General features: G+C 42.9%; 2 protein-coding genes, 1 long non-coding RNA gene and 1 pseudogene across 3 annotated transcripts; 1 reads left to right on the top strand and 3 right to left on the bottom strand.

The window, feature by feature from the left end:
* The first annotated feature begins 3,468 nt into the window (after nt 1–3,468).
* On the top strand, nt 3,469–10,400 carry LOC139538791 (uncharacterized). The gene is made up of 3 exons (XR_011667808.1): nt 3,469–3,897; nt 5,750–5,925; nt 9,959–10,400. It is a non-coding gene; the product is annotated as an uncharacterized lncRNA (long non-coding RNA).
* On the bottom strand, nt 6,017–10,116 carry LOC139538787 (gap junction alpha-3 protein-like). The gene is made up of 2 exons (XM_071341221.1): nt 9,570–10,116; nt 6,017–9,404 (listed from the first exon to the last, which is right to left on the bottom strand). The coding sequence occupies exons 1-2, from the start codon at nt 10,114–10,116 to the stop codon at nt 8,809–8,811; spliced, it is 1,143 nt and encodes a 380-aa protein (XP_071197322.1). The 3' UTR covers nt 6,017–8,808.
* Nucleotides 10,401–13,500: 3,100 nt separating the features above from the next.
* On the bottom strand, nt 13,501–16,801 carry LOC139538788 (gap junction beta-2 protein-like). The gene is made up of 2 exons (XM_071341222.1): nt 16,532–16,801; nt 13,501–15,716 (listed from the first exon to the last, which is right to left on the bottom strand). The coding sequence occupies exon 2, from the start codon at nt 15,687–15,689 to the stop codon at nt 14,874–14,876; it is 816 nt and encodes a 271-aa protein (XP_071197323.1). The 5' UTR covers nt 15,690–15,716; nt 16,532–16,801; the 3' UTR covers nt 13,501–14,873.
* An 817-nt stretch (nt 16,802–17,618) lies between these two features.
* On the bottom strand, nt 17,619–52,797 carry LOC139538790 (lambda-crystallin-like; annotated as a pseudogene).
* Nucleotides 52,798–54,828: the final 2,031 nt, after the last annotated feature.

The raw sequence follows: 54,828 nt of genomic DNA, 5'->3' as shown, positions 1-54,828 counted from the left end.
GCGGCAGATAAGTTTTAGAAAGAGAGGGTCCAGATTTTCTAGCCCAGCTGATTTGTACGGGTCCAGATTTTGCAGTTCTTTCAGAACATCTGCTATCTATATTTGGGTGAAGGAGAAGCTGGGGAGGCTTGGGCAAGTAGCTGCGGGGGGTGCGGAGCTGTTGGTCGGGGTTGGGGTAGCCAGGAGGAAACATGGCCAGCCGTAGAGAGATGCATATTGAAATTCTCGATTATTGTGGATTTATCGGTGGTGACAGTGTTACCTAGCCTCTGCAGTGGGCAGCTTGGAGGAGGTGCTCTTGTTCTCCATGGACTTTAGTGTCCCAAAACTTTTTGGAGCTAGAGGATGCAAATTTCTGTTATAAAAGCTAGCCTTTGCTTTCCTGACTGACTGCGTGTATTGGTTCCTGACTTCCCTGAACAGTTGCATATCATGGGGACTATTCGATTCTATTGCAGTTCGCCACAGGATGTTTTTGTGCTGGTCGAGGGCAGTCAGGTCTGGAGTGAACCAAGGGCTATATCTGTTCTTAATTCTACATTTTTTGAAAGGGGTATGGTGAGGAAATTACTTTTAAAGAACGACCAGGCATCCTCGACTGACGGGATGAGGATGTGTCGATGTGAGTGCGGCCTCACTGGTTCCGTCAGTGGCGTAACACTAGGGCCCTCGCATGTAGTCGTGGTAACTTGTTTCCTGCGTTACAGCCCACTGAAGGCCCTTATCTATTAGGTGGCAGACAGAGGGGGCATAAAGGGGTGACGCATGTCAACAACTCGCCCAGAAAAAGAGGCTGGGGGATCACATGACAGGAACTGATGTAAGCCCACTGGGCACAGACGTCAATTCAATGTCTATTTCACATTGGCTCAACGTAATGTCATTGAAATGATGTGGAAACATTGTTGATTTATCCAGTGTGTGCCCAGTGGAGAGTAGTGAATAGTATCAAGTTTAGTAAGGAAAGTTTGGCATTCCATTCCTATTTTCTATCAGTGAATTGATATAGTCAATTCCACGGTAAAACAGAGCGATGGTGAGACTTTCCCTTTAAAATGTAAGCCAAACAAAAAGCAATGATTGCAAAGTTAAACAAACCATACAACTCTGTGCAGAAGGTTGACTTAACATTTTCCACAAATAATTTTTTACATTATCACATTTACTTGAACTGTGTAGATGTAAAGTTTGGTAATGGAATGACTGCACCGACAGCACAAACCCTTTTTTTGTTACCAAACTTTGCACTGTTCTTCAAGTAAATGTTTTTGTAAAATTGTCAATGGACATTGTTTAACCTAGTCCTTGTGCAGAGAGTTGTATGGTTTGTTTACATTTGCAGTCATTGGTTTTTGTTTGGCATACATTGTAATGAAAAAAATCTTAGTCTCAGCATCACTCTTACTGTGGAATTGCCCATATGTTAATGTCTTGCCATACAATATCATAATGATGGTGCCATTCTGATAATCATCCACTGTTAAATGTAAAGTGATTGGGGTCAACTCAGGAAGTGAATTGAAATTAAATTAATGAACTCAAAATTGTCCATTCTTTTCCATGGCATGTAATTCATATTCCTGTTTATTCATATTATTGTGAAAAACATTCTGAACAAGGGTATTGAATATGTTCCCAATAGGGGGCGCTATATGCCATGAGCATGCACGTGCTCCATTGACCAGTGCATAGATGGGCAGGTGGTGCCTAAACTCTTAGTCACAGCACAAGGTCATGTTAAAATAATATCCATCATTCCCCACATGAATGCTGCTATGCTGAGCCCCACGACAGGGGCGTGTGAAAGGGGCTGCAGTGTTTCCCCTGTGTGTGTGACTGACGTAAGGCCTTAATGGCCATCACACCAGAATTTCAGAGGACATAGACCCCTGTAACCTTCCCCACTAGCAGTGCTAAATCTAGAAATCTTAACCTTTAAATGGTCTAGCATAAACTTCAGGTGTTTAAACAGGCCATTTCATCATGAGCATTATGACAAAGGTATGACAACCCCTTTTTTTGAAGAGGCAGCTTTTTTCTTTTCTATCGGTTAGAGTTGGCCAGACTCCAATAACTTGTCCCATTGATCTAAAGCTAAAACGGCCCTGTGCGCACACAGCCAGACCTGAGAGAGAGCGGGCCGGGTGTAAAAACATTTTTCAACCTCTTGTTTTTTTTTGTTTGGGCTCAATCCCCGGCTCTTTCAGGGGGCATAAAGGAAGCGCTGCGCTCAGCAGGGTCATGTGGGTGAACCCTGCAGCCCAGGCGAGGGGCAGATTATAGGTGGTGATTAGGGCCTCTAATGTGTGATGAATCCTTTTCGAATCACATGATATGAACTAATGTCGCCATTTAATTATAAAACAACAGAGAGTGGGGGGGGGGGGGGGGGGGGGGGGTGAAGAGCGCACAGCTGCACTGGACCGTATAGGGGGGATGGAATGGATGACAACTGCTTTTCTAATGTTTTGTGCTCCAACACATGCCTCATACCCCAGTGAAGAAATATTTAAAAAACCAAGGGGGACTGATGGAAAGATACAAGTATTTAAGTTAAACACCTGACAACTTTTTTTTGCTTTTGCCTCATTGTCAAGCCTCAACAATACTGTATCTGACAGTAGCTGTTTTCTCCGCTTTATTTGCTCCCTGTGTAAGTTATGGATGGTTTAGTTTGTCCTTCCCATTGGCCAAAAGAGTGGGTGGACAGGATAGTGTCCACCTCCATAAATAACACAGCCCTGTAACCTTGGGAGCTGGTTTTAAAGGCTGACTCTCAATAGAGGGTTGTCGGGGTGGATTAAGTTACATTTAGGATGACCTATCCTTATTTGGGGGACTCAGGGAAGCAGTGGGCGTAGCCCTCCAATAAACACACACACACATCTCTCACTCAAACAGGGAGTTTTCATACTGAGAGATGGCACTATGATACCCTAGCACTGATCTCTGTTGAGATCAGCCCCTCTCCTCATCCCTATGTCCTTCTCATCCCCATGTTCCCACATCTCTGTCACTGGGATCTTGGATGTGTTGTCATCTTTACCTCACTTTCTCATGACAAGCCCCTCTTTCTCATGGACAGTCAAAACACAGGGTCCCTATTGGATGCACTGTTTGGCCACACTGTAGAAAAGTTACAGGACATGAAGTACTCAATACCAGGATTAGGGTATATGCCATTTTCAAATCAGTCTATTTAGGCAATAAGGCCCGAGGAGGTATGGTATATGGTCAATATACCATGACTAAGGGCTGTTCTTATGCGCAATGCGGAGTTCCAGAGGTGCCTTATTGTTATTATAAACTGGTTACCAACTTAATTAGAGCGTTAAAAATAGATGTTTTGTCATACCCGTGGTATAAGGTCTGATATACCACTTCTGTCAGCCAATCAGCATTCCTGGCTCGAACCACCCAGTTTATAATCATGATTATACAACAGGTGGGTATAATCTGGAATGCTGATTGGTTAAAAGCGCATTCCAGCCGGTGTCTTTTCCACAAGTTACCACCGGCTAAATCTATGACGTTAAAATGCCTATTTACTCTGTTCCATCTGACTGCGCAATCCACTATCTCATCAGCCCAGACAGGGAAGTTATAAACTTGATCTCCACTATAAAAAGCATCTAGACATTATCTCACATTTCTTTTAGACTAACATTTAGTTTTCAACAGCGGAGATTTGTATAAAACATACTGTCTGCCTCTCCGACATTTGCAACATTGTTTCAATATTCAAATTCGATCTAAAACTGTCCCTTAGTTATGAACGTGTAGGGTTCAGGAGTCGGGACTAGAGAGACAATGGCAGCGTATCTCAGGCAGTCGAAATCATGAATCAGCTGGCATCATTTTTATGGATATAACAAAGAAATGTCAATTGAAAAAAAGGTAAAACGAAACGAAGTGCAGCTAGTTTGCAGTCTTTCCAGCTTCAGTTTGAAGTTATTGTGTTCGCTGTGTTGTTGGCTAGCTCCTCTGAACAACAGTGTCTTATTAACTAGAGAGCACATTTTCTATGCCAGGCGAAAAATCGTGCCTCGTTAGCTCATTGTTATGGATGTATCCAAATAAATGTCACTAGATAACAACAACAGTAGCTGCATTTGTTTATCTGCACCGTTTGACGTGACTGTAAGTTAGCCGTAGTTGGCTAGCTAGCAAGCAGGGGATAAGAACGTTGCCAGCCAGTATGGCAATGGAACATTTAGAACGAACGACTGGGCCGCGTCCATAAATACAGAACAAAAAGAGTGGATGACTGGGTCGCGTCTCTGGCAATCGAACGAACGACCAGCCGGCTTTCGTTGCAACCCTAGATTTGTTTCGGGACAATATCTTGTGGAAGGATGAAATAGTATGAATAAGTTAATCAAAATAACCATTTTAATGAAAAAGTGATAATGCCCTCGAAGCCGGTGTTTGGAGGATATACTGGCACGGTTTGCCTGCCCTCGACGAACAACACCCGGCTTCTCGGGCATTATCACTTAAGTAGAAAATGGCACATTATTTTCTATGTGGATACGATTCATGAATCAAATGTAATTTAACTTGCTGAATTGACAGAATAAAACATGGAATGTATTTGGCCACACTGTTTCAATGTTCCAATGTCTTCACTATAGGTTTAATTAACATCATTGTTTAACCCCTCATTCTCTCTCACACGCACACATACCCACCCACACCCTGTCACTGAATTTTGAGGCCTTGTATTAGAAGATTATGTCTGTGGGAAGGCTATTCTAGGCCCCATAAAAACATCCAGGGCACTACTGAAATTAACAACTGGGTACTGACTGGCTAACTGAAGTATTCGGACTCTGGGGCTAGTGTGAATTTGTTAGCCGATTAAAGACTATAAATAACTGCTGTCTGTTTTGGGCCTGGCGGGCAGGGCTGGTGTCTCTGTGCCCTGGCAGCATGCAGAGCAGCTTTCCCATGGCAGCTCCTTGCCAACCCACCAGCAATCTACCAACACTCCTCAGCCACAGGACCCTGTACCCCCGCAACCTATCTGTTATCTCTCTATCTTGTCCCTCTGCCAGTCTGGCTGGCCCTGTCTGATCTATGCACCCAATACTAATCACTCCCCTCCTCCTTGTTCTGTTGTACCTACTCACATTTCTTTGTCCATTGTCATTCTCCCTACATTTCTCATCTTCTACCCACTGTTCTTCACAACTCTCAAACATGTCCACAAGTTCAGAACAGGTGTCCATTTAATTTGTAGATGTGTAGGTTTTGTTTCCCTGGTTCCCATGAGTTCCAGGAACAGCCTGAAGGGCCATTCCTTCCTCATTCTCATGCGTCAGGTGCTCCTGATCCAGGCTCTACACTAGACTCCCCTAAGCCTGGTCATTTGTTGTTTTAGGCAGGTTACGAATCACTCATTGACTCGTGAGTGCCCAATGTAGATATCATCGACACCTTGATGTCTTAATTCATATTCATAAGCCAGCTGGCTAACTACATTGCCCTCAGTTTTCTTGGGTTGCAGTTTACTATAATAATGTTGATTGTCTCTATTTTTATCCTAGTTATTATATGCCACCTCTGTGCCAAACTCATATTAACTTTCCCAGAGGTTTAATGTTGGGGAGTTGGTCCACCGGTGCTGGTAAAAGTTGCTGGGTCTGTGTGATGATGTTTAATGGATTTGTGATAGATGTTTGTCTCCAACGTGTGAGACTGACACGCTGGTCTCAATTTAATTATATGTGTGGATGTGTGTTCGCAGGGTAGTCAGCACTGGGGAGTGGTGTCACTCTTTCCTCCTTTCCAGCGCAATATCCCATTCTCACATCCAACCTTGGAATGTGAAGAGAGGGAGCGATACATTTAAAGGTCAATGAGTGTGAGCTCTTCTTGTACAAGATGCATCCCAGCTCCCCAAGATATTATCTACTCATGAAGGTACAGAATGTGTGTGTGTTGAAAATGTATACTCAAGTACAGTAGGTCCACATACTGGCTCAATTTTATTGATTGCCACATATACCGGAAATATGGTACAAAAAGTTTATTTAATAACAGTTTTGTAAACATTTGAGGTAAATTAACATTTACATCAACTTGTTTTTACAAAATGTCATACACAAGGCACTTCTCTTAAGACAGCATTGAAACAGGCTGTTGTTCTGAGCATACAGTAGATGGTTCCTACTCCCTGACTGGCCAGAGAAATCACACTCAGCATGACACACATCAAGAGTTTGAAGAAAGCTACTGTATATTAACCTATTGGATGAGGGGCTTGCGGGCAACTCAAAACGATACACAAGTTGCTGTGTGTAGAAGAAGAATAGGGCCGGCTACCCAGCTAACATTGTCTCAACATTAGTGTGATGTTTTAATTCGAGCTAACCAGAGAGTTACAGGAATGTGTTGAGAACATAGTGAAAGCACTGAGTGAGCACACAGGAAATACTCACAGCCCACTTTTTTCTATATTTGAAAACCCAAACTTTCTGCAATCGTCTCAGACCATGACATTTGACGTATTTTTTTAATTGAAATTCTGTCTTTAACGCAAAGAGCCGTTGTGTTTAACTGTTAAGACATTTTCCTTTAAAGATTATAAACATCGGCAGTCTGGTGTCTTTTCCAGTCTCTCTCCTACCAATATAAACTTCTTAGAACAGCATGTTTTGCCTAAATGTGCAAATCTTTTACCTTTTTACTAAAATGTAAACTTTGAGAACCAAAATGACAAATGCAAATAACACAGATTTTTTTGTGGTTTGGTACATTTAAATAGTTTAAATGAAAAGGTAACATACATTGGGAAAAACGGTTGTCCCAATAAGAGTAACACTGTTATAAGCAAAGGATTGCATAGTCTCCTCGGGTAGTCTCTCCACGGTTGTAACTATGGTTTCTAGTTTGCATTGAATGTTTGTTGTTGTGTTTATTTATGATCCTTCTCTAACTATAAATTATAAGCATATGGTAATTTTAAAGTATAAGAACTATGTAATAATTACATAGAAGTGTGGTATTATACCAATCATGTTTCACAAATCATTTTAGAAAAGGCCTATTTTAAGCGAATGATTGTGTTATGCAATTACTTGCATAGCTTTTCAGTTATTCAAGATGGTTCAGGTAATCTACAAGGTGAAATATTACATTTACACTAACTAGGCGGAAGCATGTGCTTCCCATTGTTTACAACAGGTGAAGTAGTCAGTAATAGTTGAGCTTCTATCAAAAATAAGAAATGAGGATGGACTTTTCATCCTGGCGTTATGACACTTGCCACATCATTGCATTTGTCCGTTTTGTACCATATAGCTGTTTTGGTTGTCATAAACTGACTACAGTTTAGAAATTAGATTTCATTATAATTCAATTCTTTTTTTCTTTTCTTTTTTAAATAGCACTTTTAAGAAAAACCAATAAAGTATCACGTGATGTATGAGAGTGAGTTACCCTCAACATGAAGATACAATATTTAAAAAGTGATATTGTGTTTATGATGACTGCAATAAACATGGTTATCATAAATATATAAAAAACCAAATCTTATTTACCGTCTTAAGTTGAAGCATTTGGTTTATATTTTGTTTTCAACCTCTTTAAAATCGGATGTCAACTTTTCATTGTGCATATGGCAGTGTGCTTTTTAATTTCAGGCAAAAACAAATACTTTATTTGCTTAATTTCTGCATTCGAGAATCAAATGTAGGAGCAGGGGCTGGAACCATGGAACCTTATAACAGCTGTAGACTACAAGAACACATTCAACTTCTAGTTTTGACCCATAATCCGGTTATAGTTTGTGTGTAAATTATGTGTTCAGTAAGTGGATCCTGGGTAAAACTCAGACAGATAAATGGGTCTGCAGACCAGTTAGTGAATCGGTGAGTTGTAGTTTGCATTTACAGATTCCACTGTTACTCTTCAAACACATAATACAAAAAATAGCTAGGCTATTTCCTGAATATTATAAAAAATAAAAGTTATTTAGATTGTGAAATTCAGGAAGTGTCAAAGTACAATATAAAAGTTTGATAATGAACAAGCAAATGTTGTCCCCATATTGGTGTCATTGCTGACATTGAACAGTATTCTTCATCTTAGAGAAAGAATGAGAGCATACATGTTTGGATTTAGTTTGTCTTGCAAGCGACTTTCTGATACACCAAAAAAATGATTAAAAATAACTTGTTTTAAGAAAGACTCAACTTGAAGGAACTGTATAACAGCATAAGAGTAAACATACTAAACACACAAGTGGTTTCAAAACACCCTGTACTTACTTGTTCCACATAACAGTTTTATTCGAAGTTGGTTCTCAGCAATTTGCCAACCGAACTCAACGACTTGATGAATGTACAGTATCATTCCTAATTGGAATAAATAGGCTTTTATGTTCATCAAATAAACAGAACAACAATAACCACTGTTGACAAGAGCACATTGACACAGACCAGGCCATTGAAACCAAAATCAAACAAAAAAGTTACTTGGCCATTTTAAACTGGAATAAGAACCATAAAGTCCCCTGATGTCCAGTATATCGAAGCCTTCAGCTTGTCAGACCATTTTAACCAACATTGCACAATCAGACTGTGTGCATTTTTTATTCTAACATGTATGCTACAACTCACCACCTTGTACTGATATCAACTGCTGTTAATAGATATATATACTAGGCAACAACTCCAGTTCCAGCCCCCTGCCTCACATTGCCTCCATTAAAAAAACAAAATTATTTTTATTTTATTTTGTACTTTTTATATAGAAAAATCATTGGGGGCTTTGGGAGGTTGGAGGTGTATTTAGGGGGACTGACTATACTGCCAGGTCGTTGGGCCTGGATCTGATGCTGCTGCTCTTGCTGGCCCTGCTGAGCCGGCGAGGGTCTGTGACCATAACGGGGGGCTCGTGCATTTCCACTGTGGTGGTGATGTGGCCTCCCTCCTGATCGCCATTCCCCCCACTCAAACTGCCCCCACTGGAGCTAGGGTTGGTGGTGGTGGTGGGGGGAGCAGCTTCACGGGGCAGCTGCTCACTATCAGAGGGAGAGGAGGAGGAGGAGGAGGTGGCCTTCATCTCCCGAGTCTGCTGCTCGGTGGCCAGGTTGGCCCAGTTCTGCTGCGTGGTCAGCCTGTGGTTGTTGTTGCTGCTCATGTAGTAGGAGGATGAGGGCTTCTCCTGCAGGGGGTCCATCTTGAACTCTGCCCGGGAGGCTTCTGCCATGGGCGGCAGGAAGGCACCGCTCCCAGCCGTCACGTCCGTGTACATTGATGGGTAGCTGAGGTTGGGAAGGGCAGTTCTGGAGGCTGAAGTCATGGACTCAGGCCCCACACCATCAGAGCAGGGCAGCAATGCATGATCAGGGGTGACCATTCCCTGTTTAACTTTCTTCCACCCAAGGTGATAGATCTCTAACAAATTCAGCAAAAGAGACAAGCAAGCCACCACAAGCATAAATATGATGAAAATCGTCTTTTCAGTGGGCCTAGATATGAAGCAGTCCACAGTGTTGGGGCAGGGCCACCGTGCACACTTGTATAGCGGCCTCAGCTGGAAGCCATAGAGAAAATACTGACCTAAAATGAACCCCACTTCAAAAAGGGTCTTGAATATGATGTTGAACACATAGGTGCGTAGCAGGGCACCTCTAATGCGGATCTTGCCATGCTCATCCCTGATAGGTGGCTTCTCCTTTTTACCACCTCCTCGTCCTCTTCCTCCACCTGCATCCCCTTTGCCGTTGTAAAGGAGTTCATTCTCCTCCTGGAGTCTGTTGGCCTTTCGCAGCTCCTCCTCCTTCTCTTTCCGCTTCTCCTCCATGCGGACGATGTGCAGTACATGACCCAGGTAGATGAGGGTGGGCGTGGACACAAAGATGATCTGCAGCACCCAGAAGCGAATGTGCGAGATGGGGAAAGCCTCATCATAGCAGACGTTCTCACACCCAGGCTGCTGTGTGTTGCAGGTGAAGTCAGACTGCTCGTCGCCCCACACATCCTCAGCTGCCGCTCCCAGCACCAGGATCCTGAAGATGAAGAGGACAGTCAGCCAGACCTTGCCGATTACTGTTGAGTGTTCCTGTGCATTCTCCAACAGACGCCCCAGAAAGCTCCAGTCACCCATGCTTCAAGATTTCTAGCCTAGGGAGAAAGTACAGTCTGGAGCAAACAGAGGGAGGAGGGGAAGAAGAGACAAGGAGAGGGGGAAAAAGAGATTGTCAGGAAACCTGTCAAAGTGATGCTGTGTAACATAAAGCATAAATAGCAGTCAAATAAAACATGGACAGAGAAGCATTACACACCTAGAGAGAGAAAGCAGAGGTCTCATCACCCACAAACATACAAATGGTTAATCACACTTCACATCGGCACAACACATTAAGCGCTTATTAAATGAGTTCCATAAAATGGCCTTGAAGAAGTCATTGACGTAAACCGCTGAATCAATTGTCTCAATCGAACAATTGGTCAAAGGAAGTGAACGGTATAGAAATGTTCTGTAATGTCATATAATTTTGTGAAGCCCCCTATTTCACTATTTAGCTTAGAACTATGAACCTGACATTTATGCTAACACTCTTTCACTATCCTGTTCTCTCTCTCTCCCACTCTTTCTCTCAGTTACTGTCAAACACACACCCTCACACACACTCTCTCTCTCTCTCTCTCTCTCTCTCTCTCTCTCTCTCTTTCTCGCTCTCTCACCCGCTCGCTCCGCTGCACAGATGGCATGTGCTGAGATCAACATTATAATGTTCAAAAACAGCAGCGAGCAGAGGTTGAACTGCGGTGTGTAGGCCCTGACACACACAACTCCCACTGTTACAGATCCAATAGGGCCATAGGGGTCAAGTTCAAAGACATAACATACGATCTTCAACATTTAATAGCCCATTATATCCTATGATCTACTGAATTACTTTTACATTGAGAACGGAGGCAGCTATAGGCCTCTTTTAACATGATGACAATTATTAATTAGCTAAATCTAATACATCTCTACCTCACTTGTTAAAAAAGGATGAGAGAAGAAGTAACCAATGCAGAGGCCATTTGATGTTTGAGTCTAAAAAATGTGTGCTCTTTTAATGGCAATTGAATGGTAATTTGTATCAGAAATTGCAGCCAATAAATGCAAATACACCATACTCACAATAACATGCATTGACTAAACTATTAACTATGCAATAATGTATAACGTCATGCGGCATAAATTAAACCAAACAGAATAATCAGATGACAGTTTCCCATAATGATGGTCAAAAACAAGCTCTTAGAATGTTTTTTAACTGACCTCTGAATATACCCTAGTCACACGAAACACTGTTGAATACAGGAGCATGAAGACATTTGTCCTAATGCCTTTTGTTATCAATATATAGCGTTTGGTTAGCGTTGTGCACATGAACTTGCCAGTAGATGCCTATCAATCTACTATTCACACCAAAACCAAAACACAAGCAGGAACATAAAATAGTTTGAACTTACTAAAATGTTTTTCTATTGACGGTAATAAATCCATCGACTAGGGTTCAGAATATATATGACACCTGTAACGAAAAAAAGTATAAATCAGTTAACATATTCGTCCATGAATGTATTTACATCAAACCCAAACTAAAACGAAGCCTATTCCCTTAGATTTAAGCAGACTGGCACATAAAACGTATGTTATTTTGTTTAATGATGGGTATTCTTTGGTTTACTAGTATTTTGTCACTCTTATTGAAGTGACAATTACCATAATCTGATTCATAACTAGTATGGCGTCATGAATTAGGATGTTAATTAGATTGGGAAGACAGGCATTTTGACAAATAATTTATATGCAAATACATTTTTATTTTGAAATATGCTTTCACCTATTTCTCTCTCCTTATCAATAGCCCACCCTATAGTTTGTATCCTGATTAAAATATTGTAAAAAATATATATATATAATAATTATAATATATATAGGCCTATATAGTTCACAGCAAATATATATGAAATATATATTAAGAAGTGCTAACATTATAGGCCTACGCATATTGATACAACTTCAGATGAATCGATACCAAAATTGTTGTTCGATGGGTCTGATGATGACCCACCCCAAATCAATGCTGGTCTCATCAGAATTTGAAGTGCTGATCAAGAGGGAAAAATGGGCATCTAACTATTGAAGTCATCAGGGCTATGGGAAACATAAATGACTGTATAAAACAATGCAGAATGCTTTAACATGTATATGTTTAATATATTTGTATTTGCATTATCACTGCTATTATTAGGCTAGTATAAAGACTACATTATTAGAATACCATATCTGATAAGGTTGGAATGCTGCATGTTTTTTGTTTTTGTTTTGTCTAAACACGTATATCAGTCCAGACAATGTCTCATCAGTTTATACAAACCGAATACATTGAATATCAGATGTTTTATGAAGGTTTTGTTTATACCTTTGTTATCCTATTATTTAAACCTGATTATAATAGAGGGTTACTACTGTAATTTATAATAATTAAAATAGGCACACTCACACTCAACATTGACATTAAATAAAATGTGCTAATATATAAGTTACCAGCATCACGGTCTAGGATGACAGTGCCGGGAAAGATATTCACACCTAATTTCAATCATACCTTAAACTGGGGAAGCCCAACTTAAATATCGAAAGCAATATCCGTCTGCCATTGGTGCCATATTTTGAGTGCGTCGGATAGCCTACAGACCTCCCAAGGAAGCTGGTAACCTCCCCTCTCCCCCTGTCCCCAAATTCTGGCACCTCTGCCAGCTTACCAAACTCTTTTAAACGCAGCCAGGCCAAGATATTCATGCACAAACTTCTTCACACGTGGATTCGCCGCCAAACTTGCGCAAGGAAAGTTCGTTTTTCCGAGGCGAATTTAACTTGGAAATGGGTTTCCGCGAAGGGCAGCTCCCTCCAGTTCCCAGTTATCGCGACTGTCACATTGTGTGACCATGCATGAATGAATTCAGAAAGTCATCACCCTGGACCAATGCACGCCACGCCCCTGTAAAATATATATTTTTAAATTCATCGCTCAAGCTTCAACTATAGGCTATGCAGTCTGGGGGTGTATGTTATCCCGGAAAAGTGGGTTCTGCGTTCATTCTTTTACATCTGACCTTTGGCCTACTATAGTGGTTGAATTAGGCGATTTTGACAATACAGTAGGCCTATACATTAACCCACCTGTGAGAAATAGTTCATTTGGAATGCTGGGGAGAACATAGGCCTGTCAAATAAAATATTGATGTGATTTAAGTATTTATTATTCTACACTTCACTAGAATAAAATGAATTTATTTGTCATATATGGCTATCAAAAGTTACACTGCAAATGCAGTCACCCACCCCAAAACCTATATCAATAACCTACTGCCCTCTCTTGGTTGTCCAGAGAAGCGCATCCTAGTGACTGAGGTTGATGCGCATGCGATCAATCATTGTTATTACAACCGATAGTCCAACAGTGTAGTGTGAAAGGAATAAGTATCATTTTTTAAATTTTTATTAAACAGTCTCAAGACTGGGGTCAAAGTGCAGATAGCTAATAAAAAAAATACAAATCAAACATCCTTCAAATAATATGCAGTTAGAAAGCTAATAGATATCCCCTAACTGCTGTAAGGGAAGTGTGACCATTGAGGCTTTCAAATGTTGCATTTACAGATATCCTTTTGCATTTCCTCTAAACAATCACAATATAAAAATAGCACCTCAACAACTGAATATTGAGAGATAGTTAGCCTACAGTTTGCTTTCCATGACAATGTCCAAATCATGAGCCATCACAAAATGTGTGGGATGCATCTAACTGGTAAAACTGTCCTTACGTCTTCCCAGGGAACAGTCAGATTGTCACTACAGTGATACAAGTTATGGTGTTCCAACTTCTACATGTATTTTTGGACGGAGCACATTAAGCCATTTTTGCCTGTAGATCAGTCTGCATACTCACATTGAAAGAGGTACACTGATTAGTTCAGTGGCTAAAATAAGCAACAAGCTGAAAGACAACACCCCCAGTTAGGATCTGTAGCCAGGTTTACCACCAGTCTTGACTACAATAGGCTATGTCTGTCACAGTTGGCATAATGCTCAGAGGGCCAGTTTCCAGGACCCAGCTTAAGCCTACTCTTGGACCAAAAAGCACTTTCCAATTAATATTCCTAATTGAGCATGCCTTCTAGTCTAGGCATAGGCTTCATCTGGGTCCAGGAAACGTGCCCAGAATGTTCAACTGGATCAGCCATCTTCCCTGAAAACATTGTGCATCAGGTACTATTTGACACTGCTGATAGCGACTCTCTTAAGGCACTGCATCTTAAAATTGCTTTGGTACTTGTGAAATTTCACTCGTCACTGTTAGAATGCAGGCAGATGTGTGTACACAGGTGATCCTCAAATAGAACTTGGAGCTATACTGCACATTTGTGAGTTTCTGCTTTGGAAAAGTCTCCCACAAAAACTGAACAAACACAATGTTAACCAATTCTGGTTGCTCTCCACGAATAAAACATCAAACTCCTGCACACACATTGTAAACCAGAAGGTGGCACTCTAGACCCATTTTTCACTTCTGTTCAACCTCTCACTCCCTGAACATACAAGCACCTTATATTGATATCAATAACAATACATTAAAATTCTAGCACGTTAAAACTTTTAGAACTCTAAAAGTAGTTTAGGGCACTGAGAGAGAAATATCCTCTACATGAGCAGACTCTGGGTTAGGCCGGTCCTCAGCTGCTACAGGCATCTAGAATACAAGTATGGTCTCATCTAATGGTAACAAAACACTGATAGATTTCTATTCCCTAGTTATGTGTAGTCTCTAATGGAAAAGAACAGGCACTGGGCTGTCCTCACACAGTCTTGTTGCTGGAGGAATCGGTAACAGACGACAGCAGCATCTGATTCTTTTTATTCTGTAGTAGAGACTTGTCCGGGGCCACATGATCAGGGTGAGCATAGGCACGGTTCTTCTTGGAAATCCTGGCGGAGCACCTCATCAGGGCCTTGGCAATGAGGTAGGCCAGCTCAGCCACATTGAGCACCATGCAGATGGCAGAGGAGACCACCATGAAGATGGTGAATATGGTCTTCTCCGTAGGTCGTGAAATGAAGCAGTCCACCTTGTTGGGGCAGGGCCATTGCTCACACTTCACCAGACGAGGCATCTGGAAGCCGTCGTAGACAAAGTAGAGTGCATACATGAAGCCAGCCTCAAAGATGAGGCGGAAGAACAGGCTGCAGGTGTACGTCCACCACAGAGGCCCAGTGATGGACAGACGCCTCCTCTTTAGAGTCTCCAGGTCCACCTGCCTGGTCTTGTCATCACCACCGCTTCGTGAGGCCGCGATGATGTGCCGCTTGTCCCCACTCTTCCTGTAAGCCACATGCATGGCCACCAGCAGGGCCGGTGTGGACACGAAGATCAGCTGTAGGCACCAGAGGCGGATGTGTGACACTGGGAAGAAGTGGTCGTAGCAGACGTTCTTGCAGCCGGGCTGCTGGGTGTTGCAGGTGAAGTCAGCCTGCTCGTCTCCCCACACGCTCTCTGCAGCCAGTACCAGGATGGTGATACGGAAGATGAAGAGGACAGACAGCCAGATCTTCCCCAGGCTGGTGGAGTGTTTGTTCACCCCGCCCAGCTGGGTGTACAGAGCAACCCAACTCATCTCTAAGGCAACTTTGTCTGAGACCACCTGGAGAACACAAGAATGGAAAGAAGGATACAAATTAATTTCAGTTCTTAGTGGACATCAAAGGTTTCATTTTCAGAAAACCAAACAGACCAGGGTAGGAAAACAGTAGACCGACATCACTGTTAAGTGTTTGTTTTAGTCCCCCCCCCCATTTAAAAAACCTAACCAAAAGGTCCAACCCAAAACTGTACAATTTAACACTAAGTGGTGTTTCTCCAATACATTTCAAGACATCTACTGTATATAATGTATATCAGTGGGTCACAACCTTTTTTGGTTACTGTACCACCAACTGAATTTTGCTCTGCCCGGAGTACCCCCCCATGTGCATTTTAGCAGTAAGCCTATGGTCTCATGAGTCTTGTCTATCCACAGGGGTACTTGAGAAGTACCCCCAGGGGTCCTGGTTGGGAACCACTGATGTACAGTATATAATGTGTGTTTTCAGTCAAGTAATTACCTTCACACAACACTGGCTAGTGGCTATCAAAAGTGAGGCTATATTGAGAGATGGATCAAAATAATCATGTCACATAAGAAAGTGAATTCCCATTAACTTAGAGAAATCAATGAAATTGCTTTTGTTTTCATTATAATAGGCGACAAAATGTCAGAAACTGTCCATAACAATTCGCCAATCAATCACATTATATCAAGTTTGGTTTCCTCATCGAATTTCTAACCTGACAATTCTAACCTGTATATCAGGCGGAAAACATCTAAATCTCATTCACCAGCGGCTGTATCATTACATAAAGCCGAATAAAACCGTTGAATATGCGGCACGAATGATTCACAAATCACAGCTATCTCACCTCCCACTTTCCTGGAATATCAGCAAACTTCCATCAACTTCAGTTTTCGGTGCTCTTTAACGCCGTCTTGTCAAGTAACTCCAAACGTAGAAGAGTAAAGTGTGATTTGTTTGGAAGCAAGTCCAACTGAGAAAGCTGCGCGTGTGAGCTCTGGAGCGATGCACCTGAGTTTTTATAATCTTCTCCTCTTGAGGAGGATCCACCGGCTAGGGGCGAGACCAAGGAAAAGAGCACTCATCAACCTCACTCGCTAATCGGAATACTGGGACATGTTCAGGACAGAGTAGGCCTATGTATTTTTATGACTACCAGAATCTACTATTTGGTTTCGAAGTATTGAAACCAAACCATATGATTTCAATTAGAAGTATTAGAAGTAATAAACAACCGGAAAATGTTGTCATCATTTGAAATAGGTTACATGTCATATTAAACAGCATATAAACACTCTAAATATGTCAGGAGCCAAACAAGTAGCCTAAGAACGAACGAAAATGAATTATTTAGGCTATATTATTTCAAGGCTATAGTCTACAAAGAAATACAATACATCGTAAAGCATTTGCGAGTGCGACACACTAGGATGTCGGACATTAAGCCTCAGCATTTAAATAACATTTCGTTGTATTAAATCATTATAGTCTATAAATTGCACATCTAGGCTGTGACTTACTTAGAATTAAAATCAAATGAAACGAAAAATGCCTATTAGGCTCCAGCTACAGTCCCTTTGAATTCATTTTTAGAAACATGAGTTTGGCCTGAGTCACTGCTTTCAGGCTCAGGTGATGGTGCCTAGAGAACATGCCAGCAGCGGAGAATATGCGCTCAGTGCTTGCAGAGCCACTGGGAATGCTAAACACCCTTGGGACACTCTTGCCAGGCTGGGCAGGGATGAGTATGTGTTTTTTTCTGTAGGTAGGCCTAAAGGATTTTAGGTAAAATAACCCTATCAAAACGGAAAGCTCCTTGCAAGAGGTAATATGCCAGGCATATTGGGCCAAAAATCATTGATGGCCTATTGTATAGATAATAGAACAAAAATTAACGAAGCTTAATCTGATTTTTAGTTTATAAATACTTTCCTACAATGACACACCTAGCTAGCTACCCATCTCGTTTCTTTGTTAGCATTTGCACGTAGCAAGTACACGATAAGGCTTTCGGGATAACTTTCTTTTCAGATTCCACAACGATTCTTCAGTTCACCGCACTCCCTCTTTTTTTAAAACCGTTAACTAGGCAAGTCAGTTAAGAACACATTCTTATTTACAATGACGGCCTACCAGAAGGCAAAAGGCCTCCTGCGGGACGGGGGCTGGGATTAAAAAGAAAAATAGAAAACAAAACACACATCACGACGAGAGACTTAAACAACACAGCACTTACTCCTCATCTTTGTAAATCACCTTGATTTTTCACCTGTGTGTTTTATCAGTTTCTTTAGGAAAATATTTTGCATACTAAATGACAGTAGCCAAAGCAAATGGCTATAGCAGCACACAAGTACTCTACAAATGCATGCTGGTCCGGCGATGCCCTGAGCTCGTGAAGTGAGCGCTACTGGAGAAACTGGAGCCGGGGAGAAGGACCATGCTCCCGCATTTGGGAAACTCGCTCCACTTCCCGCTCTATATGATTAAACATTCTGAACGTTTAATTTAACTGAATACACCCTGTGATCACATTCATTTCAAATGTACTGTTGACAGATCGAGACACTTAACCCAGAAACAGACACTTGAATTCGGTGTTAATTACTGGTCAAGCATACTGTATAAAGTACATAGTCATCATGAGTCACAAGATCACCAGAACAAATGTAGGCATGACCGAAGAGGGATTTTTTTTTTTTTTTAATGTTCAACCCATTTAACAGATCCCAATCATAGTTGTCCAAAATGTGACGTAACACAATATGAAAAACCCTATGATGTATCTTTAATCAATTCATGTTTGTTGTTTTTCTTTAGTTCTTGATAAGGACAATTCAAATGTATTCCAATCCTAGAGAAATTCAACATTTTAATAAAAAATTAAAAATTCGCTAAACAAGTTTATCACATTGACATTTCATATTCACAATTCAATAAACCATTGTGGTATGACCAAACCATTACTTCCTTTGTCTGATCATCAACTTGTTGATTGCATAAAACATGGTTATATTTCAGGCAATCAATCCCCAGATTGGTTTATTGTGTGTGTGGGCTCCTACAGTAACATCCCAGATTGGTTGAGCGATTGTGTGTGAGGACTCAGGGCTACAGTATTCATTAACATCCCCAGTGTAGGCACCACAGAGATCAGATAATTCTCATCACCATGCTCCTCAGGCTGAGTGAGGGTCAGTGAAGGCCTGAGTGATGGACAGAAGAGTCCCAGACACAAGCTTATCTTGTACATCAGTGGTGTTGATAGTCCAGTGGTCACTTCTTGAGCTTGGCCAGGCCCATGAGGAGCTGATCCCTCCTCTCTCTCCTAGCAGACAGGTGCTGCGGGTCAGCTCACACATCTCCTGTAGGGATACATCAGAGGAGGAGAGGGAGGGAGAAGATGAGATGAGTAGAGAGAATTAATTGAAGTTTTAGCTGCTGGGATTTCTTTCCGCTGTTGGCCTGGTAAAATATTTCCTTGGTTGGATACACTTGGATGCATTAAATTGGTCCAATTTGAAATATTTTCTGCTTATGGTCAGGGTGTTCTCACACGACAGCTTCCCATCTGTGGAGAATAATGTTTGTACAGCCTGATGGCATATGGTTGAGTAATGTCTAATTAACAGAGTAAAGTTCTAGAGGGGGAAATATGTAGAACGCTCGACCTTGAGCTCCTTGGACTAAAAGTTCCACATGTAAACATTGCCCTCTTTGAACTAACCCAGTTTCACACCTCCTTCGAACTTGATTAGTCAAATCTGAAGATATTTTTCCTAGTCCTAGAATCTAGTGGAGTTAGTACAAACAGTTCAACACACAAACACATAAGCCTACTTTGTTGATGCGCTCGGCTGCCTCCCCAGAGAATTTGGGAACAGGTCCAAAAGTGGTCAGAACACTCCTCATGCCCTCTCTGTAGCGCTGGAGTTAGTCCTCCAGAACTGGGAGAGTGGACCATACATAGAGGGTTGGCCAGACTTTACGGCAATGAGAAGATCTTATTTGTTACAGAAGTTCAGAGCAGCAAAATCAGATCTGTATGGTCTCACTATGACCGAAAATGAACATCTTCCAAGTCATTTAGTCATTCTATAATGATTCTAGTAAGGGTTCTAGAGATCTAGGGTGTAAGCATTTAAATGAGTAACTTGTTTCTTAGGTGTAAAATGCTATTCCCCGTTTTCTTACTCCCAAGTTGAACACTGAATGTGTACATGAACATTACAGGGACAGACTAAAGCTATCATTTCAGTGTGATAACTGCCAGCTACATCCAACTAAGCTCTCTCAGAGTTATGTTTTTGGTGGGAGAGATCTCACCTGACTAGGACAATTTCAGTGATCCTTTCTCTCCTTCTCTCTTCTGCTTCAATAGTCTGAACAAAATAAGTGCATGGCTCCTTCAGTCTCGTGTTTAGCTTATAAAATTACTTTGCTTTCTAGTTTAAGGGCTTTTCTGTGTCCTAACTGGAAAGTATAGTCACTCAGCCAGAGCAAAGCAGAGTGGACCGGAGTGTTTTACAATCTGATTGGACTGGTTAGACTAGACGACCTACAGTCACAACAGGAATGGGCTTGAGTAACCTTTGGATGTTCTGAGCAACATTCTGTAACACATGCCACTGGTGTTTTTATTTCATACAATGGGAGATAAGTGTATTTTACTACACTTACACAGGCCGATGTTAATTCATCATAGAATTCATGATGGCACAATAGGACTGGTATAAAAAATTATTAAGAAGAAAGAAAACAGGTAAAGTAGAATGTGTGAGTACTGTACAACATGTATTCCTCCCTGGTAATATTGGTTTTAGATGACTTGTGTGAGGGAGTTCATTAATCTGTGTTGGTCAAAAGACAGCTTTGTTCTGCCAAAGTGCTCTCTCACTCTCTGAGCACGGTGGTACAGCCAGAGCAAGGTCACCCTTTAGTTTTCACACTTCCCTTTCATATTCTACATCTATATGACATCCATCTCTCTCAAACACATGCACACACACCCCGCCTTCCCCCAATATATGCCTATATGGTAAAAGGGGACAGACATGTGAGGGCGTGTGAAGGCCACAGTTTCCCCTTCTCTTCACAGATGTTCAGGGTCTAGCAGAGCGACCTCTTTGAACTAATATCACGGTCTGGTCATAAGCTCTGCCTCTCACACAACCATAATTGTACATGGTTAAATGTGCCACAATCACACAGGACAAAGAGGACAGTATATAAATATGTATTCTTTGGGGACGGCTTCTCTATGTGTAAGTCAAATGAGGAACTGACCTTCAGATGCATTAAGGTGCATGGTTTCCATGGGACCAATAAAAGCGTAGCGCATTCCCAGCCCCTCTGACATTACCAGGTCAATGTCCTTGACTGAGATGACACCATCCTGAAACGGTAGGTAGCAATGAACTCAGATTCAACAAAAGGGCAAAAGTTTTATTTTTGTACACCCCCGCACTCAGGGTACCAATGACACAGACGAGGGGTTATTCACCCTCAACGACACTCTTAATAAGCTTTCTACCTGCCCAACAAACAACCATCAGTCTGTCAGGAGGGCTGAGGAAGCAGCAGACTAGACAACCCTTTTCCTTTCATCCCAGCAGAGCACAGCAGCATTAAGGCTACTCCCACCAGATTGGGTTTCCTTAATCATCCCATTCTGTGTCCAAGGATAATGGCAGGGTAGAGGAGAGGAAAGGCTGTGAGGGCAGTGCCAGGCCAGGGACAGGGCCTGCTGTTCCCTACTCAGATTACTGCTCAACAGATACTCGTTGGCTGACCAGGGGGAAATCAAAGCTCGGACACAGATATGGAGAGTAGAGGGACAGGGGGGACAGTGGCGTCTTTGTTCGCTTCCTGCAGGCCAACAACGGGCCCGTTATCTTGGTGTCGCGAGGCGGCGTCCAGGCGGGGGGCAGCCGTGAAAAGGGGCCTTTCCTCTGCTAATCACTGGGAGCTACCGGCTGCGTTCTCAGCCACTCTGCTTTCCGACACTGGCTTGGACTCAAAGGCCAAGTTTTTTGTGTGTGTGTGTGTGTGTGTGTGTGTGTGTGAGTGAGTGAGTGAGTGAGTGAGTGAGTGAGTGAGTGAGTGAGTGAGTGAGTGAGTGAGTGAGTGAGTGAGTGAGTGAGTGAGTGAGTGAGTGAGTGAGAGAGAGAGAGAGAGAGAGAGAGAGAGAGAGAGAGAGAGAGAGAGAGAGATACAGATTGGGGGTAACATTAATATCAGTGACACTTCACTTGAACTCTCCGTCATTAGGCCTACATACGACCATAACACTCAGCTTTTTGCAACTTGTACAGCAATGACCAGGTAGACCTATGTACTTACAAGGCAACATTGTAATAACATGAATTTCTTTATTATTTTGTGGGGATTCTCTGGGAAGCACCACTAGGTATCAGGTACTGTGGAGTTGAATTATTCTATGTAACCTAAGTGACTAGTACATTTCCATTGATGCCATATATTTTCCTACCAAATAACAATACAGCACCGTAAAATAAAATGTTGCCAATTCCCTCTTTCAGAGTGCTAACAACAAAATGAGTTGTATCAAAGGAGAGAACATGCAGAATAGACCAGATTTCCAAACTCTGACATCACAGCGAGCTTACATTGTCATGCACCGAGGCAAGGTGTGTATAAAGGATGATAACATGTCAACAGCTGAGTTGATGCTGGCTTTAAGATAAGCAAAGTGTGTCAATATCATTACATGTCAATTGAGTAGATTCAGTTTGGAAATTGAAAATGCTGAAATATCTGCATTAGCAAATTGGCAGTAATTAAATGAAATTGACCCAGACTGGTAAATAATAAAATACCGTCTGAAATGTTGATTCCATTAGCTAGGTTTCCCTCCAATCGGCGACAGATTTTCATGTGAATATTCTAAAATCGCCATAAAAATAATATGGGGGGGGGGGGTGGATGCTTAGCAGTGGAGGCAGCTAAGGGGAGGAAGGCTCACAACAATATCTGGAAATGGAGCCAATGGAACGGCACCAAACACATCAAAGATGTTGTTTCCATGTGGTTGAAACCACTATATTGACTCCATTCCAGCCACCACTAAGGGCCGTCCTCCCCTCAATAGCCCCCACTGATGCTTAGTATGTGTAGTGCTATGCTGTTAAAGTAGAACATGTTCCTCCCATAGCCTTCCAGGTGTCTGTATGATGTGTGTGGGTAGCATGTATTTTGAGCCAGTACATACAATGTCTGAGATTTGTCAATGTGGCTTTCGGTACAGCACCAATGACGAAACCACATAGAACAATCTTATGGCACATACTATATGTAACAAAACCCATTTTCAAATTGACTTATTGCGGGTAAAAAGCTGTGCGTGATGATATAGTGCACATAAAAATAAAAATCTCATGTACTGAATTTAAAGAAATGTATATTGCATTTTCAACTCTACTGATGGTTTTGTCACAAGAAATGTGTATTATATAGTAATGCCCACTCTGGTCTTTACACATGAGCTCTAGCCAACAGCTCATAGATACAGTCTAGCCAACAGCTCACAGAAACAGTCTAGCCAACAGCTCACAGAAACAGTCTAGCCAACAGCTCACAGAAACAGTCTAGCCATCAGCTCACAGAAACAGTCTAGCCAACAGCTCACAGAAACAGTCTAGCCAACAGCTCACAGAAACAGTCTAGCCAACAGCTCACAGATACAGTCTAGCCATCAGCTCACAGATACAGTCTAGCCATCAGCTCACAGATACAGTCTAGCCAACAGCTCACAGAAACAGACTAGCCAACAGCTCACAGATACAGTCTAGCCAACAGCTCACAGATACAGTCTAGCCATCAGCTCACAGATACAGTCTAGCCAACAGCTCACAGAAACAGTCTAGCCAACAGCTCACAGAAACAGTCTAGCCATCAGCTCACAGATACAGTCTAGCCAACAGCTCACAGATACAGTCTAACCAACAGCTCACAGATACAGTCTAGCCAACAGCTCACAGATACAGTCTAGCCAACAGCTCACAGAAACAGTCTAGCCAACAGCTCACAGAAACAGTCTAGCCAACAGCTCACAGATACAGTCTAGCCATCAGCTCACAGATACAGTCTAGCCATCAGCTCACAGATACAGTCTAGCCAACAGCTCACAGAAACAGACTAGCCAACAGCTCACAGATACAGTCTAGCCAACAGCTCACAGATACAGTCTAGCCATCAGCTCACAGATACAGTCTAGCCAACAGCTCACAGAAACAGTCTAGCCAACAGCTCACAGAAACAGTCTAGCCATCAGCTCACAGATACAGTCTAGCCAACAGCTCACAGATACAGTCTAACCAACAGCTCACAGATACAGTCTAGCCAACAGCTCACAGATACAGTCTAGCCAACAGCTCACAGATACAGTCTAGCCATCAGCTCACAGACACAGTGCGGGCAGGCTACCTACCAAACATCAATTATCATGTCACCAGAATAAGACCCTCGATATTTATTGGAAAGCACAATCAAGCTCATCACGTGCACGTCACCCTGTTAAGTTCATCATAACTTATTTCATCTGTAGCCTAATAAACATCATGCTTTTCTGAGTTGTAGTGGGAGGACCACACAACATGTCATCGCGTGACTCCAAGTTCACTTCGATATGATGCCTATTATATCAATATTTGCACATAAAGGTGTTGTTTAGAGTCATTTCATGCATTATTAATTTTACAGACACAAAAAGATCCCACCATGTCCAAATAACATTATTATTTATACAATTGAACCGAAACGTTCTGTTTCCATCACAACTGTCATGATTTTGGCCACCTAATGCATAGTTATAGTGGGTAAGCCGGTTCAGCTGGTTCACCCAGAAGGCAGCCAGCCTCAACCGGAAGGATTTACAAATCACTGCCTGGCTCTGTCTCAGTAACTACTGACTACCCAGAGACAACACGAGTAGAGAGCAACAAACCCAAAAGAAATAGAAGAGTAAAATCCTCAGTGACATATTTGACATTTATACAAATATTTGACCCAGATATATCTGGTTTTACCTGCACAACAGCCTTACAAGATCTTAAAAAGCTGAAAAACTGATCTCAATCTCTCATGACATATGGTGTCTATAGATGACTTGTATCGCACAGCTGCCATGATACACGTGACCAACGCATCTTACAGTTCCATACTGTGTAGGTAGAGAACCATCCACTTAGTTTAAACTCCATCCAGGTCAGAGCATTTCAATAGTAACAGCTATGTGTCATTTGTCAGTAAAGAACCATGGGTGCCCTCAGAGTTTATTTGGCTTCAGGGTACACCTCACAGCCCGCCAGCACATTCCAAACACTCCAAGGATCCAAGGAATGTCATAAAGACATGTGTCTGAGTTTCTACAGGTCCGTGTTAAGATGTAAATATCTGCACAGATGAGATGTATAGGGGGTGGGGAATACAGCTCGCCAGCTTGTAGTCCTAAAACCCGGAAATGAGTGACCTCTGGTTTGTTCAGCCATCCCTACGGGAAAAATGAATAGGAAAATAATAGGGTTTTGGAATAAATGCCAAAAATAAGGTCTGAGGTTAACACAGGCTTAAGAGATATAATATGTTTTGTTCTATGAAATAATAGCAGTCAGTTAACATGACCTTTATGAATTATGAAGCCTTTGTGCTTTTTTTATTACATAAGTTCTTCAAAATTCACAAAAAGTGGCGTTAGCTGATGAAGATTATCTCATAGAACAAAACTTATAAGATCTCCTAAGCCTGTGTTTAGCAGACCTTATTTTCTGAATTTATCCCAAAACCCTACAAAAACGCCATTCATTTTCCCCATAGGCTTTGTCCAACGAACCAATAGCAGAGTTAGTGCTTACAAAAACACACCATTACTATTTCTCTCTATGGATGTAACGTGAAGAGGCTCAGTTCCCTGCGCCGTTTCTCTGAGCTAAAAACAACACAGATGTTCTCAGTAGCGTGACCACAGCGCTTTGTTGAGTGGACTGACTGAGCTCACAAGAGCTGTGCCCTTCACTCTGAAGGCTCACTTAACCTGTCTGTGAGAATAAGGTAACTCTCTAAAGACACTACAGTGTTACACGCTAATGCACATCCAGACTTAAGAGCTAATCGACTGGGTCGGAATGTTCTGAGTGTCTCTGTGCATTCCACTGGGTTGTCATCTCTGTTGTATGAAGACAATGGAAGTAGAATAATTCTTCTCTTGGGTAGAGGTTCATTGACTCTAAATGGTTTGTGAAATCAATGCTAATTGACATCGCCAAATAAGTGGCAGACAGTGACATGACAAAAGCACCACTGAGGCGTTATTTTTATTTTTGAGGCGTTATTTTTTTAAGCTTGAGAGGTTTCATGTCCAGTACTAGGCCAGATAAAGAGCCACAAAAGCAAAGCCGTCGTGACTGTGCACATTATCTGAGACTTCAGCACTTCTTACCATGTACAGTACCAGTGAAAGACTTGGACACACCTACTCATTCAAGGGTTTTTCTTTATTTTTACTATTTTCTACATTGTAGAATAATAGTGAAGTCATCAAAACTATGAAATAACACATATGGAATCATGTAGAAACCAAAAAAGTGTTATGTCTCAAATATATTTTATATTTGAGATATAACACTTTTTTTGTTACTACATTTCTAATCAAATCAAATTTTATTTGTCACATACACATGGTGTAGCGAAATGCTTGTGCTTCTAGTTCCGACAATGCAGTAATAACCAACGAGTAATCTAACCTAACAATTCCACAACTACTACCTTATACACACACAAGTGTAAAGGGATAAAGAATATGTACATAAAGATATATGAATGAGTGATGGTACAGAACGGCATAGGCAAGATGCAGTAGATGGTATAGAGTACAGTATATACATATGAGATGAGTAATGTAGGGTATATAAACATAAAGTGGCATAGTTTAAAGTGGCTAGTGATACATGTATTACATAAAGATGGCAAGATGCAGTAGATTATATAGAGTACAGTATATACATATACATATGAGATGAGTAATGTAGGGTATGTAAACATTATATTAAGTGGCATTGTTTAAAGTGGCTAGTGATACATTTTTACATACATTTCCATCAATTCCCATTATTAAAGTGGCTGGAGTTGAGTCAGTATGTTGGCAGCAGCCACTAAATGCTAAATGTTGCTCTCGATTGTGCATCTGTAGAAGTTTGTGAGTGCTTTTGGTGACAAGCCAAATTTCTTCAGCCTCCTGAGGTTGAAGAGGCGCTGCTGCGCCTTCTTCACAACGCTGACTGTGTGGGTGGACCAATTCAGTTTGTCCGTGATGTGTACGCCGAGGAACTTAAAACTTACTACCCTCTCCACTACTGTCCCGTCGATGTGGATAGGGGGGTGCTCCCTCTGCTGTTTCCTGAAGTCCACAATCATCTCCTTTGTTTTGTTGACGTTGAGTGTGAGGTTATTTTCCTGACACCACACTCCGAGGGCCCTCACCTCCTCCCTGTAGGCCGTCTCGTCGTTGTTGGTAATCAAGCCTACCACTGTAGTGTCGTCCGCAAACTTGATGATTGTGTTGGAGGCGTGCATGGCCACGCAGTCGTGGGTGAACAGGGAGTACAGGAGAGGGCTCAGAACGCACCCTTGTGGGGCCCCAGTGTTGAGGATCAGCGGGGTGGAGATGTTGTTACCTACCCTCACCACCTGGGGGCGGCCCGTCAGGAAGTCCAGTACCCAGTTGCACAGGGCGGGGTCGAGATCCAGGGTCTCGAGCTTGATGACGAGTTTGGAGGGTACTATGGTGTTAAATGCTGAGCTGTAGTCGATGAACAGCATTCTCACATAGGTATTCCTCTTGTCCAGATGGGTTAGGGCAGTGTGCAGTGTGGTTGCGATTGCGTCGTCTGTGGACCTATTGGCTCGGTAAGCAAATTGGAGTGGGTCTAGGGTGTCAGGTAGGGTGGAGGTGATATGGTCCTTGACTAGTCTCTCAAAGCACTTCATGATGACGGAAGTGAGTGCTACGGGTAGTCGTTTAGCTCAGTTACCTTAGCTTTCTTGGGAACAGGAACAATGGTGGCCCTCTTGAAGCATGTGGGAACAGCAGACAGGGATAAGGATTGATTGAATATGTCCGTAAACACACCAGCCAGCTGGTCTGCGCATGCTCTGAGGACGCGGCTGGGAATGCCGTCTGGGCCTGCAGCCTTGCGAGGGTTAACACGTTTAAATGTTTTACTCACCTCGGCTGTAGTGAAGGAGAGCCCGCAGGTTTTGGTAGCGGGCCGTGTCAGTGGCACTGTATTGTCCTCAAAGCGAGCAAAAAAGTGATTTAGTCTGTCTGGGAGCAAGACATCCTGGTCCGCGACGGGGCTGGTTTTCTTTTTGTAATCCGTGATTGACTGTAGACCCTGCCACATACCTCTTGTGTCTGAGCTGTTGAATTGCGACTCTACTTTGTCTCTATACTGGCACTTAGCTTGTCTGATTGCCTTGCGGAGGGAATAGCTACACTGTTTGTATTCGGTCACCTTGCCCTGGTTAAAAGCAGTGGTTCGCGCTTTCAGTTTTGCGTGAATGCTGCCATCAATCCACAGTTGCTGGTTTGGGAATGTTTTAATCGTTGCTGTGGGTATAACGTCGCAGATGCACTTTCTAATGAACTCGCTCACCGAATCAGCGTATACGTCAATGTTGTTGTCGGACGCAATGCGGAACATATCCCAATCCACGTGATCGAAGCAGTCTTGAAGCGTGGAATCAGATTGGTCGGACCAGCGTTGAACAGACCTGAGCGCGGGAGCTTCTTGTTTTAGTTTCTGTTTGTAGGCTGGAAGCAACAAAATGGAGTCGTGGTCAGCTTTTCCGAAAGGAGGGCGGGGGAGGGCCTTATATGCGTCGCGGAAGTTAGAATAACAATGATCCAGGGTTTTACCAGCCCTGGTAGCACAATCGATATGCTGATAGAATTTAGGGAGTTTTGTTTTCAGATTAGCCTTGTTAAAATCCCCGGCTACAATGAATGCAGCCTCAGGATGTGTGGTTTCCAGTTTACATAGAGTCAGGTAAAGTTCGTTCAGGGCCATAGATGTGTCTGCTTGGGGGGGAATATATACGGCTGTGATTATAATCGAAGAGAATTCCCTTGGTAGATAATGCGGTCGACATTTGATTGTGAGGTCAGGTGAACAGAATGACTTGAGTTCCTGTATGTTGTTATGATCACAGCACGTCTCATTAATCATAAGGCATACCCCCCCGCCCCTCTTCTTACCAGAAAGATGCTTGTTTCTGTCGGCGCGATGCATGAAGAAACCAGCTGGCTGCACCGACTCCGTTAGCATCTCTCGAGTGAGCCATGTTTCCGTGAAGCAAAGAATGTTACAGTCTCTGATGTCTCTCTGGAATGCTACCCTTGCTTGGATTTCATCAACCTTGTTGTCAAGAGACTGGACATTGGCGAGTAGTATGCTAGGGAGTGGAGCGCGATGTGCCCGTCTCCGGAGCCTGACCAGAAGACCGCTTCGTTTGCCCCTTTTACGGCGTCGTTGTTTAGGATCGCCGGCTGGGATCCGATCCATTGTCCTGGGTGGAAGGCAAAACACAGGATCCGCTTCGGGAGAGTCATATTCCTGGTCGTAATGATGGTGAGTTGACGTTGCTCTTATATTCAGTAGTTCCTCCCGACTGTATGTAATGAAACCTAAGATTACCTGGGGTACTAATGTAAGAAATAACACGTAAAAAAAAAAAAAAATACTGCATAGTTTCCTAGGAACGCGAAGCGAGGCAGCCATCTCTGTCGGCGCCGGAAGTACTATTTGGTTCTTTAATGTAGCCACCCTTTGCTTTGATGACAGCTTTGCACACTCTTGGCATTCACTCAACTAGCTTAATGAGGTAGTCACCTGGAATGCATTTCAATTAACAGGTGTGCCTTGTTCAAAGTTAATATGTGGCATTTCTTTCTTTCTTAATGCATTTGTGCCAAATCAGTTTTATTGTGACAAGGTAGGGGTGGTATACAGAAGATAGCCTTATTTGGTAAAAGACCAAATCAAATGAAACTATATTTGTCACATGCGCCAAATACAACAAGTGTAGACCTTACCGTGAAATGCTTACTTACAAGCCCTTAACCAACAGTGCAGTTCAAGAAGAGTTAAGAAAATATTTATCAAACTAAAGTGAAAAATAATAAAAAATTAACACAATAACATAACAATAACGAGGCTATATACAGGGGGTACCGAGTCAGTTTTTATTTTTTTATTTCACCTTTATTTAACCAGGTAGGCTAGTTGAGAACAAGTTCTCATTTGCAACTGCGACCTGGCCAAGATAAAGCATAGCAGTGTGAACAGACAACACAGAGTTACACATGGAGTAAACAATAAACAAGTCAATAACATGGTAGAAAAAAAGAGAATCTATATACAATGTGTGCAAAAGGCATGAGGTAGGCAATAAATCGAATAATTACAATTTAGCAGATTAACACTGGAGTGATAAATCATCAGATGAACATGTGCAAGAAGAGATACTGGTGTGCAAAAGAGCAGAAAAGTAAATAAATAAAAGCAGTATGGGGGGTGAGGTAGGTAAATTGGGTGGGTAGTTTACAGATGGACTATGTACAGCTGCAGCGATCGGTTAGCTGCTCGGATAGCAGATTTTTAAAGTTGTTGAGGGAGATAAAAGTCTCCAACTTCAGAGATTTTTGCAATTCGTTCCAGTCGCAGGCAGCAGAGAACTGGAAGGAAAGGCGTCCAAATGAGGTTTTAGCTTTAGGGATGATCAGTGAGATACACCTGCTGGAGCGCGTGCTGCGGGTGGGTGTAGCCATCGTGACCAGTGAACTGAGATAAGGCGGCACTTTACCTAGCATAGCCTTGTAGATGACCTGGAGCCAGTGGGTCTGACGACGAACATGTAGCGAGGGCCAGCCGACTAGGGCATACAGGTCGCAGTGGTGGGTCGTATAAGGTGCTTTAGTAACAAAACGAATGGCACTGTGATAAACTGCATCCAGTTTGCTGAGTAGAGTGTTGGAAGCTATTTTGTAGATGACATCGCCGAAGTCGAGGATCGGTAGGATAGTCAGTTTTACTAGGGTAAGTTTGGCGGCGTGAGTGAAGGAGGCTTTGTTGCGGAATAGAAAGCCGATTCTTGATTTGATTTTGGATTGGAGATGTTTGATATGAGTCTGGAAGGAGAGTTTGCAGTCTAGCCAGACACCTAGGTACTTATAGATGTCCACATATTCTAGGTCGGAACCGTCCAGGGTGGTGATGCTAGTCGGGCGTGCGGGTGCAGGCAGCGAACGGTTGAAAAGCATGCATTTGGTTTTACTAGCGTTTAAGAGCAGTTGGAGGCCACGGAAGGAGTGTTGTATGGCATTGAAGCTCGTTTGGAGGTTAGATAGCACAGTGTCCAAGGAAGGGCCGGAAGTATATAGAATGGTGTCGTCTGCGTAGAGGTGGATCAGGGAATCGCCCGCAGCAAGAGCAACATCATTGATGTATACAGAGAAAAGAGTCGGCCCGAGAATTGAACCCTGTGGTACCCCCATAGAGACTGCCAGAGGACCGGACAACATGCCCTCCGATTTGACACACTGAACTCTGTCTGCAAAGTAGTTGGTGAACCAGGCAAGGCAGTCATTAGAAAAACCGAGGCTACCGAGTCTGCCGATAAGAATATGGTGATTGACAGAGTCGAAAGCCTTGGCCAGGTCGATGAAGACGGCTGCACAGTAATGTCTTTTATCGATGGCGGTTATGATGTCGTTTAGTACCTTGAGCGTGGCTGAGGTGCACCCGTGACCGGCTCGGAAACCGGATTGCACAGCGGAGAAGGTACGGTGGGATTCGAGATGGTCAGTGATCTGTTTGTTGACTTGGCTTTCGAAGACCTTAGATAGGCAGGGCAGGATGGATATAGGTCTGTAACAGTTTGGGTCCAGGGTGTCTCCCCCTTTGAAGAGGGGGATGACCGCGGCAGCTTTCCAATCCTTGGGGATCTCAGATGATACGAAGGAGAGGTTGAACAGGCTGGTAATAGGGGGTGCGACAATGGCGGCGGACAGTTTCAGAAATAGGGGGTCCAGATTGTCAAGCCCAGCTGATTTGTATGGGTCCAGGTTTTCCAGCTCTTTCAGAACATCTGCTATCTGGATTTGGGTAAAGGAGAAGCTGGGGAGGCTTGGGCGAGTAGCAGCGGGGGGGGCGGGGCTGTTGGCCAAGGTTGGAGTCGCCAGGAGGAAGGCATGGCCAGCCATTGAGAAATGCTTGTTGAAGTCTTCGATTATCACGGATTTATCGGTGGTGACCGTGTTACCTAGCCTCAGTGCAGTGGGCAGCTGGGAGGAGGTGCTCTTGTTCTCCATGGACTTTACAGTATCCCAGAACTTTTTGGAGTTAGAGCTACAGGATGCGAATTTCTGCTTGAAAAAGCTGGCCTTTGCTTTCCTGACTGACTGCGTGTATTGGTTCCTGACTTCCCTGAACAGTTGCATATCGCGGGGGCTCTTCGATGCTATTGCAGTTCGCCACAGGATGTTTTTGTGCTGGTCGAGGGCAGTCAGGTCTGGAGTGAACCAAGGGCTATATCTGTTCTTGGTTCTGCATTTTTTGAACGGAGCATGCTTGTCTAATATGGTGAGGAAGTAACATTTAAAGAATGACCAGGCATCCTCAACTGACGGGATGAGGTCAATATCCTTCCAGGGTACCCGGGCCAGGTCGATTAGAAAGGCCTGCTCGCAGAAGTGTTTTAGGGAGCGTTTGACAGTGATGAGGGGTGGTCGTTTGACCGCGGACCCGTGGCGGATACAGGCAATGAGGCAGTGATCGCTGAGATCTTGATTGAAGACAGCAGAGGTGTATTTGGAGGGCAGGTTGGTCAGGATAATGTCTATTAGGGTGCCCATGTTTACGGATTTAGGGTTGTACCTGGTGGGTTCCTTGATGATTTGTGTGAGATTGAGGGCATCAAGCTTGGATTGTAGGACTGCCGGGGTGTTAAGCATATCCCAGTTTAGGTCACCTAACAGAACAAACTCTGAAGCTAGATGGGGAGCGATCAATTCACAGATGGTGTCCAGGGCACAGCTGGGAGCTGAGGGTAGCAGGCGGCAACAGTGAGAGACTTATTTCTGGAGAGATTAATTTTTAAAATTAGAAGTTCGAACTGTTTGGGCATAGACCTGGAAAGTATGACAGAACTTTGCAGGCTATCTCTGCAGTAGATTGCAACTCCTCCCCCTTTGGCAGTTCTATCTTGACGGAAAGTGTTATAGTTGGGTATGGAAATCTCAGAATTTTTGGTGGCCTTCCTAAGCCAGGATTCGGACACGGCAAGGACATCAGGATTGGCAGAGTGTGCTAAAGCGGTGAGTAAGGCAAACTTAGGGAGGAGGCTTCTGATGTTGACATGCATGAGGCCAAGGCTTTTTCGATCGCAGAAGTCAACAAATGAGGGTGACTGGGGACATGCAGGGCCTGGGTTTACCTCCACATCACCCGAGGAACAGAGGAGTAGTAGGATGAGGGTGCGGCTAAAGGCTATCAAAACTGGTCGCCTAGAGCGTTGGGGACAAAGAATAAAAGGAGCAGATTTATGGGCGTGGTAGAATAGATTCTGGGCATAATGTGCAGACAGGGGTATGGAGGGGCGCGGGTACAGCGGAGGCAAGCCCAGGCACTGGGTGATGATAAGAGAGGTTGTATCTCTGGACATGCTGGTCTCAATGGGTGAGGTCACCGCATGTGTGGGGGGTGGGACAAAGGGGGTATCAGAGGTACGGAGAGTGGAACTACAGGGTCCATTGCAAACCAAAACAATGATAATGAAAACTAGCCTGAACAACAGTATGCAAGGCATATTGATATTTGAGAGAGACATACAATAAGGCATAAAGTGATTGCAGGTCTTGATTGGGAGAGCTAGCTTAAACAACAGGTAAGATAACAGCAGCAATAACAGGGTGTTAGTCTAACACAGCAACAACAGGTAAAAATGGCGACGACTAGGCAGAGAGGGTCGGATTAACTACACACAGATCCTGAGTTAAAGCACAGAGCCGACAGGTAAAACACAAATAAACAGAATGGAGTACCGTGAATTAATGGACAGTCAAGCATGCATCAGCTATGTAGCCAAGTGATCATAGTGTCCAGGGGGCAGCCGTAGATGGAGCAGAGGAGGCCTCCACTAAGCTAGCACGCGGCGTATAAAGTTAGTAGCCCGGGGGGTGGTCTGCTCAGACGGAGGGGGTCTGCTCAGACGTGGTTGTGTCGACAGAGAATCCAAGCCAGATGGCGATGGCGAAAGAGAGGTTGTGAATTGTAGAATTGTGTTTGCTAACTGGTGCTAGCTTCGTGGCAGTGGCAGTGGCGCTAGCTCTTCAGCTAGCCGGCAGATGGGCCTAGCTCGAGGCTAGCTCAAGGCTAACTGGTGCTTGCTTCGGGACAGAGGTGTTAGCCAGTAGTAGCCACTCGGTTGCAGCTAGCTAGCTGTGATGATACGGTGTAATTGTCCAGAGCTTGCGTCAGGAATCCGGTGATGTGGTAGAGAAAAAGCAGTCCTATATGCTCTGGGTTGATATCGCGCTTGCAGCTAGCCGGCAGATGGGCCTAGCTCGAGGCTAGCTCAAGGCTAACTGGTGCTTGCTTCGGGACAGTGGTGTTAGCCAGTAGTAGCCACTCGGTTGCAGCTAGCTAGCTGTGATGATACGGTGTAATTGTCCAGAGCTTGCGTCAGGAATCCGGTGATGTGGTAGAGAGAAAGCAGTCCTATATGCTCTGGGTTGATATCGCGCTTGCAGCTAGCCGGCAGATGGGCCTAGCTCGAGGCTAGCTCAAGGCTAACTGGTGCTTGCTTCGGGACAGAGGTGTTAGCCAGTAGTAGCCACTCGGTTGCAGCTAGCTAGCTGTGATGATACGGTGTAATTGTCCAGAGCTTGCGTCAGGAATCCGGTGATGTGGTAGAGAAAAAGCAGTCCTATATGCTCTCGGTTGATATCGCGCTTGCAGACTGGCAGGTATTGGCCCGGTATTGAAGCTGGCTGTGTCCGAGTTGAGGGTGAAGACCGCAGCAGTGGCTAACTGACTACTAGCTAGTAGCTAGTTATCTGGCTAGCTTCTGCTTGGGGTTACGGTTCTAAAGTATAAAAAAATAGCAGGTCCGTACCACATTGGGTGAGGCGGAATGTAGGAATGTATATTCAGTTCCTAGATGGAAAGTGAAATTAAAATATATACGAAATGTATACGAAAAATACGAAGACTATTTACTATTTACTATTTACACGCTACAGGACAATACAAACACACGTCCGACTGCTACGCCATCTTGGATTCGAGTGTGCGGGGGTACAGGTTAGAGGTCATTTGTACATGTACAGTCCTTTGCAAAAGTATTCATCCACCTTGGCGTTTTTCCTATTTTGGTGCATTACAAATTTGTAATTTAAACAGATTTTTATTTGGATTTCATGTAATGGACATACACAAAATAGTCCAAATTGGTGAAGTGAAATTAAAAATATAACTTTGCTCTAACCCCCTTTGCTATAAAGCCCCTAAATAAGATCTGGTGCAACCAATTACTTTCAGAAGTCACATAATTAGTATATACATACACCTGTTCTGAAAGGCCCCAGAGTCTGTAGCACCACGAATCAAGGGGAACCACCAAGCAAGCGGCACCATGAAGACCAAGGAGCTCTCAAAACAGGTCAGGTAGTGGAGAAGTACAGATCAGGGTTGGGCTATGAAAAATATCAAAAACTTTGACCATCCCACAGAGCACCATTAAATCCATTATTTAAAAAATGTAAGAATATGGCACCACAAAAAAACCTGCCAAGAGAGGGCCGCCCACCAAAACTCACGGACCAGGCAAGGAGGGCATTAATCAGAGAGGCAACAGAGACCAAATATAACCCTGAAGGAGCTGCAAAGCTCTACAGCGGAGATCGGTGTATCTGTCAATAGGACCACTTTAAGCCGTACACTCCACAGAGCTGGGCTTTATGGAAGAGTGGCCAGAAATAAACCATGGCTTAAAACTTCTTATGGCTGCATCCCGGTAACGGGATCGATATGACAGCAGCCAGTGAAAGTGCAGGGCGCCAAATTCAAACAACAGAAATCTCATAATTAAAATTCCTCAAACATACATGTGTCTTATATCATTTTAAAGGTAATCTTGTTGTTAATCCCACCAAAGTGTCCGATTTCAAATATGCTTTTCAGCGAAAGCACTACAAACGAATATGTTAGGTCACCACCAAACCACAATAAGCACAGCCATTTTTCCTGCGAAAGATAGCTTTCACAAAAAGCAGAAATAGAGATAAAATGAATCACTAACCTTTGATTATCTTCATCAGCTGACACTCATAGGACTTCATGTTACACAATACATGCATGTTTTGTTTGATAAAGTTCATATTTATAACAAAAAATCTGAGTTTACATTGGTGCGTTACATTCACTAGTTCCAAAAACATCAAGTGATTTTGCATAGCCACATCGTTTCAACAGAAATACTCATCATAAATGTAGATGATAATACAAGTTATACACATGGAAATATAGATATACCTCTCCTTAATGCAACCGCTGTGTCAGATTTTTAAAAAACTTTACGGAAAAAGCAAATCATGCAATAATCTGAGACGGAGCTCAGAACAATAGCCAAATTAGCCGCCATGTTGGGGTCAACAGAAAACAGAAAATACATGATAAATGTTTCCTTACCTTTGATGAACTTCATCAGAATGCAGTCCTAGAAATCCCAGGTCCACAATAAATGCTTGATTTGTTCGATAATGTCCGTTATTTATGTCCAATTAGCTACTTTGGAATTGTTTACCGCTAACGCGCTAACCAAAGTCACAAAGCGCATCCACTATAACGTGACGAAATGTCCAAAAGTTCCGTAACAGTCAGTAGAAACATGTCAAACGATGTACTGAATCAATCTTTAGAATGTTGTTAACATACATCTTGAACAACGTTCCAACCGGAGAATTAGATTGACTTCAGAAGAGCGGTGGAACGGAGGTCCTCCTCATGTGAAGGCGCATGTGAAAGCATGGTCAGCTCGTGGCAGTGATTACTCATTCCTGTCTCCTTCGGCCCCCCTTCACATTAGAGTCATCAGACAAAGTTCTATTGACTGTTGACATCTAGTGGAAGCCGTAGGAAGTGAAAACTCATCAATATCTCGCTGTAATTTCAATGAGAGCTTGGTTGAAAATCTGCCACCTCAGAAACAATTCAAACAGGAAGTGGAACTTCTCAGGTTTTTCCCTGCCATATGAGTTCTGTTATACTCACAGACATAATTCAAACAGTTTTAGAAACTTCAGAGTGATTTCTATCCAATACGAATAATACTATGCATATATTAGCAACTGGGACTGAGGAGCAGGCAGTTTACTATGGGCACCTCTGTGCACCTTTCATCCAAGCTACTCAATACTGCGCTGCAGCCATAAGAAGTAAAAGAAAAAAATAAGCAAACACGTTTGGTGTTCGCCAAAAGGCATGTGGGAGACTCCCCAAACATATGGAAGGTACTCTGGTCAGATGATACTAAAATGTAGCTTTTTGGCCATCAAGGAAAACTCTGTCTGGCGCAAACCCAACACCTCTCATCAACCCGAGAACAACTTTCAAAGCACTTCTTGGCTACCGACGTAAGTGCTACGGGGCGGTAATCATTTTAGGCAGGTTACCTTCGCTTCCTTGGGCACAGAGACTTATGGTGGTCTGCTTGAAACATGTAGGTATTACAGACTCAGTCAGGGAGAGGTTGAAAAAGTCAGTGAAGACACCTGCCAGTTGGTCCACACATGCCTTGAGTACACCTCCGGGTAATCCATTTGTCCCCGCGGCTTTGTGAAAGTTGACCTGTTTAAAGGTCTTGCTCACAACGGCTACCGAGAGCGTTATCACACAGTCATCCAGAACAGCTGGTGCTCTTGTGCATGCTTCAGTGTTGCTTGCCTCGAATCGAGCATAAAAGGCATTTAGCTCGTCTGGTAGGCTCGCGTCACTGGGCAGCTCGCATCTGTGTTTCCCTTTGTAGTCCGTAATAGTTTTCAAGCCCTGCCACATCCGACGAGCGTCAGAGCCGGTGTAGTAGGTTTCAATCTTAATCCTGTATTGACGCTTTGCTTGTTGGATGGTTCGTCTGAGGGCATAGCGGGATTTCTTATAGGCGTCCCGCTCCTTGAAAACGGCAGCTCTAGCCTTTAGCTTGATGCGGATGTTGCCTGTAATCCATGGCTTCTGGTTGGGAGATGTACGTACGATCACTGTGGGGACGATGTTGTCGATGCATTTCTCGATGAAGCCGATGACTGAGGTGGTATACTCCTCAATGCCATTGGATGAATCCCGGAACATATTCCATTCTGTGCTAGCAAAACAGCCCTCTAACGTAGCATCCTCGCCATCTGACCACTTACGTATTGAGCAAATTACTGGTACTTCCTGCTTTAGTTTTTGCTTATAAGCAGGTATCAGGAGGATATAATTATGGTTGGATATGCCAAATAGAGGTTGGGGGAGAGCTTTGTATGCATCTCTGTGTGTGGGGTAAAGGTGGTATAGAGTTTTTTCCCCCTCTGGTTGCACATGTGACATGCTGGTAAAAATGTGGTAAAACTGATGTAAGTTTGCCTGCATTAAAGTCCCCGGCCACTAGAAGCGCCGCTTCTGGGTGAGCAATTTCTTGTTTGCTTATGGCCTTATAGAGTTGGTTGAGTGCGCTCTTAGTGCCAGCATCGGTCTGTAGTGGTAAATAGACGGCTACGAATAATATAGATGAGATCTCTCTTGGTAGATAGTGTGGTCTACAGCTTATCATAAGGTACTCTACCTCAGCGATCAATACCTCGAGACTTCTTTAAATATTAGACATTGCGCACCAGCTGTTAATGACAAAAAGACACACACCCCCACCCCTGGTCTTAACACATGTACCTTCTCTGTTCTGCAGGTGCATTGAAAATCACTCCAGCTCTATTGTCCGTGTCGTTGTTCAGCCACAACTCTGTGAAACATTGGATGATACAGTTCTTAATGTCCCGTTGGTAGGATAATCCTAATCGTAGGTCATCCATTTTATTTTCCAATAATTGCATGTTAGCAAGTAGAATTAATGGCAATAGAAGTTTACTCGCTCACCTACGGATTCTCAAAAGGCACCCTGATCTGCGTCCTCTTTTTAATGTGGATCTGGGCCTGTTCCCGGGAGAGCATTATATCTTTCTCGTCGGACTCGTTAAAGGAAAAAGCTTCTTCCAGTCCGTGGTGAGTAATCCCATTTCTGATGTCCAGAAGTTATTTTCGGCCATAAGAGACGGTAGCAGCAACATGAAAATTAGGGAAAAAATAAGTTACAAACAACGCAAAAAAAAGGAACAAAATAGCACAATTGATTATGGCCATGTAAAACGTCAGCCATCCTCTTCGGCGCCATTTTCCATCAAGTCCATATTATGGCAAGAACAGCTCAAATAAGCAAAGAGAAACAACAGTCCATCACTACTTCGAAGACATGAAGGTCAGTGAATGCGGAAAATTTCAAGAACTTTGAAAGTTTCTTCAAGTGCAGATGCAAAAACCATCCAGAGCTATGATGAAACTGGCTCTCATGGAGGACCGCCACAGGAAAGGAAGACCCAGAGTTACCTCTGCTGCAGAGGATAAGTTCATTAGAGTTACCATCCTCAGAAATTGCAGCCCAAATAAATGCTTCACAGAGTGACACACACATCTCAACACCAACTGTTTAGAGGAGGCTGCGTGAATCAGGCCTTCATTGTTGAATTGCTGCAAAGAAACCACTACTAACGGACACCAATAAGAAGAGACTTGCTTGGGCCAAGAAACACGAGCAATCGACATTAGACCGATAGAAATCTGTCCTTTGGTCTGATGAATTCCAATTTGAGATTTTTGGTTCCAACCGCTGTGTCTTTGTGAGACACAGAGTAGGTGAACGGATGATTTCTGCATGTGTGATTCCCACCGTGAAGCATGTTGGAGGAGGTGTGATGGTGCTTTGCTGGTGACACTGTCGCTGATTTATTTAGAATTCAAGGCACACTTAACCAGCATGGCTACCACAGCATTCTGCAGCGATATGCCATCTCATCTGGTTTGCGCTTAGTGGGACTATCATTTGTTTCTCAACAGGACAATGGGACAACAGGACAATGGTGATGTGCAAGTAGAAATACTGGTGTGCAAAAGAGCAGAAAAGTAAATAAAAACAATATGGGGATGAGGTAGGTAGATTAGGTGGGCTATTTACTGATGGGCTATGTATAGCTGCAGCGATCGGTTAACTGCTCAGATAGCTGATGTTTAAAGTTAGTGAGGGAAATGTAAGTCTCCAGCGATTTTTGCAATTTGTTCCAGTCATTGGCAGCAGAGAACTGGAAGGAAAGGCGGCCAAATGAGGTGTTGGCTTTGGGGATGACCAGTGAGATGTACCTGCTGGAGTGCGTGCTACGGGTGGGTGTTGTTATCGTGACCAGTGAGCTGAGATAAGGAAGAGCTTTACCTAGCAAAGACTTATAGATGACCTGGAGCCAGTGGGTCTGGCGACGAAAATGTAGCGAGGGCCAGCCGACTAGAGCATACAGGTCGCAGTGGTGGGTGGTATAAGGGGCTTTGGTGACAAAACAGATGGCACTGTGATAGACTGCATCCAGTTTACTGAGTAGAGTGTTGGAGGCTATTTTGTAAATTACATGGCCGAAGTCGAGGATCGGTAGGATAGTCAGGGTATGTTTGGCGGCATGAGTGAAGGAGGCTTTGTTGCGAAATAGGAAGCCAATTCTAGATTTAATTTTGGATTGGAGATGTTTAATATGAGTCTGGAAGGAGAGTTTACAGTCTAGCCAGACACCTAGGTATTTGTAGTTGTCCACATATTCTAAGTCAGAACCGTCCAGAGCAGTGATGCTAGTCGGGCAGGCGGGTGCGGGCAGCGAACGGTTGAAAAGCATGCATTTGGTTTTACTAGCGTTTAAGAGCAGTTGGAGGCCACGGGAGGAGTGTTGTTGGCATTGAAGCTCGTTTGGAGGTTAGTTAACATGGTGTCCAAAGAAGGGCCAGATGTATACAGAATGGTGTCGTCTGCGTAGAGGTGGATCAGGGAATCACCCGCAGCAAGAGCGACATCGTTGATATATACAGAGAAAAGAGTCGGCCCGAGAATTAAACCCTGTGGTACCCCATAGAGGCTGCCGGAGGTCCGGACAACAGGCCCTCCGATTTGACACACTGAACTCTGTCTGAGAAGTAGTTGGTGAACCAGGCAAGGCAGTCATTTGAGAAACCAAGGCTGTTGAGTCTGCCGATAAGAATGCGGTGATTGACAGAGTCGAAAGCCTTGGCCAGGTCGATGAAGACGGCTGCACAGTACTGTCTTTTATCGATGGCGGTTATGATATCGTTTAGGACCTTGAGCGTGGCTAAGGTGCACCCGTGACCAGCTCGAAAACCGGATTGCACAGCGGAGAAGGTACGGTGGGATTTGAAATGGTCAGTGATCTGTTTATTATTTTGGCTTTTGAAGACTTTAGAAAGGCAGGGCAGGATGGATATAGGTCTATAACAGTTTGGGTCTAGAGTGTCACCCCCTTTGAAGAGGGGGATGACCGCGGCAGCTTTCCAATCTTTAGGGATCTCGGACGATACGAAAAGGAGGTTGAACAGACTGGTAATAGGGGTTGCAACAATGGCAGTGGATAATTTTAGAAAGGGAGGGTCCAGATTGTCTAGCCCAGCTGATTTGTACGGGTCCAGGTTTTGCAGAACATCTGTTATCTGGATTTGGGTGAAGGAGAAGCTGGGGAGGCTTGGGCAAGTAGCTGCGGGGGGTGCGGAGCTGTTGGCCGGGGTTGGGGTAGCCAGGAGGAAAGCATGGCCAGCCATAGAGTAATGCTTCTTGAAATTCGATTATCGTGGATTTATCGGTGGTGACAGTGTTACCTAGGCTCAGTGCAGTGGGCAGCTGTGAGGAGGTACTCTTGTTCTCCATGGACTTTACAGTGCAAATTTCTGTTTGAAAAAGCTAGCCTTTGCTTTCCTGACTGACTGCGTGTATTGGTTCCTGACTTCCCAATTAGAGTGATGGAGTGCTGCACCAGATGTCCTGGCCTCCACAATCACCCGACCTCAACCCAATTGAGATGGTTTGGGATGAGTTGGACCGCAGAGTAAAGGAAAAGCAGCCAACAAGTGCTCAGCATATGTGGAAACTCCTTCAAGACTGTTGGAAAAGCATTCCAGGTAAAGCTGGTTGAGAGAATGCCAAGAGTGTGCAAAGCTGTCATCAAGGCAAAGGATGGCTACTTTGAAGATTCTTAAATATATTTTGATTTGTTTAACACTTTTTTGGTTACTACATGATTCCATATGTGTTATTTCATAGTTTTGATGTATTCACTATTATTCTACAATGTAGAAAATAGTAAAAATAAAGAAAACCCCTTGAATTATTAAGTGTGTCAAAACGTTTGACTGGTACTGTAATTCTGATCTTGGCTTTTCTTGTTTAAATGAAGTGGGAACATCAACAATAATTAGTGGTTTCTCTGGGAAACTCCTTGCAAAAATAGCTTTCTTTCTTCTGATATGGATGACCATGATAGGGAAGTGTCAGTATCACTTCATGGAAAATCTTTATAGTCACTTTTCACATCATACAGTCTAGGGTTCACAACAATAAATACTTCACTTTCCAAATCAAATTCATTTATGAAGCTCTTTTTACATCAGCAGATGTCACAAAGTGCTTATACAGAATCCAGCCTAAAACCCCAAAGAGCAAGCAACAGAGGTAGAAGCACGGTGGCTAGGAAAAACTCCCTAGAAAGGCAGGAACCTAGGAAGAAACCTAGAGAGGAACCAGGCTCTGAGCGGGGGCCAATCCTCTTCTCTGGGAGCAATTTTTTCTTCTTCTTTTACCATTATTTAACTAGGCAAGTCAGTTAAGAACAAATTCTTATTTACAATGATGGCCTACCCCGGCAAAACCCTAACCCGGACCACGCTGAGCCAATTGTGCACTGCCCTATGGGACTCCCAATCACGGCCGGTTGTGATACAGCCAGGAATCGAACCAGGGTATGTAGTGACATCTCTAGCACTAGATGCAGTGCCTTAGACCGCTGCGCTACTCGGGAGCCCAATGGCAATGGTCTATTTGCATATAGGCCTACCGCAGCTCTGATTTGTTATGCCACACTGGTCTGTGTAGAGTACGGGCTGAGTCATGCATTTCAATGCAATAGAATCCTACTCCAATGCCTTCTGCCTACAACAAAATCTCTTGCATGGTTTAGTTTTGCATACTAAGTCTTGCATAGTTCGTTTTGTTTAAGTATGTTGCATTGAAAGTGGCTAAAATTACGTTGATTCGATCATAATTCCCACAGTAAAGGGAAACATTGATAGTGTGTACTAATAGGGAAAACTCTAGAAAGTTGAGTTAAGTTCAATCTCCTGCTTATCTGCAAGGGCTGATATTTCTTCTGCACGGAAGTCCCAGGGAGCTGCGCGCCCGTGCGCAGTTTAGAGGGAACATTGCCTAGTGCCTTGCTTTTTTATGTTAGAATTTGGAAAAACAGGGTGGTTGAAAACAATATGGTGGTTGTGTAAAAGGAGTTTGAGCGGAGTCACAAACACTTCCTGAGAGCCCTGGCATTCAGAGTTTGAGCGGAATAGGATCACCTGTTGAGCAGCGAGAGCCAGCTCCTCATAGCTCATTGACGCATTGAATAAGTGTTCCTGTTGTGCATTTCTATATGCTATGCTATGCAATTGCGTGAGAAAACAGCGTTTTGATGGCCTCTATTAAAAAGAGGAGGATCCCATCAGCTTTCTATAGGAAAAGCCTACTATATTTATTTCTCAACTTTCCATATATAAAGCACATTACTTCGCTTTACAACTGGATTAGCCTACCTGGCTGAACCGCAGGAAAAGCGTCTTCCATTTGCTATTCGAGTGCATACGGATGACATACCAGGCTGTATCACCGCCTGGTACCTCAACTGTTCCGCCCACAACCGCAAGGCTCTCCAGAGGGTAGTGAGGTCTGCACAACGCATCACCGGGAGCAAACTACCTGCCCTCCAAGACACCTACACCACCCGATGTCACAGGAAGGCCAAAAAGATCATCAAGGACAACAACCACCCGAGCCACTGCCTGTTCACCCCGCTATCATCCAGAAGGCAAGGTCAGTAGAGATTCATCAAAGCGGGGACCGAGAGACTGAAAAACAGCTTCTATCTCAAGGCCGTCAGACTGTTAAACAGCCATCACTAACATTGAGGGGCTGCTGCCAACATACTGACTCAACTCTAGCCACTTTAATAATGGAATAATTAATGTAATAAATGTAATACTAGCCACTTTAAACAATGCCACTTTATATAATGTTTACATATCCTACATTATTCATCTCATATGTATATACTGTACTCTTTACCATCTACTGCATCTTGCCTATGCCGTTCGGCCATCACTGTGAAGGCCTCTATGAAAGGAGTGGCACTGAGGTAAAACCATGGGGGGATTAAACATTCACCACACACACACCTTCCCAGGTAAAGGTGAACTCGTCTCTCTGGCCACAGAAGGACTGTGTCTGTATGTGTGTGTGTTTAAGCCTCAAGGCGATGATAAGGGTGGAATTTCAGTGGTTAGCTAGTTGTTAGGAGACTGAGGGAAGAGGGGGTAAAGTCCATAAGGTTCTCTAATACTTATTTAAGACTGGACAAGGACTGGACTGCAATAAAATGTTGTGTTGCAACCTAGAGATTAGAACCTGAAGGTTACAAATGTTACTGTTGGAATGGATGGGTTATTCCCTTGTGCAAACACAAAAAGTACTGGCCTCAGACAGGGAGAGAGCATCCTGTTCCCTATGCTGTGCAGTGCTCTGGCCAAAAGGAATGGGATTAGGGCGCCATATTGGACACAGCCTTGGTGTTTAGGGTAGTGCTGTACTGACCGGTTGAGATATGATGCAGCGCTTCCAGTTCTGGAGCCGGGAGAAGACGTTGCTGGGCAACAGGCAGGAGGTGGAGCTACTGAGGATCATGCCCTCTCCCACGTGACTCCTGAAAGACAATCTGCTTGTCCTCAATCTCCTCAAACACACTCTCCTGTACACACAGACACACACACACACACGTTTGTTGAGCAGAGACAATGTGACAGTGAAGTTAACACATTTTCCCATTGCAGTGGCAACAGACCTTCCCTGCAACATTATAAACAAATATTAGGACATACAGAAATACAATGTAAAGGCCGATGAGAACAAACATGGTGTACTTTCAAAATATAATTTTTTTTGCTGGAAAAGGGTTCTACTTCACACACAAAACAGCTTTCCTAGCTACTTGCATATGGCTGTGTCGTAAACTAAGTTATGGCACATGATCTGAGATTCCAGACACAACATGTCACATATACTGAACATAAATATAAATGCAACAAGATTTTACTGAGTTACAGTTCATATAAGGAAATCAGTCAATTTAAATAAATTCATTAGGCCCTAATCTATGGCTTTCACATGACTCGGAATACATATATGCATTGGTTGGTCACAGATACCTTTACAAAATAATTATGGGCGTGGATCAGAAAACCAGTCAGTATCTGGTGTGACCACCATTTGCCTCATGCAACGCGACACATCTCCTTCGCATAGAGTTGATCAGGTTGTCGATTGTGTAATGTTGTCCCACTCCTCTTCAATGGCTGTGTGAAGTGGAACATGCTGTCGTACATGTCTATCCAGAGCATCTCAAACATGCTCAAAGGGTGACATGTCTGTTGAGTATGCAGACCATGGAAGAACTGGGACAATTTTAGCATCCAGGAATTGTGTACAGATCCTTGCGACATCGGGCCGTGCATTATCATGCTGAAACATGCGGTGATTAAGGTGGATGAATGGCACGACAATGGGCCTCAGGATCTCGTCACGGTACCACTGTGCATTCAAATTGCCATCGATAAAATGCAGTTGTGTTCGTTGTCCGTAGTTTATGCCTGCCCATACCATAATCCCACCATGGGAGCGCACTGTTCATAACATTGGCATAAACAAAACGCTCGCCCACACAACGCCTTACATGTGGTCTGCGGTTGTGAGGCTGGTCGGCCGTACGGCCAAATTCTCTAAAACAACGATGGAGGCAGCTTATGATAGAGAAATTAACATTAAATTCTTTAGCAACAGCTCTGCCGGACATTCCTGCAGTCAGCATGCCAATTGCACGCTCCCTCAAAACATCTGGGCATTGTGTTGTGTGACAAAACACATTTTAGAGTGGCCTTTTATTGTCCCCAGCACAAGCGTTTAATCAGCTTGCCACACATGTCAGGTGGATTGATGATCTTGGCAAAGGAGAAATGGTCACTAACAGAGATGTAAACAAATTTGTGCACAAAATTTGAGAGAAATACACTTTTTGTCCGCATGGAAAATTTCTGGGACTTTTATTTCAGCTCATGAAACCAACACTTTACATGTTGCGTTTATATTTTTGTTCAGTGTAGTTCTACGATGTGATATTCCTATAAGACAACCTATTTCTTAAAGTAACTGCCCAGTGTTTCCAGGTTTCTATGAAATATGACCTATAATTACTTACAATGAGTGAAATAGTTTTCCTTGCAATTTTTTAAATTAAGTTTGTTAAAAAGCTGATTTTCTGTGTTGGAATGGTGTGGGCGTACTCCAACAACAGAATGGTCATAAAAAATATTCACGCAAGTAGACCGCTTATTGGCCAGCTCATCCTCCTCTAGACCGCTGATTGGCTAGCTCATCCTCCTCAGGGAGATGACATCATGTTCTATGAGGAAATAGCAAGCATTCTTGAAACGGTCTGAGATACAAATGTTTTTTCTCCTATTTATGCTTTGGCCACAAATACAGGTATAGAATGAGTCAACAACATTATTTCGATACAGGTTGACAGAATATTAACTTTTAAAAGTGACATTTTGACTGGGCAGTTACTTTAAGACTGAAAAGGAATATTAGGGCATGATCATGTTTTTACTGAAAAAGATTCTGTAAGCTATAAAAACAAAGAGAGTCTCACACTCCATATATATAACCTCCCAGTAATCTATTGGGTAAAAAAACACCAACGTCTCGGCATCACCAATGCCTTCTTCTGGGTGCGACAGTCTTTGTTTTCATAGCTTACAGTTTATTCCCCTTTAGTCAGCACCTCAACACAAAATACTTTTCTCTGGGTGTGTGCCAGCTCATGATTTTTATTAGACTGAAAATGTCACATCTACAATGACTCAGGAATGGTGGTTTACAAAATATGTTTCCCAGCTATCCTCATGATCCCCAGTCACAAGAGGGTTATGTACACTGCTGACACTAGTGTTTCAATACAAATACAAACCACATTGAGAAAAACATGACATGATTCGATATGGTCATCGCTTCTTAATCAATTAATACAGAACACTGCTTGTGCTTAGTCCTGTTATGTATTGCTCATCACAATCGTATGCACAGACAAATGTCTCTCTCTACCTCACAATGCTCTTTCACCTTCTAACTAAACTAACCAGCTTGGATATACTACACAATGGCCGCAGGGCAGCTTAACACCTCCAGGTATTTCTCTCTAAGCCCTGATGGCTCTCTTGTGGGCAGGTAAGGTAAGGTGTGTTGGCCAGTCACCCTTGCAATGGTTACTATGTCTTTATTAGTAAAATAATAACTCCATGACAAAGTCGCACGTCACCAGATTAAACTAGCAGCAGTAACTGGCTGGGTCAGTGGCATACCTGACACATTCACAAATAAAATGGTATGTCCCTCACATAAAGAGAGAGACAAAAAACAACAATTACCCACTGAGGCGGGACACATTTTGCCTAAAATATTTCACTCATATAAGTCTTAAGCGGGGAAAACAATTATAAAGCCTATTCATCCACAATAAGGTTAGAATGAAAGGCGGAGTGAACTGCTGTCAGTGAGGAAATGTATCTGAACCAGGAAAGTGTGGTCTCAGATGGTGACAGGAGATACTCTGAATATTTCGTAACAGAATATCCCTGTAACTCTCTAAAACACCCTCTATTGTTCTCCTCCACAATGTGACATGATGGTACGTTCCTGAAAGGCTTAATCATTACAGTGTATCGATTAAAACTATGTGAAATACCATGTATCGATCTCCCCCGTAACCCCTGTCTATTTTGGCTTGAAGACCACACTTCCTGGCTCGCGTGGTGTACTTGTGAGCATGTTCAGAGCGTGACTAAGACCAGATGAAAGAATTAATTCAATGGTCATGTGGACTCTCCCATAGCCATATCCTCCTACACCTTCCATAACAAGAAATGTCTGAAAGTCAACCCTTCTAAGGAAGGGATGGGCAAACTGAATCTTTACAGTGTCCTGGCTTTTGTTCTAGATGATTGAGATCAGAGTATGTGAGCGGATCGGAGCAAGGAGTGGAGCGTGCCCAATTCTACTGGAGCAAGTTTCCCAAAGGCTGGAACGTCGGCCTTCTCGCCCACTCCAATTTCGCTCCAGTAGCACTCACTTCACGAGCTCAGTGTATGCCAGGCACAGCAGAAAGGAACGAGGTGGGTAGCTAGCTAAGTTGGTCATTGTAGCAAAGTATTTATAAAGTGAAAATCAGATCTCTTAAAAGTTTCCTTAATTTTCGTTCTATACAATAGGCCATCATTGATTTTGGCTCAATATGCCTGGCATATTACCTCTTTCAAGGAGCTTTCCGTTTTGATAGGGTTATTTTACCTAAAATCCTTTAGGCCTACCTACAGAAAAAAACACATACTCATCCCTGCCCAGCCTGGCAAGAGTGTCCCAAGGGTGTTTAGCATTCCCAGTGGCTCTGCAAGCACTGAGCGCATATTCTCCGCTGCTGGCATGCTCTCCAGGCACCATCACCTGAGCCTGAAAGCAGTGACTCAGGCCAAACTCATGTTTCTAAAAATTAATTTCAAAGGCACTGTAGATTGCGCCTAATAAGGTATTTTTTGTTTAATTTGAATTTAATTCTAATTAGGTCACAGACAATATATTTGAATTTGGAGCAGCAGTTTTTTTCCTTTGAGCGAGGAGTATTTGGAAAGGACGTGGAGTTCCGGAGCGTTGCGCAAGCACCACTCCATGAGCGATGAGCAGGATTTCCGACCGCTGAACTCCGCTCACATTCTCTGATTGAGATGCATCCTAGCGAATTGTTATTTCTATTTCAGCATGAAAGGGCATTTTCCTCAAAGATGATACTCATACCAGTCAGCCTACTGTACCTGGACGAAGAAGGCTCCCGCTAGCGCCTGAGGGAGGTCGTGGCTGCTCAGTAGGGCTAGCTGCTCTGAGGCACTCAGCTGCCCCCTCAGCATGTGGGCTTCCTGCAGTTCCTCAAGCTGTTTCCTGGGCCACCACACAAGGAAACTGGGTTAACACACACACACACACTCGCAGGCGCACCCACAACCCAAGGTCTTTTTCAATGACCCATAACTATACAGAAACGTATTGACCTCTGGAATAAGAAGGAGAGTCATTGCGTGTCACCTGACTACATAATTAATACACTATAACACTGTGTCTGTACCGTTCCGATTGATCCCATTACAAAAAACATGGGAGACCGGCAAAACACAATAACAACAGACAGGTTGAGAACTTTACCACATTATGAATGGGCTGAACATTAGTGGTTTCACTAGACTGCATCGTCTACCTGACGGCCTTTATGTAAATACAATGACAGTCAATAACAGAGAAACGTCAAACTGAAGTGAAACCTCAGGGCACATATCTGAACTCAGTGTAACCATGAAGAGAACTGAATGTTACCAGGTTGGTTCTCGAGCCAACAATATATGCACTGGTCCATTCCCTATGCTTTCGAGGCTGATTTTCATACTGTCATTTCAAAGTGAAGTAAATTAAAACTTTATACGTAAACATGTCTTTCCGGTAGCTCTACGCTGAGGCCAGTGGTATGAGGGATGGAGTTGTTTCAGTGGTGTGTGTCAGTTTGTTTAATAGGTAACCAAGCAAGATAGACTCTAAAAGCTCAAGAATGCCCCCTACTGTCCAAAAGATTGTTGTTGTTTTTTTACCCATCTGCATTTGAGCAAACCTTAGTATAAAAGTGCAAAATAGCATGGTATAGAGAAGGGTTTCCCAATCCTCTCCTCTGGGACCACCAGATGTTTGACTTATAGCACAAATTTGTTGGAAAGTACTGGGATATAAACCTGAAGACAAGACATACTGTGGCTCAAACTGTTAGGATATACTGTAGCAAATAGCTATTTATTTGACTTCATCATATCACAGCAGGTCTGGGATTTGTTTACAGTCATGAACAATTAGCAGGTTGTTATTTATAAATACTTTAAGAGACCAACCTCAAAGTGTCTGTACAGTATGATGCTGAATGTGAAACTCTTCTAAATGAATCATAACAGAATATTTCTGGACTAGGCTAGTAGTTCTCTCCCTAATGTCACTCTAAGAACCTTTTCCCATCATCCAGAGCCTTGAACTTAACATACCCTGGGTTAAAGTTAAACCAAAGATTTCTATCACTAACCCAAGATAGACCAGAGCCTGTTGTTTTCAATGGGAGCAAATTAATCATAGTGGGCAGAACATGCAAGGAGGCGGGCAGTGCCAAGCAGGAGCTAGTGAGATCCTATTGGTGCATTCTAGCATTTATTTGCATATTTCTGTGACACGTGTGTGTGTGTGTGTGCACAATAATTGAATTCGCCCTTGCACTCCTTCCAAACAACGCACTTTTTTAGAAACTTTGGCAAAGGGTAAAGTCTACAAAACACTCTGCTTGTCTCCGATTCTAGTTTTGGCCACTGGGCTTCTTCTCATCACCATATTTGGTAGTGAGTGAAAACGCCAACCGGATGCTTTACATTTATACATCCGGTGAAATATCTGGCTCATTGTTCTATCTGTGGTTAAATCCTATTACATATACTTAAAAATAATAATAAAGCGTCATGTCGTATTGTTCAACCATGTTTTTAACACGGTACTACAATATGGTTGTTGACTGATTTATATATATTTTTATTTTAGAAGAATAATTAAGGAGTGGGGTAATGCCCATTTTTTTGGCTTTATTGAAGAGATAGTAAAGTGTTGGAAAGACGGGGAAGATAGGGGAAGTCAAAGGGCAGCGGGACAGATTTTAATCCATGCCGACTCTGTCTGTGTGTCGGGGTCAGCAGCTGTAACCGGCCACACAGGGGTTATACAGTTAAAAGGATTCACTGATCATGTTTTGTTCTTGTGCCTTCAGTGTGAGTGCAAAAAGGACTGAGGGGTATTTATGTCATATATGAGTTGTTATGTGTGAGTTGATGTTGTTATGAGACATTTTGTTAATGTTTCGCCTTATTTTCCAGGACTGACCTGACCTCCTGGAAGGCCCTGGCAGCCTGGCCAGGCTGGTTGTCATAGATCTTCACTGTGTAGCCCCCACTCATAAACACCATGGCCCAGGAGCGTCCAATCAACCCACTGAAATACACACACAACAACAGAGCTAACATTTATCTTTAATATCCCCCAAGGGAAATTTGGTTTGCCCCGGAATGGCTACATGTATTTTATGATAAATAAAATCCCTAAGTGGTCCTGTGTGGCTCAGTTGGTAGAGCATGGCCCTTGCAGCACCAGGGTTGTGGGTTTGATTCCAGCTAAGGCCACTCATACGGAAATGTATGAACACACTACTTACTGTAAGTTGCTTCGATATAAGCATATGCTAAATTGCAAATGTATTATATATATATACAGTGTACAAAACATTCATATTGCAACTCAATATTAGGAAGATATTCTTAATGTTTTGTACATAGTATAATAGGAGTGGTCATTGATTTGGGGGTCAGTCCAAATCCACAAGTGAATTTAAAAATGAACAATAATGAAGTCAAAATGTAAACCTTGTTGTATGACAAGCACTCTAATTGTTCAACAGTGACAGTGCAGACATTTTGATTGCCCTCAACATCCCTCAGGATTGTCCAGAAATGGTGAGTAGAGAAGGAGGCAGGAATAACAGGAAGCAAAGAACAAAAAGTGATGACTGTTTTTAAAAGAAACTGCCAGCATCATCAATATAGGCATATGATGGCCATATGAGTGGGCTATTGTTTTGTACTACTATATTAGATTCTAAATGTTCATCAAAACAAAAATACATTTTCAACCAGATATCATGATCACATCATATGCCTGCCTATAGTTAGCACAACATCCTGACCTGATATGGCACATTCCGTGTAGCTATACAGTAGTTATCTAGAAAATAAAGATAAAGACAAAGTATTCTCTCTAGTATTGACTTGGCACATGCACAACAAATATGAATACAGTATCTGTAACGCCAAATATTCAGTGTCATGAAAATTAACTAATTTGTTTACTTTAATTTAGTTGGTGATCAGCCTACCCTACTCTAGCGCGAAGTTCAAATGCATAAGCAAGTACTGTTCATAGCTAATGTTAGATCAATGAGCTAACGTTAGATCCTGTAGAATAGTCGCTACTAGCTAACTAGCCAGTTACTGGAGCAAGATTGGTTAGACAGATAAAGCTCGTAAAATGTGAGGTTTCTGCTCACCTGCCAATAACTGTAATGGTCTTCGCCTCAGAGGAACTCATTTTGCAGGTTTGCTTAGCAGTACATTATTGCAATATTGTAAATTCTCAAAAAAGTCTGCATGCAAAAGTCCTACAACGCCCCTGCTAGTCACGTGATTGTACAGTGCCTTAAAATGTTCAAAATAAAAAAGAGAGAACAAAATACATCATCATTCATCAATTTACCGATTTGCATACTTTTATTAATCATGTGGTAATGCTCTCGGTCATACTTTTGACATTCTAAGCTGATAACATTGGATAAAAGAGACGAGCTAGGGTTTCCACACTGACTATATGGTAAAAATTCATGAAATCGAAAATGTGCTTTTTGGTCTTAAATTTAAAGTTATGGTTAGGTGTAAGGCTAGCAGTGTGGTGAGGGTTAAGGTTATGTTTAAAATACAATTTTAAGAAGATAAATTGTAGACATAAGCGTGGTGTAAATTCAGATATTAGATAAAAGAGGAGATGGGAATCCCATTCGCCAATGAATGGAGGAACATATAGCGCCCCACCCAGAAGGCTGTCGACCAATCGCGTTCACGTTGTCATGCTGCGTCAAGCGGTTGCTAAACTAATCGTCAAGCAATCCCTTCTTAAGTCAGGGAATGAGTCAAGAATATGGAGCGAGATACCTGCCAAAAGGTTGAACGTACGTATCGTTAGGGTTGTAAGAAAATCCATAAGTAAAATGTTAGGATAATAAGAAAAGCCATGTGTGAAACATGAAACGTAAACGTGAAATGTAATCAGTGAACATACAAACACCATGTTACAATTATGGACTAACATTTTAGGCTTGAACAAATCTTGTATTGCAATTCTGATGTACAATAATACCTTTCAGAGTTTTGGCAGTTTCATCTAAACAACAAAGAAAACGTACACCAAAAGGACTGTGAGGAGTGCTATGTGAACAAGCATAACCTCTCTTGGGTAGGGGGCAGTATTTTCACGTCCGGATGAAAAGCGTGCCCAAAGTAAACTGTCTGTTACTCAGGCCCAGAAGCTAGGATATGCATATAATTGGTAGATTTGGATAGAAAACACTCTAACGTTTCTAAAACTGTATGTCTGTGAGTGTTAGTATTGTTTCCAAGCGCATGGAAGAGAGTGCGTTCTTTGGTATTTTTCTCCGGTAAAGACAATAACGATTCTCCGTCTTAAATTTTATAGTTTATTTATTTTTTGGGGTACCTAAGGTTTGATTTTCAATGTTGTTTGACTTGTTTGGAAAAGTTTATTAGTAACGTTTGGGATTAATTTTGTATGCATTTTGATAGAGGGAAACTGGGTGGATTATTGACTGAAGTGCGCCAGCTAAACTGAGTTTTTATGGATATAAAGAAAGACATTATCGAACAAAAGGACCATTTGTGATGTATCTGGGACCTTTTGGAGTGCCAACAGAAGAAGATCAAAGGTAAGGCATTTATTATATCACTATTTCTGACTTTTGTGGCGCACCTGCCTGGTTGAAATGTTTTTCATGCTTTTGTATGCGGGGCGCTGTCCTCAGATAATCACATGGTGTGCTTTCGCCGTAAAGCCTTTTTGAAATCTGACACAGCGGCTGGATTAACAAGAAGTTAAGCCTTATTTTGATGAATTACACTTGTGATTTTATGAAAGTTAAATATTTATAATTCTGTAGTTTGAATTTCGCGCTCTGCAATTTCACCAGATGTTGGCCAGATGGGACGCTACCGTCCCACCTGCCCATAAGAAGATAACACAGTATTAAAAAAACGGAATTAAGGGAAACCAGAAAAAGGTATCCTGCACATTTTCAAGTTAAAAGTCTCCATTCTCTATTACTCCTCAGTTGAGTTTGCCACCGCGAGTCTAGATAGCACTAGCTGTATTATGTGAAGTGAAGTTTCAGTCCGCTAGGTGTATCTCTACAGGCTGGGCATATCTCTGGATGACGTGGACGTCCCCATGCACGCACCATATAAAAATATGACTAATTCAATATTGCACCATCCCATTCTCTGGGCTCTGTCTGCAATCATAACCAGTAGTATCTACCAGGAATAATGAAACATAACCTGTAGTATCTACCAGGAATAATGAATCATAACCAGTAGTATCTACCTGGAATAATGAATCATAACCAGTAGTATCTACCAGGAATAATGAAACAGAATAATAACAGATGTTTGGTGAATCTATGAATTATGTGTGACCACTGGAGTCTTTGCCACTTTAATATGAATTTAAAATAATTTGACATGATTTATATGAATCAGGTCATGAACATATGGACTTTGAAATGAACAAGGGAGAGGTTAAACGTAGGCTAAGTCTGGCATAAACGTATTCCCACACTTTACAATAACTCTGTTGCAGTGATTTTAGGTAGTCTCCGTACAGGCTATTCCCTCC

This window comes from Salvelinus alpinus, chromosome 14 (assembly GCF_045679555.1).
Source record: "Salvelinus alpinus chromosome 14, SLU_Salpinus.1, whole genome shotgun sequence".
NCBI lineage: Eukaryota > Metazoa > Chordata > Actinopteri > Salmoniformes > Salmonidae > Salvelinus > Salvelinus alpinus.
The sequence above is the reverse complement of the archived record's forward strand: the minus strand, read 5'-3'. Positions and strand labels throughout refer to the sequence as shown.

What these genes read in the sequence shown, in the direction of transcription:
- LOC139538788 (XM_071341222.1), bottom strand. Translation starts at nt 15,689, where the DNA reads ATGAGTTGGGTTGCTCTGTACACCCAGCTGGGCGGGGTGAACAAACAC.
- LOC139538787 (XM_071341221.1), bottom strand. Translation starts at nt 10,116, where the DNA reads ATGGGTGACTGGAGCTTTCTGGGGCGTCTGTTGGAGAATGCACAGGAA. An exon ending in TGAAGTGGGGTTCATTTTAG is followed by an intron (nt 9,405 to 9,569) that starts GTCAGTATTTTC and finishes TGAATTTGTTAG; the next exon opens with AGATCTATCACCTTGGGTGG.